Source organism: Zingiber officinale, chromosome 6A, assembly GCF_018446385.1.
Source record: "Zingiber officinale cultivar Zhangliang chromosome 6A, Zo_v1.1, whole genome shotgun sequence".
Lineage (NCBI taxonomy): Eukaryota > Viridiplantae > Streptophyta > Magnoliopsida > Zingiberales > Zingiberaceae > Zingiber > Zingiber officinale.
In genome coordinates, this window is record NC_055997.1 from 140,549,214 (window position 1) to 140,621,302 (window position 72,089).

General features: G+C 37.8%; 3 protein-coding genes and 1 pseudogene across 4 annotated transcripts; 3 read left to right on the forward strand and 1 right to left on the reverse strand.

Annotated features, from left to right (window-relative positions):
* Window positions 1-975: 975 nt before the first annotated feature.
* LOC121998347 (eukaryotic translation initiation factor 3 subunit L-like) lies at window positions 976-6,562 on the forward strand. Its single transcript, XM_042553247.1, has 7 exons — window positions 976-1,659; window positions 3,019-3,353; window positions 4,092-4,431; window positions 4,763-4,911; window positions 5,112-5,205; window positions 5,572-5,643; window positions 6,196-6,562. The coding sequence occupies exons 1-7, from the start codon at window positions 1,099-1,101 to the stop codon at window positions 6,238-6,240; spliced, it is 1,596 nt and encodes a 531-aa protein (XP_042409181.1). The 5' UTR covers window positions 976-1,098; the 3' UTR covers window positions 6,241-6,562.
* A 2,392-nt stretch (window positions 6,563-8,954) lies between these two features.
* Window positions 8,955-25,769, forward strand: LOC121998348 (peroxisomal fatty acid beta-oxidation multifunctional protein-like). Its single transcript, XM_042553248.1, has 18 exons — window positions 8,955-9,155; window positions 9,312-9,383; window positions 15,877-15,939; window positions 16,027-16,083; window positions 16,214-16,281; window positions 16,369-16,450; window positions 16,524-16,579; window positions 19,099-19,401; window positions 20,731-20,817; window positions 21,287-21,461; window positions 21,673-21,794; window positions 22,307-22,470; window positions 23,705-23,959; window positions 24,448-24,569; window positions 24,655-24,776; window positions 24,983-25,131; window positions 25,277-25,414; window positions 25,510-25,769. Coding segments are annotated over exons 1-18 (2,130 nt in total). The 5' UTR covers window positions 8,955-9,061; the 3' UTR covers window positions 25,511-25,769.
* A 1,631-nt stretch (window positions 25,770-27,400) lies between these two features.
* LOC121998967 lies at window positions 27,401-27,578 on the forward strand (annotated as a pseudogene).
* Window positions 27,579-40,635: 13,057 nt separating this feature from the next.
* LOC121994501 (plasma membrane-associated cation-binding protein 1-like) lies at window positions 40,636-41,856 on the reverse strand. 2 transcript variants are annotated; one of them, XM_042548513.1, is made up of 5 exons: window positions 41,798-41,856; window positions 41,583-41,701; window positions 41,410-41,499; window positions 41,250-41,334; window positions 40,636-41,144 (listed from the first exon to the last, which is right to left on the reverse strand). In XM_042548513.1, exons 2-5 carry the CDS (start codon window positions 41,691-41,693, stop codon window positions 40,825-40,827), a joined length of 606 nt encoding a protein of 201 aa, XP_042404447.1. In that variant the 5' UTR covers window positions 41,694-41,701; window positions 41,798-41,856; the 3' UTR covers window positions 40,636-40,824. The 2 variants fall into 2 exon arrangements, with proteins under 2 accessions (XP_042404447.1, XP_042404446.1); XM_042548512.1 differs by having other exon boundaries at window positions 41,583-41,717; window positions 41,798-41,851.
* Between the last annotated feature and the right edge of the window lie 30,233 nt (window positions 41,857-72,089).

Genomic DNA, 72,089 nt, shown 5'->3' on the forward strand with positions numbered 1-72,089 from the left:
CTCGGCCGATTAGGGGGAATGCTGACGTGTCTTTGGATATACTTTTGGGAGATGATATCGTCGACACGGGGCATGGTCAACAGGCGGATCATATGACGGATAAATCGAAGGATGCACCCACTACTAATTGGAGGGCGTGTCCATAACCACGTGTCCAGGACCAATTGGGGAACATGTCTACTATCAATGGAAGATCTCACCCATGTCTCGAAAAGCATGTACGCCACCCACTAGAGTATTATATAAAGGAGGGTTCGTACATCGGCGTAGGTATGCATTATTTACTATTTATACTTATGTTACTATTACTCCGTCTTCTTGTTCATGCCGGTAACTGACTTGAGTGTTGGAGGGTCAATGTCGGGGACTCCTTTCTTAACTCAGCATTGACATTTTTTGTGTTTACAAATTAGAACATGATCTACATCCAATTAATATAGTAATCATATTCTCAATTTTCTGTCTCCATCATTTTTAGATAAGATCATCTATAAAATTAATAGGTTCAACGAGTTGTATATATGAATTACCCATATATATATATATATAATCCATTCGAATTTGGTAGTTAAAAAATAATGTCCTTCCTGTAATCAGTTGCTAAAGAAACTTATGAATTGCACGATTGGAACCCAAAATTAATCGAGCCCAAGCCTCAAATATCTGCATTAAAAAAATAATAATAAAGTAACTTATGAATTTATTGGAATTATAATGGTATCATTGATGTGGATCCATTTTTCCGTTCGAAGGTAGAGATACTCTAGAAACTCAAATGCTAAACTTAAGAAACTGGTTTATGAATTTAAAGCATCAAGACCTGAAGCCAAACATGCATGATTTGGAACCTTTCGATACGAGATCCATTGTCAGCATGGCTCTCTTATTATCCACCGTATATCCTACGATCAATTCCCCATCTCCTAATTCAACGGTTCAAATTTGCTTCTCATCTTTTCATGGCCTACTAGGTTTTTCAATTCGCCTGCGGTCTGCCCTTTCGTCGACGATATCAACTCTCTTCTTTCGGGCCCCTTCCCTGCTACGTCTGTTTACCCCCAAGCCGATCAAACCCTAACCTCGCCTCTGATAGTGAGAATGGCGAATTCGTATGACTACGATGATGCTTCGTTTGATTCCAGGTACGCCCGGCCTCCGTCCTCCGGCCAGGGAGGCGGGGCCGCTGCCGAGCTCAGCTACGACCCTAACTTCGTGCCGGATTCCGTGAAGACCTTCGTCGTCCACCTATACCGCCACATTCGCGAGAAGAACGTGTACGAGATCCACCAGATGTACGAGGGCAGCTTCCAGCGGCTCAGCGACCGCATGTTCCGCGAGAATCCCTGGCCTTCCGTGGAGGCCATCGCTCCCTATGTCGACAACGATCATGTCTTCTGCCTGCTTTACCGTGAGATGTGGTTCCGCCACGTCTACGCTCGGCTCGCACCCACGGGGCAGCAGCGAGTGGAATCCTGGGACAACTATTGCAGTCTTTTCGGGGTGGTGCTCCATGGGGTCGTCAGCATGCAGCTGCCGAACCAGTGGCTGTGGGATATGGTGGATGAGTTCGTTTATCAATTCCAGTCTTACTGCCAGTACCGAGCAAAACTTAAGAACAAGACCGAGGAGGAGTTGCAGCTTCTTCGGCAGTACGACCAGGTTTGTATCGTGGAGCGACTATATTTTTCTCTATTTTTGTGTTTTTTACTTGCTTTCTTTTTGGTGTTAAAACAAGAGAGATTTGGAAACAGATATTGCGGTTAATGCACTAATTGCACGATGCTTGCACAGTCAATCGAGACAAAATAAAATAAGAAATATACTGTAGGATATAACATAATTTTGTCCCAAGATTAAAGCAGACTTAAGCCCAACAAACACTATTAAGCCTTCACATCCTAAAAGTTCTTATAAAGGAATGCTACATTGAATTGTGATTATCCAAAAAATATTGATCATGCAAAAAAAAGGTTGTGTATTTCCAATCAATGATTTTTCTTACTCAAATAATCAAGACCTGGCATGCAAGATGGTTGTTGTTAGCTAAACAATGATGATGCATGCACATTGGTTGGACGTGCTTTAGGCCTCTTGCAACACAATCCTCCAGTACATGGACGTCCCTTCCCCTTTCCTTATGGGATTATCAAATGGCCTAAGCAGCCTTGAGGAATGGGATTGAATTCATCAAAATATACCCAATGGTTGTGCTAGTGAATTTAGACAAATATGAATTTCTTCTACAAACTAGTTGTAGTAAAGTTGTTGATCATCTTACATAATAGTTCATTGGACAGTCTAAGAAGTCTAGTGTCTGATACCTTCACAACCTTTCTCTTCTTTTACTCTATGTTCTTGATTAATTGATAGTACAAGTTGTACTCTAGCTGATCTAGTCACATCCTTCCTCTGTTTCTGCTCTACATTCTGGATTAAATTCCTTCATGCTCTTGGTTACTCCAATTTCATCGTATTTCTCAACACAGATTCCATTGACACATGGCAATATGTGAACCTTGTGTTGCACTTAAATTTTGGTGGTTTGGATCTTCTTGCTACTATATGGATCTTCTTTTTGCTGTCTAAGAGAGTTTGATACCATTTGTTGGCAATTTTAGATCTAATCACAAAGAATATAATATAGTTCAGTTCAATCAAAGCTTGGATCTTCACTAGGATGAATTAAATACTATTTTATTTTTTCCATCCCTCCGTTGTCCTTAACCTAGATAAATGAACTTTAGAACACTTAGTAATTTTTCTCTCTCAACCATAGCCCTTTTGTTAGCTTCCTCAAGAAAAAACAATACAAAGGAATAAAAACTAAAAGTCCATTGTGAAATTGTCATTGAGATCACCATTAGATAATGTCATCCACCAATTGATAAGATCCATATAGGCAGCCCTTATTTGCAACATATGACTTGTAGTTTCTTATACAACTGTACATTCTTTCTGTGAACTTTTAATACAATTCTCTTGCTGTTAGATTATATCCATTATACTTCTTGTTAACAGGCATGGAATGTATATGGAGTGTTGAATTACTTGCAAGCGTTGGTTGAGAAATCAGCTATTGTTGATATCTTGGAAAGAGAGAAAGATGGCCTGGAACAATTCACTGCTACTGATGGTTATGATTATGAAGGTGGAACTAGCAACGTCCTGAAAATGCTAGGTTATTACAGCATGATTGGTTTGCTGAGAGTTCATTGCCTTTTGGGAGATTATCATACTGGGTTGAAGTGTTTAGGCCCTATTGACATCAGTCAACAAGGTGTTTACATGATCGTGATTGGAAGCCACATATCTATCATATATCACTATGGATTTGCAAACCTAATGCTAAGAAGGTTATCTTCTGTATCCATTGTTTCTTTATTATGAGGAAAAATCTTATTGACCGATAATATTCATTACTTTTGTTTCTTTTTTAGCATAGGCATGACCATAATCTTTCCCTCAGGGAACATAATTTTTCAACTTTCTTGATAGTTATAATGTCGTTGTGAGGTCAACAGATGCTAGGCCTAGGCATGATGATTTTTCCAAAGAAATGAATTGTATAAATTGAGGGTTAAACATGCTCATTAGTTATTTGCTTTCTCCATGGTTGTAAGAAATAATTGCTAGAAATTAGTGCATCCTTACTGACCTGGGTGCCAACATATACACTTTGCGACACAGATGAGAAATCTGGTGTGATTATCTGCCTGCTATCTAACTTAGAATCATCTTGAACATGCTTCCTTTGTCTATATACCCCTTCACAAATTGAATTTGAATAAGTCTTTTCCCCATTTTTTTGTGTGATTTTCTTTTCCCAACATTGTTCTTGTCAGAATCTCCAAATTGCTGCTTTCATATTCCTCTTTTAGATGCAAGATAATTAATGAGTGGTCTAATGATAGATCAATTTGTTAAAACTGTTATTCATCTAAATGTAGATGCATTGTAGTGTAGAATTAATTGATTTCATAGGTCAATTAGTTGCTTCATGTTTTTTCTTTTCTACTTACTTTGAGGAAAGTATTGGTGCTTGTTTCAATTTAATCAATTGTATTTATGTGTCTTTTACTGCTTTATAAAAGGTATGTTGAAGCAATACGTGAATTCAATAAAATCCTACTATATATTCTGAAGTACAAGCAATATCATCAGAAGTCCCCACAGTATGATCAGATACTTAAGAAAAATGAACAAATGTATGCGCTATTAGCTATTTGTTTGTCACTATGTCCACAAAGCAATATCATTGAGGAGAATGTAAACATACAATTGAGGGATAAATACAATGAGAAGATGACAAAGATGCTAAGATATGATGATGAAGCATATGCTGTGTATGACGAGCTCTTCACATATGCCTGCCCAAAATTCATTACCCCATCAGCTCCTGTTCTCGAGGAATCCCTTATAAATTACAACCAGGTAATGATGCTTCCATTTTGCACATCTTCTTATCTACTCACTCGATCAGTTTTTTTTTTAATTCGCATTCGGAGCAATGTTGCACTGACATTTGGTTAGCTTGATCTGACAGAACTTTCATTCTTTTTATCAAAAATACGTTTGTCCATACTGTCTTAATTGTTTTGGTTTTTAATTCTTGACATAAATTACAACTTTATATTTCAGGGAGTTCATGACTGCACAACTTTTCTAGTTTATCGTTGTTTGCCAAATTGTAGATTTGAATAGTATGTGGTGTATGAAAATATTCCAAGGATGCCAGGCTTAATATTCTGATTCATCAATGCAGGATGCATACAGGCTGCAATTGAAATTGTTTCTTTATGAAGTAAAGCAGCAACAATCACTTTCAGGTCTACGCAGTTTCTTGAAGTTGTACTCTGCCATATCAATTGGGAAACTTGCTGCATATATGGAAGTGGATGAATCCACTATGAGGTCTGTATACTTGAATTCTATTTAAACTTCATTTTAAATCTTTAATTCTGTTCCAATATAAGATTCTTATGCCTAATGAATGGTTTTACATAACCATGCTATGGTTTTCTTTTTTAGCTTTATAAAGTCAACCTTGAGTAATTGACTTTCAGTTATGTATTTAATTATTTCATGACTTTGAATTAGCTTGTCTCTGACAGAACAATTTTGCTGGCATACAAACATAAGATGCATTCTGTTGATAGTGATGGAAAGATTATTCCTAATGCAGATATAGACTTCTACATTAGTGAGGTAAGTTTCATGTGATTGACTCAGCATCGGATTTTTTCTGTATACGAATGGTTGGCAGACATGACTTGTTCTTGGTTTTGTAGGTTACAATATTTTATTTAGTATTTTGAGTTAAGCGATAATTGGAAGCTTAGTTATTTATGGTTAAATGTTGGAACAAGTCCTTTTTCCTTATCAAGAAGAAAATTCAGTATATTAAGAAAACATCAGAAGTTAAATACAGAGTTTATAATTTTAAGCCAAGGTTTTTTTGATGCGTTTCTTCCATGCATTTTTTATTGACTGTTTTACAAGTCCACTTTCTGCAGCATATGGCATTTGGTCTATGCTTTGATGTTGTTTCTTATGATTATACATCCAATACAGGACATCATTCATGTGGTGGAGTCTAAACCAACGAAGCATTATGGTGATTACTTTTTGCGTCAGGTCTTAAAGGTTTGTGACATGATTAATTACTTGTACATTGTACTGCATTTTAATTTATCAAAACATGCCTTTTTCTAATTATTTTTTAGCAAATCATGCCTCAATAAAGAAAATGAACAAAATACTGCTGTTTTCTATTTTTCTTCCCATTTTACCCTTGTTCTAAACCAAATCAGCTTGAATGGGATAATATACACAATTGGCATGTGTGAGATCCAAAAAAATGGCTATTTTAGGTGTCAACGAACTCAATTAAGCTGATTTTTAGTGAAATTTGTGCAGAAATCAGCTCGCAATCCATTCTAAAGTTAGTGTTTGAACATTCATCTATGCTTGTGCACAGAGTGTGAGATTCTAAAATGATAAAATGAACTTGCGAACCATTTTGTGCCAAGTAGACCCAATCAACTTGCATGAACATTTGCCTATATTTGTGGATTGTTGGGATGTGAGACAACTCCGATTCTCTTTTTAATATTTTCATTTTCATCCTTCACACATCCACTTTATGTTTTGGTAAATCGTCCTTATTTTCTCTGACCTCTGTGATATACCTTGCAGTTTGAGGAGATGATCAGTGAACTGGACAGAGTAAAGTTGGATTGATCTTTGATGAGAATGCTTTCAGTTTTGACATTGTTTTGCAGGAAATCTTCTATTATCTTATTTTTGGTATCAGTTAATTCTCCTCTGCGGAACTTACATTCACACTGTAATAGCTATCTTTATTATTCTTTGCTATTTATTGCGGTTTTAGATTATAGAGGCTGATGACCCCATTGCCTCGTTAACTTGTACCTTCAATCTAGTAAGTGTCATACAATGTGGTCTTTTAGATTTTCGACATTTCCTACTCTGGTTTACTCATACAGCCCAAGGATCAGGTTACTGATTTCTTGTAGCTGAAGATGTCATTGTTTTTATTACATTTTCTATTGATTTTGTAAGGTAAAAAAAAATGGTATGACGTAATCTATCTAGAAACTCAATTACCTGGCCTGCTAAAGTGTTGGCATGCAAAATGCTTACTAATTGAGTGGGAGGTCATGAGTCCTTATAAATTGTATCGTTGAAGTTTTAATGATGGACATTTTATTTCATTTTATTTACATATAATGGTTGGAAAATATGTTCACAAAATTTCGGTGCATATTTTAAAATAGAAGTTCATCGCACACATTTTTTCTGAAAACAATTTAAAAGTGTTTACTTGCAGACGAGTTATAAATGTCGACGGAATATTGTCAAGAAGCTTGCTAATGTTTTGAATGTCAACAATAAAAGTTCATAAAGTATTTAAATTTTCTTTAATTGACAATAGATATTTAACTTGCTTCAATTAATCTTGGAACGATTGGTCCAATTTTATATAAGTTTTCTATCCGTCTACAATTTTAGATCAACTTTCTATTAAAAGAAATTTAGATGTTAAAATTTAATAATTGAGAAAGCATTCTCCAGCTGCACCGTTGTCTATGCCAAATACAATTAAGAACTCCTTAAATCGCGTCGTGGTCGTTTGTCCGACGAGATTCAAGCGAATAGCCAAGCTGACTGCCTTCCAATGGCAGTCCTGTGCTCGACTCTCGGCCGTGGATGATCAAGCAGAGATCTTAATTTGATGGCTCAGGACATGGAACAAGACACAAAGTCGAACTGAATTGTTCTTTACGTTATTCTCCTCGACTAGATCCAAAAAAGCAGCAACGGCAAAAGAAAAAGAAACTTTTAGTTGAATCTAATTTAATAATTATTATCTAAGGATATTATGCCATTTTGATATTATGTGTTTTTTAATTACAAATAAGAAAAATATTATGTACTCAAATCATTTATCATTTTAAACTACAGACAACCATATTTGCAGCAAAATCCAAAAAATGCATATACATAAGAGTAGGACTGAACATCAGTTAAAACAAAATGAATCAAATCGTACTAATTGATTTTTTTTTTTTGAATAAATCCAATCTATCAAAGTTTAGAACGAATCAATATAGAATTAATTAATTCGATTAATTATCAAATTAATTGAATTTTTTATCAAGCAGTCAACTGATGATTTTTATTATAATTAATTCATGGACAAGTAGTCAACTCAATCTATTATTGGCAGTTATGGAAGTTTAAATTTTATAAACAGAGACGGACTAATTCAAAATAATCAAATTTTCTTTTTAAAAAATAAATTTATGAATTAATCAAATCGAATTTTCTAAATAAATCGATTTAAGATTTCAATTTAATCTATATTTTACTCAACCTACGTATCACATGTCATATATTGTGCTAACTTTAGTAACTGATATACAGTCCTCAGGGCGTAGCACAGACGGTGGGCGCATGGTACCTATGGTCTGTGTACCTGTATGAACCTCCCTCCATATCCGTGAAGCCGATATTAGGAGGACCGTTAAGATAGCTGATCTATTTTTTTTTAGTAACTGATATACAAAAATATGTGAGGTTATATTTGCAGAGTATTGAAAATATATACAAATAATTTAGTTGACAAATTAGAAAGCTTATTTTTATTAACTTACTATCATAGCTAATTTAAAATGGCGATCTCCATTAGCAAATGCCCCTAAATCATAAAATTGACCCATTTAGTTTACCAAATACCTTATTTATCATTTAATTCATTCATTTATTTTATATCCAATTGTTTTTTTTAAATCAACATTTATTATAATAATACATTTAATAAATACCACTGCCCCTAAAAGTTTATGATTATTAGACATCTGTCGTGTATTTATAGAATTTTTTTTCATCGTTTGATGGAAAGCTTCCGTCCGTTGTGTTTAGTATGATGGTCGTGGTGTTCTCGGGGTCATGATGTCACGGTAGGATGTCTATATCTCTCAAGTATTCATGGTTCGAATCTCAACTACGATATATTTATAGAAATTTTTCCTCCAAATGAGGGGCGTAATCAAAAGATATCAGGCTTCTGGGTTGGTCGTCGCGTGCGCTTTCTAATTTATCATGATAATCGGTAGAAAACTTTCGTGAGACCGAATAGTTAATTAATAAGATTAATTAAAATTATCATATATATATATATATATATATATTTTTTTTTTTGGTACGATGGTCATGGTACTTTTTTCTTTCTGATAGTAAGACGGTCGTGGGATGGGATCGGAAGACAGTTTGGTGTTATTAGGAGACCATTTTCATAATTGCTGGGTCCCAATGTTCTGTGGATCGGCCTGTCCAAGTTAAACCACTCAGTACTAACCACGAGGCCATTGTACGTGGGTCCCTCCTCACTTCTATAAGATGTCACGGTGGAGTTTGTCTCGGTCCAAGTGCGCAATTCGTCCGATTTCTCTTCCCGTTGCTCTTCGTGCCGCCGCCGGGGGAGGCGCCGGAAGCGAAGTCGTAGAACCCTAGGTTCCTCGTTTAGCATCTGGATCGGATGGAGTCTGTTCGTGTCGCCATGGAGGTCGGCAGTGACGGGGTGGCAGTCATCACCATTTGCAATCCTCCGGTCAATGCTTTGTCCTCCAAGAGTACATCCCCATTCTCTTCCTCTTTGTCGGGTTTACATTTGCTTTGCCTGTTTGCATCTTTCGCCACTTTGTTGTGTTTGTATACGGTCTTCATTCGAGGGTTTCTTTCCTTTCGCCCCTTTTTTTGTGGTATTGATCGTGGATGGGTTATTGCAGTTGTTGCTGGGTTGAAGGAGAAGTACGCGGAAGCGATGAGTAGAAGTGACGTCAAAGCCATTGTGCTAACAGGTAAGCGCTAGTTCTAGATTGTTTTGCTTGCTAATCTGGCCGTGTTTGGTTTTTATGCGTTGTGTTTTTGGCGGAATGGGCGGTCAGAGTCAAACGGAAGTTTTATAAACTCAATTTATTATTTGTTTTTTGATTAAAAAAAAAAATAGCCTTGAGGCTGAATTCTAGTTCATAATGGAAATCACAAAAGCCAGTTGAAGCTACAACGTTGGACAATCCATGCTTTTGATGTCAGGTCCCGTAGGAGCTTTTTAAGGAACGTGAAGTCGAGCATCTTTTTCAAGGTTTCGCTTGCGAGTGCATCGGCCACCAGGTTCCTCCTCCATACGGCAGTGTTTACAGCGGTTTCGTAGGGTTTTCAACCTTCCTTAGGAAGTCCGGTCGATCCCATTAAGCAGATCGCAGCCTCCCTGGAATCATCTTCCCAGGCTATTTTGAGTTCCACCTTGATGGCTTGAAGTTCTGTGTCAACCACGTTAAGCACGAAGGTAGCTCTGATCACTATCTGCATGAAGGTAGGACCGACCACTGGTAGGTTCTGGCCTTGCATTCCTCTAGTTACCTGCTTTGTTGCAAGCCAGTTCCTCAGGACATGAAGAGCAGTTACTGCAGCGGTTGGGCAAGCACAGCAGCTAGTTTGATTAGATAAACCCGTTGTTCCATGTCGGTTAAAAGTCCACTATTCATCATCTTTCAGTAAAGATTCTCACTTGTTGGGGGCTGCCCATTTCCATACAGACTTCCAGATCGGACTGCTCTGAAATGGAGTTGTCAGTTCATCTCTCGGTAGCTTCTCATAGTCTGTTTTAGCGCTATGAGTTCCATCTCTAGACCACTTTTATATAGCTGTAGCTGGATCCTCTATATCATTCACCAGCTTTTGCCTGTATTTGACTAGTTCCAGCAGAGTTGAACTCGAGAGAAAACTTTGAAATTTACCCCACTCTCGGTTTCCCTCCCTTGTGGTCTCATTCACCATTATCATTCCCAGAAGGTCTTTTGAGATTTCGTGAATGGCCAAGCTGCAGAGTTTCAGGCTCACGGGTTGCTGAACCTGCTTCTCCCTGGTTGCCATGGGTTGTCAGATCTCTGTGCTTTCAGATTTGCTTGGATAGTGGGAAAGCCTCAGCATTGTGACTGAAACATACTCTGTGTAGGTTTTAATACTCGAGGTTGTATAACTCCTAGCCCAATTTTCTCAAATTTGAATCTAGAGATTAAGCTTTCTTTCAGATCCAACTCTATGCAAATACTAGCGTGTCTCCTTGATGACATTGAATTTGTTACACGATTGATCTTTACCGCCTTGCCTATGCGATCACCCACTAGGAAGGTGCTGTGTTGGAACTCTGAAGTCAAGCCTTCCTTCCCTTTGTTCGTTATGAAGTTAGGAACCTGTTTTGCCATTAAGAGGTAGTGTGATTTTGCATCACTTAAGATTGTTAGCTATTTGGCTCTCCTTTGGAGTTCGGATTTGCAGCCTCTACCCTACCATGCATCTTCCTTTTCAACTTTTGACACTCTGATTGAGGAGATTATCCTCCTTGTACTTGGCTTCCTGGTCTCTCGAGTCTGGCCAATGCTCTAGACTTCATTATTTTTATAAAACCAATTATGTAAGTTTAAATTTTTGAAGTCTTTCTGTTAATGAAGCATGAAAAATGCAAAATCTTATATTTTTTCACAAGTGAATTCCTATTAGTTAATTCTTTCAAAATTCTTGAAGAATCAAAATTGTTAGCTAGAAGTTGTATTCACTGCCTTGTATATATGCAGTTGAATTGTGCCTAGTAATTTTATAAACTGGTTATTGTTTTGTACATTATGGATATTAACGGACTTGGTACAAGTGGTCAAGTCAAATGGAGGTTTTATTAAATCAATTTATCATAATTTCTAGTTTTGTTTTCTTTAGGAGGTATGTAAAATGTAAATGAAGTTTTTTTTTTCCCATAGATGTATTTTCCATTAGTTGTTAGTTCTTGGGAATTCTTGAAGAATCACAATTGTTTGCTTCAACTAGTATTCATGTTCATGTATATATGTTGAAAAATGGACCTATGCTCATTTTTCTTTTCTAATATTTTATGTTTAATTATATTTCATAAATATATTAGAAAAATTGGAAATATAAATAAAAGTTAAGTCAAAAGATTATAGAAAACAATACAGCTGAATCAACTAACAAATTAAGCAGTAACCAATGCTTATTCCAAAACAAAAAAGAGGTCAGTGTATAATATATCAATTGTGAAATCTATTTATGTAGGCAATATACAAAAAAAGTATATTAAATGGGCTGAACATAGGTTAATCCCTTACTGTTCCATCCAATAAAGATGACAGGTCCTATTTTTTGAAGCTCATTAATTGTCCATTTACTCTGGAAGACTGAAGCCTCTTTTGTAGAAGGACACAAGTGTTGAGGAAAAAGCTTCCATTTGTCGTTGACCTATGAATAGATTTTGGCGGACGGGGCTTGAAATCCCTTTTATGGAGTCAATTTTGTACAAAATGCTTACCTAAAATTTTGAAAAAATGTGAGTTTTTTTGTGAAAGTGAGGTGGAATCTCATCTTTAAGCTAAGAGTGTTGAGGTTAGCAAAGTCGGTCAAGTGACAAGAAAGCACACAACACACATTGTGCTAAGGTTGATCATGGCTGTGACAATGATGATCAATGTAGCGGAGGTTGATCAGGAACATAGTGAGGTGGTGGCGCCCCGTGAGGTCAATTGGGCATGATTGCAAGGCCAATGAGGTTGATTGTATTGGGAGTGGAGCCAGCGGAAGAATAGAGAGCGTGAGACGACGCACAGTGAGTGCGAAAATAATGAGTGTGAGAGCAAAGAGCACGAGAATGGTACCAAGTAAGAATGGAGAATGTAGATCGAGCACACAACGAATGTGACAATGGAGAGTGGGCAATTTAATGAGCTGTTGTGGGTGAAGGAATGGCAGCTATAGGTTGACGAAGAGGGTAATTATGGAGTCATCTTTTTCTTATCCTTTCCCTTTGTACTCTTCCTTTGCCTAGGTAACATTTTTTTTCCTTCTGTTTCCACTTCCTCTCCCTCCTGTTCTACTTCATGGTATCTTCCATAATTTTTTATATTTCAATCAATGATATGTCTTCTCCAAAAAGCTAAAACCAAAGTTTTAGATAATAGGTCCTTGTTAGGACACTCCGGTGAGCTAGGGGTGGGGGGTGATTAGCTCGAATCGCTTCTTCAATGATTTGTTGCAATAGATAATCGAAGCAAAGACTCCATATTGCTAACACCCTTGATTTTACTTGGTATCCTCCTTCTTGAGGTGACTAATCCGAGGGTCCACTCTTCTTCACTCATAGATACACTATGAAAACCTCCTTCGTGGAGGCAGAGAAGCCTTGTACAAGTAAATACACAAGCGAGTACGAGATACAACAAGAAATTCAACAAGAATAAGGAAATAGATACAACAATGAAGGACCTTTGCTCTTGATCTCTTGTTGTTGTGGATTGCCTCTTGATACTTGGAAATACAGCAGCACTTTGCTTTAAGAACCTTCAAGAATCGGAGGTGAAGAATGGAGAAGAAGTGTTGCATTTGAATCTTCGTCGTTGCCTTTATATCCCGCAAATTAGGGCTCCCAATCGATTGACCTTACCCTCAATCGATTGCCACGTCAGATCCGAGCGCATCCAGCCGTCCAAACCTTGCAACGACTCTTTTCTTTATCACTTAATCGATTAGCCAATCGATTACGGGGTCTTCTTAATCGATTACCCAATCGATTATGAAGCCCTCTGTTCACTCATGAGTTTCTCCCAATCGATTACCCAATCGATCAAGCAGCTTCAATCGATCACTTGATGAATCTCTCTTTTTGCTTGCATCCAAGCTTAATCGATTAAGCCTCTCGCGATATCCCTAATCAATTGGAATTCAACCCAATCGATTCAGCATAGTGTAATGCACTGTGCTTCGCGAAAACCATCTTCCAATAGATCACTTGAGTTTAGGGTGAATCGATCGCCTGATTGATTCACCATGCACTTTGCGAAGAGATACGCTCACGATTGGCACATGTCTTAATCGATCACTTGATCAATTACCCAATTTTAACTTGCTTAACCCAAGTCTAGGGTTCCCTTGCCGATTCTCCTATTAACCGTGATCTGTTGGGACTTTCCACCAAGTGTCCGGTCAACCTTTTGACCCACTTGGACTTTGCTAACTTCGCGTTAGACTTACGATCACCAAGTACGGTCCTCCTTGACTACTGGAATTTTCCTCTTGCCTAACCACAGTTAGGACTTTACCTTACTAACGTGCAACCCCTCTTGACCCACTTAAACTTGCCTTTGCCTAACCGCAGTCAGGGCTTTCCTTTGCCAACGTGCGATCCTCCTTGATTCACTTGAACTTTCCTTGCCAACATGCGGTCCTTCTTGACTCACTTGGACTTTCCTTTGCCTAACCGTAGTTAGCACTTTCTTTTGCCAACGTGCGATCCTCCTTGATTCACTTGGACTTTCTTTGTCAACGTGTCGTCCTTCTTGATCTACTTGGACTTTCCTTTGCATAACTGCAGTTAGGACTTTCCTTTGCCAATGTGCGATCCTCCATGATCCACTTGGACTTTCCTTACCAATGTGCGATCCTCCTTGACCTACTTGGATTTTCCCTTTGCCTAACCCTCGAGTTAGAACTTTCCTTTGCCTCACGGTTCAAAATTTCGTTCCGTGCTGGGCTAAACGGGCGAAACTTACCGTTCCGCCCGTGCACTGAAACCGACATCAGGCTAGCGACGATTTCGTCGTGTCATCATGTGCGCCAGGAAGAATTGCGGGCGTGCTCGACAGCATAGGTAGCCTCGCTAGACGCTTCCAGTGTCGCCGGAAGCGTCGCGGGGCCCCAGAGGCATCACGATGCGACGTTTCTGGCAACGCTGAAAGCATCGCAGGAGGTTTCCGGCGCCGCTGGAGGCATCTGCGGGTCGTGAGCGCGACTGGGTCGCGGTCATGCGTGTCGCGGGGTGTGGCGTTATTGTGCAAAACCCTAATTAAATCAAACAATTCCCACTTAACTGTGATATTTTAAAAGACTTTCATAAACCCTAATTAAATTATCCTAATAAAATAAAAAAATATATTTAAAAATTTAAAAATATTAATAAATTTTATTAAATAATATTCTGAATTTTTTTTACTGATTTAAATTTTGTTTTAAAAATCTAAAAATTTATAAAAATTATAATAAATCAAATCTATATTCTTATATATTTTTTTAATTATTTTGTATTTTTTTTACTATTTAATGTTTAATTGATATTCTAATTTTTTTAAACTATTTTAAATATATATTATTTAAATTATTAAATAAATAAATAAATAATTTATATGATTATTATATATAAAATAGTATTTTGTATTAATTTATATAATTATAATTATTTAATTTGGACATTGAAGAATTATAAAGGTTATTTAAGCAAAATATTACAAGAACCCTTCAATTTGATTCATGTCACTCCTTTTAGTATTAGTAATGTAACATATTATGATATTATGATATATCAATTTTAATTTGAATTATTAATAGATCAATTTTTTTTTAAAGAAAAGTATGTATATATTATTTTTTCTAATAATATTAAGTTGTTTAATAATGGAGAACTTATATAAAATTAATATATAACTTGTTTTTAAATTATACACAATAAATATATTTATCTTATAATTACTATATATAAATAAAAAATACTGAAACCTTATCGGCACGACACGATACGATACCGAAATCGTATCATTCCGGTCTGGATCGAAACTTCGGCATGGGTTGAGATTTTAAACCTTGCTTTGCCTAACCTCTGGTTAGGACTTTACCATTCAAGTATCGGTCCTCCTTGATCTTTCTCATATATTGTCCAACAACATATTGTCCAAACATGTTGTCCATAACATATTGTCCAAATATCGAAATTCAAGCTCGAATCCACTCAAGTTTAGTCAAACTGGTCAACCTTCACACGGGGAACGATTGCACCAACAATCTCCCAACACTAAACTATAGTTTCTTAAAAGAAAAAGTAAGTATTAGTTTAGTTTCCCCATTGATTTCTTTACTAGGACAGTGCAGGAGCATTGATGCAGTTTACATTTTCAATCAAGGCTGCATCTTAATACTAACCTCATGCGAAAAGCAATCAGCTTCCCACATTGCTGTGGTTCGAATGGAAAAAGCAGTTGAAGAAACTTTTTCATTGCCTGACTGCATTGTGTGTGTGTGCGCGCTGATGCTGGAAGCTGCATTGATTTTTAAAATGTGTGTGCGCCAATGCTGGAATGCTGCGATCAGGATACCCTTTATCAGTTTTTCAACCTACTCAATTATTTAAGATGATCTGCTTTTATTTTATGGATTGATCAATTAGCTAAAATAGAAAGAATAATCTGACCTAATTTAATTTGTGCCAATTGATTAATTCTGCTTCATTTTTTCTGATAGGCCAGGGTGGCAAGTTCTGTGGTGGCTTTGACATCAATGTATTTTCAGAAATTCAAAAAACAGGCATGATGTGAAAAATTACTTTTTTGTTGGGTGTGCTATGATTAGTGTCGCTGATTCCATGATTGTCTTATCTAACTACTGGTGCAGGGGATCCATCACTTCTACCAGATCTATCTATTGAACTTGTGGTCAATACCATTGAAGGTTGTTGCAAGTGTTTATCTGTTTAGGTTTAAATGCCTATGCTTATTGTCATAAAGTACTTGGATCTGTGTATGTTTCTGTATTTCTGTATATTCAAAGGTTTACTTTTATGTGTTTCCTGGTCTTATAGATGCTCCCAAGCCTACAGTTGCAGCCATCCAAGGGCTTGCATTAGGTGGTGGTCTGGAGCTAGCTATGGTTTGTGTTGTTTTTGATGATCATTAGCCGTTGTATCTTTGTTATATTTTTAGAGAGTTTTCATTGAAATTCTGGTGTTAAATTTAGGGTTGTCATTCCCGAATTTCTACTCCAGAAGCTCAATTTGGATTACCGGAATTGTCTCTTGGTGTTATTCCTGGGATGGGAGGTATTAGTGACCACTAGAACACTTTGTCCTGTTGCATATCTAAGTATACCACTGAAACCTTGTTATTTTCAAGGTACACAACGGTTTCCTAGGCTTGTAGGATTACAAAAAGCTACAGAAATGCTGCTTGTGAGTATATTCCCTTTGATATAAATAATATTTCTCTAAATTGTGTTTCTTCCTGTGCAAATTATCCTTGATTTTGCTGCTTGTACTGATATTTTCTTACGTTTTCAAAACAGTTAATGGATGCACTGAATATAGTGATTTTTGCATATTTGCACTGTCTCACAATCAGATGCTTTTATAACTAAGTCACTGTAGAGAAGCGGTATCTCTATGAAAACAATGTACTAATGCTTTTATTCTATCTTAGCTTTATTATAACATAGAATCTAGTCACAGAGATAATTCATCAAATATATTTTTGCATGGACTTTTCTGAAATAGAATGCAATTTTAAGGGATGAAAGACTCATATGGCCACACCTTATGCAGTACGATGACATTGGTACAAACAAATGTGATATACCAAAGTAAAGAAAGCTTTTAAATTTAATGTGGCTATGACCAAGGCTCTTGTAAACAAGAATAAGAGAAAATCTTAATTTTTAGGGAGATTCAAAAGGAATATAAGGCACTGGAGCACACTTATTACACCTTGGTCACCTTCCATATGCCAGATTGATAAAAAAAAATGAAGTGTTGACCTTCTTTTTTGAAATACTTATCTGGAGCCCAACCCTCACAAACTTAAGGCAAGCCCACAAGACATCATACACTTTTTAGTCTACTGTATATACAAGAACACTACTGATGCTCATTAATTTGTGCTTATCCAGACAATGCTAGCGTAGCATCTTTATATAATAATGATAGAATGATCTTGTTAATAACTATAAGTATAACCAACCTTGTGCTATCTAAATAGACCTTGCTCTTGTCCTCTAGATCATAGACATCACCTCTTCCGATGGTTTTGAGGGCCATCTAAGTGATCAAATGAAGTGTCAAATCGAGTACACCTGAATGAGTTTAATTATCTTGTTGACAAAATTTCAAGTTAAATATGCATCTTTAATTTCTTCCATGCTTCAACATGATAAATTCATGGACCGTCGTATGCAGAACCTTGTTGAGGAGTGCAAGGCAAACTTTGGCTAATCACCCACTCACATAATTCTTTTTTTGAATTCTTGATTAACTCCTGCGTTCTTTAGAAATCTCTATTTGGATTATTTTGTGCCAATACACATTTAATTTGTACTCAGCAGAGTGAAACTTATGATGCTTTAAATCCTCTTCTTTGCCATATGGATAGTCCTACCAACCAAGGACTCTGCATACCACTCATTAATTTTGGATCCAACCATATGATTAGTAGCCTTCACATGAGAGATTGACCAAGGGATTGGATATGTAGCTAAAATTACCAATTTCTATAATTAGTTTATCAGATCAAGGACAGTTAAAAGAGTGAGAAGAATATTGTTAGCTTTCTTCTTGATACAATTTTCTTTCCCTTTCAATGGATTCAAACTTTGATTATGTTGAAAAATATTTTCTCTATGATATGAATATAGTATTCTGAAATTTTTGCTCCAAAAAATATACATTTTTGTTAATTAATTTACCATATTAGTCTGATTGATATATTAGTTGATCTTGAAATAAAATGAGAAGGATATGTTGTATTGGTGCACTTTAAATTCATATTGACCTTATAAATTTGTCATCTGAACGTGTTTAATCTGAATGATATTCTACTTATATGAACAATTGTGAGCTAACTGTGAATTGATGAGGTTTTTGTTGCATAAACTGTATAATATAACTAACTTAAGCTATTTTGGAACACATGATATTAGTTCTATCAAGATAATGTGCTAGTTCTGTAATTGTGTAGCACAGCAAACAAGTTTAAAGCATGGGAATGTAAACCAATTAAATGGGAATGTGTATGTTGGTGGTTCTAGAGTCAAGTTCTAAGTGGACTAAACAAACACACTGGGAATATTGGAGGATACCATTTGAATCTGTGGGAGCCACTTCCTGTCTCAAAAGATAAAGGGCCATATATCCTGCTCGGCACAAGTAAAACCAATATTACTATATCTGAAATTGATTTGGGAAGAGGATAGGATGAAATAATTGCATTTAATTCTTTATAGAACCAATATTACTATTCTTTGATTTATCTTTTATTAAATTTTAAAATAAACAGTGGGAAGCTAACAATTATTCATTAATAGTGGTTCACTAAATTTTGAGCAGTAGACAATCCTTTTTATGCCATGTCTTTTCACATGTGTATCTATATTATTGTATCCATAAATGCTAATTTATCTCTATCAAAATAGTTGAAGTACTATATTTCTCTTTTTTTTTCCTCTCTCTCTTATTATTCTAGAGATGCCTAATGAAATTCTTTCTACTTAATTTTCTTTGTTATTTTGGAGCTGTAATAATAGGTAAATTAATTTGAACCTTGATTATGCCTCATTTGAAAGTAAGTGTATAACCATCATTCCAATGATAAATTAAGAAGTATCTTTGTGTGATCACAACCAAATAAATGATAATCAATGAACTCTATATTAGCTGTCAAAATTTGGTGATCACATATTACTAACATGTATATCATGCAGTTATCAAAAACAATCATCGCAAAAGAAGCCAAAAGTTATGGCCTTATTGATGATATTGCTTCTCCAAACAATTTGCTCTACAATTCACGACGTTGGGCTTTGGAAATCAGTCAGCAAAAAAGACCAAGGATCAGTTCACTTCAACGGACCGATAGACTTGGTTCCCTTTCTGAAGTTCATAAAATTCTGGAGGCTGCTAGGAAACTGACAAAAATGATAGCTCCTAATATGCCACAACACAAAGCATGCCTTGATGCAATTGAGGAGGGTGTAAACTTCGGAGGATATGCTGGTCTTCTGAAAGTAAGAATTATTCTTTATTTTTTTTCTTTTATGGGTTTGCAATAATCACAAAGTGTTGGTTATCTTAAACAATTTTGTGCAAGAAAGCTTTGCTAGTATTTTCTAATCTGATGCATTATGCTACCAATAACACATGAGAAAGCTTTAAAATCTATTTTTTCGAAATGGTTTTAACATAGGAGTTGAAAATGATGAATTAGGATATTTGGTATCTTTTTTTCTCCTTTGAGATTTCATTAATTGGATCTTAGGCCTTAGGAATAAGCAGTTTAATTAGCCAACTTTAACTTGGTATGAGGTCAACTACTACTTATTTGTAGCTTAGAAATAGGCTTGAACGAAGTTTGAAGTCTCATTTTGTTCCTGGATGTTGGTCCTTGGCTCAACATGATGGTGTGTTGGTGGTGCCACCAGCATACCTAGGTTGTGCCGGTTGGCATCAACCTGGAGGAAGAACCTGGGAGACACCACGTACAAAAGAGGAGGAAGAAGACAAAGAAAAGGAGGAAAGAACTACCAAGTACTTGTCTAACTACTCATTCATAGGCTCATGCTGTTGTGTGTTAAGAGGTTAAATCAACAACAGAATTGTGTGCTTATCACTGATCAGAAGAAGAATCATGATCATGTGCTATAGCTGCGCCTAGGGGAAGATGAGGATGTCAGAAGGAGAAACACCATCTCACCTCCATCTCCAAAGCTAGAATTGTGCCTCTAAAAAAATCTAATGTCTGTCTATCTAGGAAGAAGCCTCCATGTAATAATGTTTTTGTGTTAGTTGGCTGTGGTTTCACAGTTTAACACCACATCTCTATCTGTTCTGCATGCTAGTTGGCTGCGATGGAATGAGATGTTTTGTTTGTACCGACCAACACAAAACAATTTTGAAACCTGGGATTAATTACACGAAACCTTCTCATTTATGCAAGCAATAAACTTGAATCATCCTGAAAGGCCCCAAATCCCTCATTCAATTATCAGGCAGCTGTTCACATCATGCTGTTTACTTTCATAAATTTAACTAATAACATGTTAATCTTGGACAAATACAGGACCTCTGCACTATGTTGCAGTAGTGATCTTAAGTTGGGACTTTTCATCCTTATAGTTGACATTTGACAAATTATTTTGTTTTGAGTTTTCAGATAACTCTGCATATAAATTGTCTGTGTTTGCTTGTGAGAACTACAGAAATTTCAGTTCAATGTCCTTTTCTAAAATTAAAAAAAAAAAATCGACAGCATACTAAGATTGAGATATCATTCTTGTTTATCGGGCACTGATTTCACCTTATTGAACTATGATTTAGAGTTGACATTTTGAATTCAGGAAGCAAAGATTTCTAAAGAATTGATCCTTTCAAGCACTACAAAAGGGTTAATTCACAGCTTTTTCTCACAGCGTGCAGTTACAAAGGTAATTCTGATTAAAATTATGGATGCAACCCTTATTCTCTATCATCGGCATGACACATATAATACTTGATACTTATATATTCATGAAGGGGGTATTCCACTAACTAGTGCCCAATTTTGCAAGGCAAATGTGATGAGGGTTGAAAATGGAATGCTAACAGGCCTCCAATTAAGCAATTTAGTTTTGATTCTAGTTTCATATCCTATTTAAATTTTGTACACTTTCCTCTATCAAAAAATGTATAAAAGTAAAAGAATTTGAGTTTTGTGAAGTTCTGATTAGGAAGGTGCATTTCAATCATACAGCCTCAGGGATCTCACAACCTTTATTTCCCATTATTAATTAAAGTAATTAACTATTTTTGTTCACTTTATTCTTTCCTAAGATTTAAAGGTCCTTAATATAATTTGAACTAGACAATTTTGTCTCGCCTTTTTCTTAATTTCTTATCATCTAAATGTTTTCCCAGGTACCTAATATCACCAATATCAACCTCCAACCTAGAAAAATAAAAAAGGTTGCTGTAATTGGCGGTGGTCTCATGGGTTCTGGAATAGCTACTTGCTTCATCATAAATAACATATCTGTCACTTTGAAAGAACTTAATTCTAGTTTTCTGCAGAAAGGATTGAAAACTATAGAAGGTAAGAAATAGATGGTAACCTCCCTTTTAACTCCAAACTTCTTGTCTTTTACCATTTAATACCTTATAAGCAATTTTAAAACTTTGCATTTCATTGTCACTGCAGATCTGATTGTTTTTTTTCCTTTGGAATTTCTTATGTATCTTAGTTTAAAATTATCATTTTTAGTTTTATAATTTTAAGAATATTGCTCTTGCATTATTTTCGACAGGCAACCTTGAAGGTTTTGTGAAGAAAGGGTTGCTGACACATGAAAAGATGAAGTCTGCTTTGTCAATTCTTAAGGGGGTGCTGGATTACTCAGAGTTCATCGATGTTGATATGGTTATTGAGGTTATTCTTCAAACTTTAATGTATATTATAAAGTTATATTTCTTTGTTTGCTTTGAAATTGATTTATCAAAAAACTGAAGAAGCTAATGATGTATATTTGAAAGAAGTGCATGGTAAGATTGATATGCAGTCATTTTCTATGGAACTAAAATATGAAAGCCAAAGACCTTGGATACAGTTACGCAGCATTTAGAGAAATGTTTTAACAGCAGTAGACCAACAAGTTTTAATCCCAAGAAATACTTTCTTTATCTTTTAGCAAGAAAATTGTAGGCTCCCTTTGTGAATCCAAGGAGAACTTGTGTTCTCTACTCCAAGGTCAAATCTCAATTTTGGCGTGAGTTCTAATACTAAAATTGGAGAAATTAAGTTATTAGATGGATTGCAGCTATCATGAAGAAGTTTACCTAACTATTTTGTGTGCTTTTGTCAACACATTTGTACTCTTGGATGTTCTGGCTTTGCTTTTTCTTTTCTAAAAATTACTCATACAAGTTTCTTCTTTTTTGTAGTGTGTTGTCGAGGATGTGTCTCTTAAACAGTCAATATTTGTTGATATTGAAAGGATGTGCCCTCCACATTGCATTTTTGCAACCAACACATCCACCATTGATCTCAACATTATTGGTCAGAAGACACAGTCTCAGGATCGAATTATTGGGGCACACTTTTTCAGGTCTGTGATGTTTTCTCTGCTTTAGTGCATAGGAAAGTGTAGGATGTTGTCTCAAGAAAGTTAAGGGAAATTTAGTAATCACAACCTCAAATGACTGATTGTGAGAAGCAACATTTCCCGGAGAAAATTTTACTTAAACTTTGGGTTGAAAATGTTTCAATAATCAAAAGGCAAGGTGAAAGATATTAATTTATCATCTAACCTTGACGTTATTAAATAGAGACTAGATCTGCATCAGTTAGCAAACATTGTCATGTCATGGTGGATGATTGTTGTGTTGATAATCAACATACTATGGAAAGGAACTATGTTTATCGCCATGATTGGAGGTGCTATCAAGGGAACCAGAAGCAAGCGAGTTAAGCTTTGGTGATTGATGGTATTGTAGTTTCTGCAAGCAAGTTTGAATTTATAACACCATTATTTATACTGACACTTATTAGATTGGTTGATATATGGAAGTTCATACCACATTCCTAGGATAGTAACTAAATATTCTTGAATGGTTAGTCTCCTGCTTTAAATTAAAAGTTGCTTCATATACCTGATCAATGTGTGATACATTTTGCTCATGAGAGTAAATCTCTTTGGAGGTGGAGAGAAGCATCACAGAAACAAAAAAACATCAGTCCCTTGCTGTTGGGAAATTGAGGAAGGTGAAATCTCAATTCTATCATGTTGAGTTGGTTTCCTCATTTGTGATATCCAATAACAACATGAATCCCCCTCAAAGGCAAGAATTCGACTCTGATCTTGTTCCCCAAAACAAATTTTTGTTTATGACTGAGGAAAACTAATTCTTGAACCAAAGTCATGGTTATCTTTGGTATTTTAAAGTTTTTTTAAGCCAACCATCCAAGGTTAATGTTTTTTATCATTTATGAAAAACCCAGTCGAATCCAAGGTTTTATATCATTTATGAACCGAAGTCATGGTTATCTTTGGTATTTTAAAGTTACTTTTTTAAGCCAAACATCCAAGGAATCACGATTTGCTTCTGGCTGAACTGGGTTATCTCATGAATTTTTTACTTCTAGTTGTTTGAATTTTATTAAGCATATTAATCATAAACTGGATTCTTTCATCTACATATTTAATGTTGTTGAGGTAGTAATAGGTCCAGGTGCAAATTTTGAACTAATAACCATACTTCTTTACATCTATGCTGTACCATTTTGTTTTTTAGCAATTGATTAGAAACTTAATGTCTTCTGTCCTTGTTTATGTTCGACAGTCCTGCGCATGTGATGCCTCTGCTTGAAATTGTTCGAACAGACAAGACATCTCCACAAGTGATCCTTGATCTCATTACTGTTGGAAAGGCCATAAGAAAAGTTCCTATAGTGGTCAATAATTGCACAGGCTTTGCAGTTAACAGAACTTTCTTCCCATATTCCCAAGGAGCACAATTCTTAGTTAATCTAGGTGTGGACTTGTTCAGAATTGACAGAGTATTAACCAGTTTTGGCATGCCAATGGGCCCTTTCCTGTAAGTAAATAATGACTCCTATTTTGCTGCTTGAACATTGATAATGTATACAACTACTACATTTGTATATATAAGATGTATTATGTATTTATGTAAGTATGCTGTATGAATGCATAAACACAAGTGATATTATTACACACTTGTAACAATTAGACAAGTTTTTCTATGGGATCCTCATGAAGTGATTGGATCTACCAAGTCATTGAACTTATTCGACTCGTGCGCTTACATATCCTATAGACATAGGCACACACTAAGCATGTTACATCATTCACATGGTCAAAGAAATAGAAGCCTTGGGGTTGTGGAGGATCTTCCATATTCTTGCAGTGGCACTTCCATTTCTCACCGCCTTTCTTTACATTTAGTCTAAAATATGCTGTATTAATCAGTAAGTTTAGGTATCTTGCAGGCTAATGTAACACTCACTAAGACATCTTGACTGCACTCCGAGCTTATTTGAGTTTTTCTATTTGTTAAATTAATAGAAACCAAGATGTTGCTGGATATGGAGTGGCTTTGGCTGTGAAACATATATTTGCTTCTGCCTTCAAGGGGCGAACATTTGAGTCTGAATTATATGAATTGATGGTAAAAAATGGAAGACATGGTAATTCTTTTTCTTGTTGAATTGTTGCATTCTGTTAATAGACTTCCACTTTTTCTCACTTTTTGCCTATCATGAGGCTTGACAGGTAAGAGTAACGGTAAGGGATTTTACATGTATGAGAAGGGACGAAAACCAGTGCCTGATCACAGTGTGCAAACTATCTTAGATGAATGTAGAAGGCGAGCCAGCCTAATGCCCAGTGGAAAGGTACTTAACTACCCGTCCATGATCTATATAAGTTTTGTTTATATGTATGTCCTGTTATGAGTTTCACTATATGGGAGAATTGCGCACAGTTTTAAATGCAACAACTGCAAGTAGAACAGGGTTGATGAGAGAAAACTTGCATAGTGGCCTTGCCATTTGTTTGCTAGCAGTTAATGACTGCCAATCATCAACATTTATCTTTGTAGGTGATTGATATCAGTGACCAAGAAGTCCTGGAAATGATTTTGTTTCCAGTAGTGAACGAGGCATGCCGCGTGTTGGATGAAGGGGTTGTGATTCAAGCTTCTGATCTTGATATTGCGTCTGTTCTCGGAATGAGTTTCCCCAAGTACAGGTGAATATGTTCGATTGTACATATAAATCTACCTTAGTTTTTTGAATATTGACTATAAACCAGTATCTCTTTAGATATTGCCTTCAGATTTCCATGGTTGAAACTGTGATATTATTTTCTTAATTCAATTTTGTTTTCTCTGAAGGGGCGGTATTGTGTTTTGGGCTGACAGCGTCGGCTCTGGTAACATATACGCGAAACTGAACAAATGGGCTGATACATACGGCGACTTTTTCCGACCATCGGCGTACTTGGAAGAAAGGGCCATCAAAGGCTGCCTCTGGTAATGAACCTTTCAATTTTTATTTTTCACTTGTATTCCTCTGCATTTATTATGATACTGTAAATCCATTACCTACGATGCTTCTTTGTTTTCAGAGCATGCAGAATGTGGCCGAAGCAGAGAAGTTGAGATGCCGTATTTGACAACTCCTATAACATCGTCTTCGTCACTATTTTCAAGGTCATTGAATAAACCGGACAATAATGATACTTCTTGATCGTTACCAAAACTGGTACATATCAGACAGAGTAGAACAGATTTATGTGCCAAGGTGATGCTTCCCTGAAGCACTGTCGGTTTTGGAAAATTTTGTGTACTTAGAAAAGGTTTATATTTTATTAGGTGTTATTTGTCAGCTAATTTCTATGGATTGAAATAGTATATATTATACACACACGTATGGACGTGCGTTGGTGCCTCTCACACAGGAGGCCTCCAATGATCGGAGGCGTCCACACGGGATGTGCAAGTTAACATAATATACTCTCTATATATAAGTGATATGTCACTGTGGGTGCCCAATTTGGGCGACTGAGTGTATATGGGCAGATGAGATCCTCTCTTCCTAAAATGCTGTGTCCTCATGTTCCAGAGTCGATCGGACAGATTAAATCACATCTCAAGAATGCAGTGTACATCATGAAAATATCATAGTCGTCCGATCGGCGCTGGGACATGAGGACATAACATTTTGAGGACAGAGGATCTCATCTCTTTGAGGAGGCCAGATCCTCTGGTCCAGGATCTCTGGACCACTCCTGGTCCCTGTCCATTCATTGGTTGGATGAATTGGACCTCACCTATTAAATAGGTGGGATCCAGTTCATCCCACCAATAAATAAACAAGGGACCAAGAGTGGTCCAGAGATCCTGGACCAAAGGATCCCTGTCCATTTATGGGGTGTTCAAAAGTGATTCAGACATCTCACATGTACCATAGGTGCTCAGTCGTCTACAGTGGATATCAAAATATATATAAAAATATTAAATGGTACTTATCTTATGGTGCTATTACACATGATGCTCACAGCATAGGACTATATATATATATATATATATATATAGTTTAGGATATGATTTAAGTTATAGTATTAAAGTTGAGGAAATTTTTTTAAAAAAAATATACATGGTGCAATAAGACACGAGTAGAACGTATTTATGTGCCAATGTGATGGTTCCCTGAAGCATCTGTCTTTTTGGAAAATTTTGTGTTCTTAGAAAAGGTTGAAAGAGCATTTGCGTTTTTCATTTTATTTTTGTAGGAAACGTGTTTTTTCTATAAAAATAATGTTTGGTTTGTATTTTCACATATGTTTTCAAAAAAAAGATATAACATTTTTTTAAAAAAACAGAGAATGTAGTAAGACTAAGAAATAAGAACTAGATTTATTCCTAAATAAATATTTAATTGTTCAATTAAGATGGAAGAACTTTGTTAATCATAAAATGGCAAAAAAAGATCAAGGCATATTATTTCTTACTTAGATTGATGGATCTAAGTTATATAGCTCTAGTCTTAATTCAAAGGAAAGAGATGGATCTATAAGCAATCTTTTATAAGGATGATCTAACTCTTACAAACTTTTTTAGAAAGGAATATTGATTATTGAATAACTCATCTAGTTTTTATAACGGGTGAAATTATTTTCTAAAAAAAAAAGGGAAAGCACATTGTTTAGAAAATAAAAATAGAAAACTCATAAACTAAAGGCTCTCTTATATTTTATTTGACGATATATAAGATGTTATTTGCCGGCTAATTTCTATATATATATATATATATATATACACTATTTTATTAAAAATCTAGACTTTTTACTAATTAATATTACTTAAACTCAAAATGAAATTATATTAATGTCCTTTTTTATATATAAAAAATATGTATTGTAATACTTATCTTTAATCCCACATCTTAGGATTGATAATACCATCAGTGAAAAAGCTAGCTTCTATAAATACCTTGGACAGACGACGTTAGAAAGAATATTTTTGTTGACCTTTAGGTTAACATAAAGTGTAGTAACTGTTTTTATCAGTTTAATATATGATATAAAAAATTAAATTAATTTTTTATCAGGGAGAGTCTGTTACAGTAATTTATTGTTGGATTCTCGAACATCACTCTTGTGTTATATTACTACATGGACCTAGCGTACCCTTAGTAAATCTAATTTATGGGCTTGAAATATATATATATATATATATATATATATATATATATATATATATATATATATATATATATATATATTTATGTATATACTTATTGCAGACCTTTCACCGTGTGCTTGTGCGTGACATTAGTCCAGGCACCTGGATTCATTGAGTATTTTTTTTTGTTTTGAGAATATTATATATGTTTAGAGTTTAAGATTTTAGGATTTAGGAGTTGGATTATAATGAATTTGAGTCAATAAGATTTTCCCTCTAGAGTTCAGGCTTCCCTCTTAGATTATAGTGTTTAAGATTAAAAATTTTAGATACTCACGAAGTATATTATATGTATTTAGGGTTTTAAGATTTTAGGATTTAGGGGTTGAGTTATAATATGTTTAAGCTAATAAGATTTTCTCTCTTGGGTTATAGTATTAAAGATAAACAATTTTAGATGCTCATGGGGTATAGTGTTCATATTTAAGAAAATGTTGATTTAAGAAAAATAAAAAATTGAATCCAGGCACTCAAATCATTGTGGCACACAACATTTCGTCTGCAGCAGATCAAAGCTATATATATAAGCGCCCACTGTGGGTGCTTAATTTAGGTGACTGAGTGCATGCGAGGGCGCCCAAAAGTGTTTCCGGCTTCTCTCATGTACTGTCCGACACCTCCTACGTGACCATGAGTGGAATCCGACGTAGGCTATCTGACGCAGCCAAAATCTATTTTTGTTTAATTTCTCTCTCATATGCATATAACAACTTTGTTGGTGCGGGAAGCATCTAACGATCGAACCTGAGTTTTGATAATGGCAAAGGATTCAAAGTTAAGGTGTGTTGTGATCTAACATGTTGAATGAGTATTTCAAGAAAAGTCCTAACTGCGGTTAGGCAAGTGAAAAACCCTAGGGGGTGGTAACCCTAGGTCCTAGGGGGTGGTAACCCTAGGTGGAGAAAAGTCCTAGCTGCGGTTAGGCAAAGGGAAAAACCCTAGGGGGTGGTAACCCTAGGTCATAGGGGGTGGTAACCCTATGCGGAAAGTCTTGGCAGGTCGATGGCTTCAGGCAAAAGTCCTAGGGGGTGGTAACCCTAGGTGGAAAGTCCTGGTGTCGCGAACCAGGTGAAAGACTGGACTAGCCGGGAAGCGGATGTCCAGCAGAAAGTCCGGAAGCGTCGAGTGCCGAGCAAAAGTCCAGTCGATCTGGAGGATCGTACTGGCAACAGGTAAATCTCCTGAGTGGAGTAGGTGAGGACGCGTTCCCCGTAGAGGGAACAGTAGGCGTTGGGTCGACCTAGGGTTTCCGGCTGGAAACCTGAAGTCAGACTCGGACAGTCCGGGGACTGTTAATACTTCATTTATGATATTTGTTGTATTATGTGCTAACTTTGTGCTGCAGGGTAGTGTTTGGGACTAACGTATCTTGCAGGTGCAAAGGAGCAACTTAAAGCCTCGGATGAACAGTGTCCAAGGCGCCTCCATGGAGCTTGGAGGCGCCTCGGATGCTAGCCGAAGACAGCTGTCAAGGCGCCTTGAACAGATGAAGGCGCCTGGTGAACAGTGGAAGGCGCCTTGAACCTGATAAGGTTCGACCAGTTCAGCTTCTATCTCCGCGGCTGACTCGGCCATTCAAGGCGCCTTGGTGAACAGTATAAGGCGCCTTGAACACCCTTTATAAGGGGTTTCGACCAGCAGCTCTCTTCAACGAACTCCAAGCAATCCTTACGCTACAAGCTGCTCTAGAAACGCCCAGAAGTGCTGTTACAAGTCCCCGACAACCCGGAGCTTCAGATTCGGCTACTTTATTGTTGTCGGTATAATTTGTTTTAGTTCTTTCAATTGTAATTAGTTTGTAATATTCATACGAGCTTATAGTTGTTGCCCACGGAAAGCGATCAAGGATCGCGGGCCTTCGAGTAGGAGTCGACCTAGTCTCCGAACGAAGTAAACGACCGTGTTCTTGTGTTTGTTTCTTTTATTCCGCTGCTTTAATTACTCTACGAACGTGTTACGATTCCGATAATCGAACGATTTAGCCACGAGCGCTATTCACCCCCCCCCCCTCTAGCGCGTCTCGATCCAACAATTGGTATCAGAGCGGGGTTGCTTTGAACTGGTGCAACCACCATTCAAGCATTTTTCGTGGCTTTGTCGTGTGTATAGGGTAAAAATAAAACCTTACGCCTTTTGTTTTTTTCCCTCCAAAAATATTTTCGAAAAATTCATTTTCATCCTTTCACGGTTTATTAGTATTGATAAAATATTGAATTTGGCAAAATTTGAAATAATATTTGTTAAAAAATATTTTTTTAATAATATTTTATTATTTTTTTTCGAAACTGGTAAACTTCTATTTCTATCCTTCCATACCGCACTGCTAATCCAGGATCAAGTCCTGGTACATTTTTTTGCAATTTTTTGTGGGCAAGGTTCTTTTAAATGGCCCTCCAAGAAGGCTTTAGCACTTCTCGCCCCCCGCTCTTCTCCGGTGAAGACTTTACCTATTGGAAGAACCGGATGATCTACCATCTCAAGACGCAAGTCGAGATGTGGATCATCATCCAGACCGGTCTCGAGCTACCACTTGACGGCGCTGGAGAACTCGTTTCATGCACTAACTGGGATACCAGCATAAGAAAGAAGGTCGAAGCTGATGCCAAAGCAACATGTATGCTGCAATGCTGGTTGACAAAAGAAGAACTGAATAGAGTCGGACCATTTTCAAGTGCGAAGGAGCTGTGGAACAAACTAATCGAGCTGCACGAGGGCACGTCAGACGCTAAAGTAAGTAAGCGTGATTTAATTTTAAATAAATTATACAATATTAAAATGCAGGAAGGTGAGACGGCGAACCAGCTTCACGCACGCATCCGGGACCTACTCAACGGGCTTCATGCGATTGGCCAAAAGGTGGAAAACCGCGACGTAATAAGGTACGCGCTAAGTGCTTTTCCGAGGAACACTTTGTGGGCATCCATGGTTGATGCTTACAAAGTTTCCAAGGATTTATCCTCAATAAAACTAGATGAATTGTTTTCTGAATTAGAATTGCATGAGCAGACTAATGCACGCCCGGTCGAGAAAGGTGTTGCTTTGGTTGCAGGTACTAGCAGAACGCGTGAACCGACGTCAAGGCGCAAATCTAAAATATCAGAGGACGAAGACGATGAATCAGACGCAGAAGACGAAGACGAAGTTATTTCCAAGTTGATAAAAGTCGTACGGAAGATGTACAAGTCGAAGAAGGCAACTCAAATGAACACAAAGGACAGATTAGATGTCACCTGCTACGGCTGTAACCAAAAAGGTCACTACAAGCCAGATTGCCCAAACAAGAAGAAAAGAAGAAAGGCATTGAAAGCAACCTGGTCCGAGTCGTCAGACGAATCCGAGACTGACAAGGAAGAAGAACCAACGAGCTTTCTTGCATTACCGGTGCAGACTAACTTAATTGACGAAATCGAGTCCGAACTCGAGTCCGAAGCCGAGAACGAGTTAGAAACAGAGTCCGAGCGAAGCCACGGATCCGCATCCGTTTCCGAAGGCCCGATCCCCACTGTAAGTTCTTTTCTCGCCGAAACTCAAGTAGATGACTTAAGAAATTTAGTTCCTTATTTGCTTAAAAAATTGGCTAAATCCAACATCCGGGTTAGGTCGCTCCAAAAGGAAGTAATAGCCCTTAAGGAAGCGACTGACTCGAGTTCTTTAATTGAGTCAGTTCAAGTTGGAAATTCAACTCAAGTCCAACAACTTGAGGAAGAAAATTCCAATTTGAAAACTCAAATTAAAGAACTCAAGGATACGTTAGAACGCTTTACGTTGGGTTCCAAAAATTTGGATCTGATTCTTGGAAAACAGCGTGCCGTTTACAACAAATCCGGACTTGGATTCAAGCCCAAAACTAAATATAGATCATATCTGTCGTTGGTAAATAGAAATAAAAGGAACATAATTCAAGCATGGGTCCCCAAGTCCAACCTAGTTAATCAAATTGGACTTGGACAATATTGGGTCCCCAAGGATCAGGTCCACTACCTCGATAGACCATATCGAGGCTATGATCCAGGGGGAGCAAGAAGGAAAACAATTTTAATAAATTAAATTCAAAATTCATAAATCTAAAATTCACAATTAAATTAAAATTCAAAAATTAAAATTCAAAATTTAATTAAAATTCAACATTCGAAATTAAAATTAAAAAATTCAAAATTCAAATTACAAATTCAAAATTTGAATTCAAAATTAAATTCAAAATTTGAAATTTAAAATTCAATAGAAGGAAAATCCAGAATAGCTGGCACTCCTAACTAAATTACCCGACTGGGTAACCGAACTTAATCTACCCGAAATGGGTAAACAAGAGTAGACTACCCGGCAGGGTAATTAAGGTTAGATAAAATAGGCTAGGTTTAACTTTACTAACAGTACTGGTGAAGTTTTTGGATGATAGTACGTTAGGGAAGCTTGGGCATCGCATGTCTAGGAAGATATGACTTCGACCTGGTGCATTTGGCCAAATGAAACTGACCGAAGCTACCCTTAAATGGATCCTAACTAGTTAGATCAAGTTTTAGTATTAAGTTCAATGGGTAAGACTATTTGGAAAACCTCGAAGGCATGGTTACTTTAATGAGTTCCGTGTGACTCACCATAGCCCAGAAGTTTATCCAAAGAATGCTTACTTGTTGAACCCAAAGTTAAACCTGAATCTAACACAAAGTTAAACCAACCCCTTAAACTGAACCACAATTCATCTCACCTCAATTATAGGATTACCTGATTGAAAATTTAGATCGGGTGAGATGATTAAGAAATTAAAACTAAAATTAACTTAAATCAAGTTAATTCAAAATTAATTTCAAAATCTTTTAAAACTTAATTTCAAAATCATTTCAAAAATCAATTTCAAAATTATTTAAAAATCATTTCAAAAAACTTTTGAAAATCAATTTCAAAATTATTTAAAAATCATTTCAAAAAACTTTTGAAAATCAATTTCAAAATTATTTGAAAATCAATTTCAAAATTATTTAAAAAACATTTCAAAAATCTTTTGAAAATCAATTTCAAAATTATTTGAAAATCAATTTCAAAATTATTTAAAAAACATTTCAAAAATCTTTTGAAAATCAATTTCAAAATTATTTAAAAAACATTTCAAAAATATTTCAAAGATCAATTTCAAAATTATTTAAAAATCATTTCAAAAATCTTTTGAAAATCAATTTCAAAATTAGTTAAAAATCATTTCAAAAAACTTTTGAAAATCAATTTCAAAATTAGTTAAAAATCATTTCAAAAAACTTTTGAAAATCAATTTCAAAATTATTTAAAAATCATTTCAAAAAATCTTTTGAAAATCAATTTCAAAATTATTTAAAAATCATTTTAAAAAAAAATCTTTTGAAAATCAATTTCAAAATTATTTAAAAATCATTTCAAAAATCTTTTGAAAATCAATTTCAAAATAAATCTTTTGAAAATCAATTTCAAAATTATTTAAAAATCATTTCAAAAAACTTTTGAAAATCAATTTCAAAATTAGTTAAAAATCATTTCAAAAATCTTTTGAAAATCAATTTCAAAATTATTTAAAAATCATTTCAAAAATCTTTTGAAATCATTCCAAAAATCTTTTGAAAATCAATTTCAAAATATTAAAAGTGTTTAAAAATCTTTTCTTCTCAAATCATATTATGACTGCAAATGTTAACTCCAATTAATTTTCACTATAATCTTCAAGTTTAATATTTACTAATTTGAAATTCAAACTTATATTTTCAATAATCTTAATTGACAAAGTTTATTTTATCTGACACTTACTCATACGCCAAACATGCCTGAAAACCTAGAATTCAACAAAATATAAAAGACTCATTATATTTTTGAACTCTAGGATTCTAGGACTCATTATAGGGATTCATGTTTGCATTAGTTAAGAGGGAGTGAACGGAGTCAAACTAATTATCAAGTTTCTATTGAAGAGCTTTTCAAATTTAATTAAATATCTTTTGAAAAAACTTTTCAAATAGAAATATTTAGATTTAGCATGCTTGTAATTTAGGGCTTTGATACCTAATCAAATCAAATTTAAAATTTAATTAACTTGACTCATACTTGGACTTAACGACAAACTAAATTTAACTTAACTAAACATTTAGCTACTCCCTCTTTGCTAACAAAAGACTTTAAACTAAATATCTTTCAAACTTGAGAATGTTTTTAAGCTAAAATACTTAAAACTTTAGCTACATTTTCTAACTTTTACATCTTTTCAAAATCACCCTTGAAGACTCCTTCAAAAGTCAAGTTTGCAAAAGGCTTAGCTAAGTGATTTCTATAACAATGAAAATTAAAAGCTAAGTCAACGTTTCAAAAGAAAAATTCTTATTTTTTAATTTTTATTTCACTTAGCAAAAAGTTAAACAATGAAAATTAATTATAACAAAGCTAAGTGTTATAAAAGCTATTTCAAATTTTTCTAAGTATTACTAGTGTTTAAAAATTTCAGATTTTTTTAAAAAAGGTGATAAATTTTCAAATCTTGTCTACTCTTATCCCTCTTTAAAAAGTTAAGCATCAAACTAACTTGCTCTTCTGAAAAATTCAAACTTCTTTCACACTGGTATATTTTGATATATGGCAAAGGGGGAGAGTAGGAAAATTCAAAGCAGTAAAAGATTATACCGACAACAAAGGGGGAGAGTAGGAAAATTCAAAGCAGTTTTAAAGGAGGGCTTTTATTAAGGGGGAGTTTAGTATTACAAAGTTAAAAGTTTCCAGCTTAACTATGCTTGCATTTAAAGTTTACTTACTTAAGCTTGGTTAAAACTTAATGCATCTATTTGTTATCGCATGTTTTTTTTTTAACTTTGAATTTCTTGTTGCCATAATCAAAAAGGGGGAGATTGTTGGTGCGGGAAGCATCTAACGATCGAACCTGAGTTTTGATAATGGCAAAGGATTCAAAGTTAAGGTGTGTTGTGATCTAACATGTTGAATGAGTATTTCAGGAAAAGTCCTAACTGCGGTTAGGCAAGTGAAAAACCCTAGGGGGTGGTAACCCTAGGTCCTAGGGGGTGGTAACCCTAGGTGGAGAAAAGTCCTAGCTGCGGTTAGGCAAAGGGAAAAACCCTAGGGGGTGGTAACCCTAGGTCATAGGGGGTGGTAACCCTATGCGGAAAGTCTTGGCAGGTCGATGGCTTCAGGCAAAAGTCCTAGGGGGTGGTAACCCTAGGTGGAAAGTCCTGGTGTCGCGAACCAGGTGAAAGACTGGACTAGCCGGGAAGCGGATGTCCAGCAGAAAGTCCGGAAGCGTCGAGTGCCGAGCAAAAGTCCAGTCGATCTGGAGGATCGTACTGGCAACAGGTAAATCTCCTGAGTGGAGTAGGTGAGGACGCGTTCCCCGTAGAGGGAACAGTAGGCGTTGGGTCGACCTAGGGTTTCCGGCTGGAAACCTGAAGTCAGACTCGGACAGTCCGGGGACTGTTAATACTTCATTTATGATATTTGTTGTATTATGTGCTAACTTTGTGCTGTAGGGTAGTGTTTGGGACTAACGTATCTTGCAGGTGCAAAGGAGCAACTTAAAGCCTCGGATGAACAGTGTCCAAGGCGCCTCCATGGAGCTTGGAGGCGCCTCGGATGCAAGGCTGGAGCTGGCTGCGAGAAGCTGTTCAAGGCGCCTTGATGAACAGTGGAAGGCGCCTTGAACAGATGAAGGCGCCTGGTGAACAGTGGAAGGCGCCTTGAATCTGATAAGGTTCGACCAGTTCAGCTTCTATCTCCGCGGCTGACTCGGCCATCAAGGCGCCTTGGTGAACAGTATAAGGCGCCTTGAACACCCTTTATAAGGGGTTTCGACCAGCAGCTCTCTTCAACGAACTCCAAGCAATCCTTACGCTACAAGCTGCTCTAGAAACGCCCAGAAGTGCTGTTACAAGTCCCCGACAACCCGGAGCTTCAGATTCGGCTACTTTATTGTTGTCGGTATAATTTGTTTTAGTTCTTTCAATTGTAATTAGTTTGTAATATTCATACGAGCTTATAGTTGTTGCCCACGGAAAGCGATCAAGGATCGCGGGCCTTCGAGTAGGAGTCGACCTAGGCTCCGAACGAAGTAAACGACCGTGTTCTTGTGTTTGTTTCTTTTATTCCGCTGCTTTAATTACTCTACGAACGTGTTACGATTCCGATAATCGAACGATTTAGCCACGAGCGTTATTCACCCCCCCTCTAGCGCGTCTCGATCCAACAAACTTTTCTCTCTTTCCTCTTAAATTAAAATAAACAACTTTTTCTCTCTTCTCAAATTAAAATAAATTTTCATTTCTCTCTCCTATGATTGCACGCAATAATTACTGTGGTGTTGTTTTTTAAAGGTGGTGTGAGTGCTACAATATTATAGAAGCTACTACACAATAACTGCTATAAGTTATAGCACTACTACATAGTAGTTGCTACAACGTATAGTAGTTATTGTGTAGTTACTGAGTTGTAGCAATTACTGCACCATTGTAATAGTTAGTGTATCGTTATAACATCTACTATATAGTTGTAGCAACTACTGTACTGTTATAACAGCTACTGCATCGTTGTAGCAGCTACTACATAATAGCTGCTACAACGTTGTAGTAGCTACCGCACAGTTGTAGCAGTTACTATGTAGTAACTGTTATAACGTTGTAGCATCAGTACCACAGTGAGACTATGATCTGTTGGGCGGCCTGTGTGGGTGTCTATTCTAGGCACCCCGTATGCACTCATATATATATATATATATATATATATATATATATCCCCGCATATGCACCTAAAATATTTTTTTATTTAAAAAATTTTATAAACTTACTATCTATTATAGCCCAACTCCTAAGCTATAAAGTAAAACCCTAAATAACATAGTAACATGCTTTTATATATATATATATATATATAGAGAGAGAGAGAGAGAGAGAGAGAGAGAGTTGGGGCGCTCGAGTCACTTTTGGGCTCCCCAACTCTCGGTTGATATATATATAGAGAGAGAGTTGGGACACTCGAGTCATTTTTGGGCTCCCCGACTCTCGGTCGTGCAGTGGAGGTGTGAATGGAGTGGTACTCAGCATATCAAATATATATATATATATAGAGAGAAAGAGAGAGAGAGAGTTGGGACACTCGAATCACTTTTGGGCTCCCCGACTCTCGGTCGTGCAGTGGAGGTGTGAATGGAGTGGTACTCAACATATCAAAACTATATATATATATATATATATATATATATATATATATATAATAGAAGGGGGGGGGAGAGAGAGAGAGAAATAATGCTCTGCACATTCTTGGGCAACTCTTATATGTCTAGACGTTCGGAATCACTTCCGGACGTCCCAATTCACTTTTTGAGAATTAGGGCTCTCGGGTGGGCATCTGGATGCTTGGACTTGTGAGGGGCGCCTGCACACTCCTGGACGTCCCTCATAGGTCCGGATGCCCGAGTGCTTGTCCAGGTGCTCTGATTCTCAAAAAGCGAATTGGAGTACCAAGAGTGCTTTCGAACATCCGGTTCTATGAGGGGCATCTAGAAGTGTGCAGGATAAGGGTGAACACATATATAATCGCTAAAGCAATTTAAACTTAAACTTTGTTCTTGGAAGTGTTATGGTCAATTCCCGTGCATCAGTTCCATATTTTTTTCAACAAAAACAGGTAACTGATTCCCACAGAGGCTGGCACCACCCATTCTGTTCTTCCATGTCTCTCTTTTCTCACTTGTCCAGCTCAAAGCATGTGCCTTGTTTCATATCCTCCACTGGCTGTCAAGTTGGCATGCAAGTTCTTAATAGTCCTCCTTTGTAGCCTTCCTTGTAGGGCCTGTCTTATCCCTACTAGCAAAGCTGGTCGCCAGGCTAAATTAAAATGTGTGTATCAATACTTCATCTTCACCAACTCACAGGAGTAAAACCTTTTTGCATGCATTAATTATGGGAACACAAAGTTTTGTGCTTGTGTTTGTCTCGACTTAATTGTTATTCGAGTAATGAAACCTGAAACTTTTAAGGAATGAGACTTCGTTGTTTTCTTCCTGCAGGGGAATATATATGATATCTTACCTTTAAAATAAGGATTTATTCTGGAGCAGTAGGAGATGCAAAATCCTTTGTATCTGTCTAAAATTTTATTTATGATCAGTATGATCCGAATGGGTGGGCAATCCATGAGGTGGCGGGCTGTCCACCTAGATCGCTATCCTTTTGGAAGTTATTGTTTTTTCTCATCTTCATGAGACCTTCAGATAATTATCACAATAATTGGACTCTTGGATGAGTTGGAATCCATCTGAATTAACAAGTGGAACATGTTTGGAGATTTTCTTTATTAAATTTGTTTTTCACTCAAGTCGATGATATCTTCTTTAATTGAGTTTTTCACTCAATATCGTGAAGATCTATCGTTGTAAGTTCATTTGCCACAAATTTCAATTGCTTATAATGTCATCAATTAAGAAAATGTTAGAATAGGGAGTCATTATTAATGTCCTTGATCCCCTAGATTCTCTTAATTTTACATTTTGGAATCTAAAATTTTGACAATAACTTTTCGACCTCTTAAAAAATATACTAATTTACATCTTATAACAATCAGTTTGTTACTAGTCACTCTCTCTTAAAACGACCTAATATATTATTAGTATTTTACACCCTTGCCCCTAGGTTATGGGAAGTGGTAACCACCATCAGGACTCTCCATTCTCGCAAAGGGGGAGCACAAAAAATTCACCTTCCATGTTTGAGTTACATTTGAGTCATGGTGTCGACTGCCATTTGTGCTTCCAGATTTAATTTAATGGTCAATTAAAAATTTTTGTGAAGTCAAACCGATCACCTTCAGATTAATTAGATAGTAAGACTTAGATACCCGAATCATATATATAAATATCACCCAAAAATTTTAGAATAATTGTGCATATATGCATCAGGAAAATATAAAGAAAAGGGAAGACTGACTTCTTTAGATTTTGAATTACTAACAGTAATTTACTATTTAGAAGTTTTCTTGTTGTTTATTTGTAATAAGCCTGAAATTACTATAAGAATTGATTGTGAGACTATAGTAAAATATAGTCAACAGATAAAAGAAGTGAGAAAAGGAGTAGGTTCTAAACGCTGAATAAAATTTACAGATGTCACTCTTAATAAAGGACTTATAATTCAGTGGGAACATATTAAAGGAAGTGCTAATTCGCTCGTTGATATTTTATCCCGATTACTAACTTAGTACTGTTTGCAGTTATGGATATACAAAAGAGAGTTCACACTTATGGCTACCAAAAGATAATAAAATTTGATAATCAAGAGCTTCCTCAATTCTCCCGCAAGGGAGATACTTTTGACTTTCCCCTACGAGTTCAACTTGATAGCATACAACAGTACTTAATTGATAATATATATATTTGGAATATTCCTACTTCGCCTGGTTTAGCCAGCTAAAAGATAACTATTATCAATGCTATTTTTAATTACTTCCTTACAACTATTCAAAAATCACTTAGGAAGAAATTCTCATACTATGCTATTCTCTCTGTGCCTTATACCGACCTCTATGCTACTTGGAATGAAGTGAGAGCCTTACTTCCAGAAAAAGATAAACCTTCTAATAAGGGGTTTTATTCACTCAATGAAGATTATGACTTACTACGAGAAAAATTGAGCCCCAATTTTATAATAAGCTCATTACTTCACTTAGATAACAAAATACAAGAAGGCAAAACTTATTTAATGGCTGCTTCTTGTAATACTAACCCAACAAGATGAGATACAGATCTCCTTGTGGTACCACTTAGACCTTTACATTATTAGTCATTAGAAGTATTACAAGGCCAGAAGAAGAAAGATAATCTCTTCTCATTTAAAGCTCTGTCAAAAGATATCACTTTGTATCTACGTATATTGGGAGACATCTCCTCTTATAAAACTTTCTTAGAACTTGCAGATGCTTTAAACAGGTTTCATCAAAATTCTACCCCATGGATGATGATTACTTACACAGAAGCATACCCTGACAAAATCCCATGTACAAAACAATTTTCATAATGCTCTCAACTTATAGACTTAGGTTGTCGATGTCAACTTTTATATTATATTAGACAAGCCAATATGCATCTGGAAAAGTTTCAGAGAAAAAATTATAGAGGAAAACTTATTATTCTCTCTCTATATATATATAGGTCGTGGACTTCATCCGCGATAGAGAGGTGTTGTTTTTTTTGTTAACTTGTTTTTTAGTTTGTGATTATGTCATTTAGGATTTTACCTTTAGAGTTTATGGGTTAAGTTATAGTATTATGTATAAAAAAAATTTCAAAACGACGTTTTTAAAGTGTGCACGATGTGCCGTGTAAGGTATATGTATATAGGGTATCATCCCTATATATATATATATATATATATATATGCACTCTTAAAGTTTTGATATATATGCTGCGCACCTCACTTTTCACACCTCTGCTGCGTGACTGAGTGAGTCGGGACGTTCAGAAATGATTCAGGCACCTCAAGTGAGTCAGAATTGAGCTGCCTAAGTCACTTCCGGGTGCCCAGACTCTCAGTTGCGCAGCGAAGACATGCACTGGATGGTACGAAACATATTAAAACTCTATAGTCTTACACTAAACTTATTTGCGAGCATCATATGTAATTTTTTTTAAAAAAATTAACATTAATATTATAACTCAAATTCTAAATTTTAAACTTGAAAAAACACTAAGATAATATCTATATATTACACCCTTTAGATGTATCTAATTTTACCAAACTTTTTAAAATTATAAAACATTTTTGATATTTTACATCCCTGAAAAAATAATTTAATATAATTTGCCTCTAAGCCGATAATCGCTTCCCCTACTTATATCACCTATAGTGAGATTGACACGGATTATAATGCCTGTAAAGTCGAAGGAAAAAAATCCTATTCCATACAGATCAATTACCGTTTTACAATTTATTTCTTTATAGATGATCGGTGGACCGACCATATAGAATTGACAGGATTCCATCTTTTACTATCACAGAGTGGCATCGACAACAGTAGATTTTATAAGAAATCACCACACCATTAGATATTGTTCATAATCCAGAAATACAGAAGGAATCAAGAAAAAAATTTATAACAATTCAATCGCGTACATAGACACAGAATTGCGATGGCTTGCTTGCTAGCTGTGTTTTCGATCCGTGAAATTAATTAAGCAGAGTGTACGTATCACCTCATGCTTTGGCGGGCTCCGTCGCCGGCGCGTCCTCCGCCCGGGGCGGCGGAGGTTCGGTGGTCGTCGACTCGGCCAGGGCAGGAGTTTCTGTAGCGGATGCAGGCGGCGTGGTTTCCTCCTCCTCCTTCTTGGTCTCCTCGATGACCTCGGCGGTTACCTCTTTGCTGGTGCGCTCTCCGGGGGCCGGGGCGGCAGGTGGCTCTTCTTCCGCCGGGAGAAGGCTGGAGACCTCCTCGAAGATGAAGGTGATCGGTCCGGCGACGTACGCTGAACCGAACGTGACGGCGGCCTCGCTCACCGGCTTGGAGCCCGGAAACTCTGCGCAGCACGTAATTGATTAATTAATTAATTAATTAATTAATATGCTGCGAGCTTTTAATGTATCCATAAATGATACAAATAGGTAATTAAGCAATAAATCACCAATCTTCACTAATTCTTCAAGGAATTTCTTGACTCCTGATGAGTTCTTCTTCAGACCAGACTCTGTGGGTTTCTTCACCAAAGCCTGTGAGTAATACATATATCGACAATCAAATATTATTACTCTTCTTTTTGGGATTAGAAAAACTACTATATGGACCTTAATTGGTGCTGGAGAAGCTTCATAAATCTCTACAACTTTAGCTTGCAGTTCAGTCTTCTTCTCTTCAAACTCTCTGCCATACTCTTCCTGGATACACGCGGAGAGATCAATCAAGAAGAAGAAAAAGAAGAAGAATTAAGAAGAGGAGGAGGAGGAAACTGAGAAGAAACCTTGGATTCATCAAAGGACTTGACAGCCTCAGCTGCAGCAGTTTTCTTCTTGCTATTACCAAAAACATTTGCAAAACTTGGAAGGACTTTAGATTTCCATATGCTACCCATCTCAGTATCTGTATATAATTCTTTCTGAGTTCATACAAGATACAAATCAATTAACACAGAACAACATTTAGCATAAAGGAAGAGATCGTAAGTAACGAGCTTACTCTTAATTGATCTCTCTCTCTTTCTCTGTTCTTGTTCATTCGTCTCCCTCCTCTTTGATCTGCAGCACTATATATATTCTGAACAAATAAAAGGCAACATATCGTACAACCCTTTCCTCTAATACCCCTATACTTCTTCAAAACCACGCAAGAACCCTGTCCTCGGCCCGCGGCGGGGAAAGCTGTCGGTGCCCGAGGGTGGCACGCTTGTAGATATTGCAACGAAAGAAGGGTAGATGTGGAATAACGAATAAGTTGGCAGCTGTCGATGGGCCCCTGCGCCGGGAAAGCGGCTTCGGTGGCGCTGGGCTGTAACTGGCATGGCAGCTTATTGGACTCGACCCGTCACCACGTGGCTTCGCTTGATCAGGAAACGAAGGTCATATGACATCCACGTGACACTTAAGCACTTGATGAATTTAATTATGTCGGAATTATGGTAATTTTAAAAATTATTCCTTAAGTACAGACTTCTTAACTTCTACATGCGTTCCATGTCAATTAATCAAGGGTATAATACTCATGATTACTCGGCATTAATGATGTATGTTAATTCAGATCGGATGTTATCTGATTCATTATTTTTTAAAATTAACGATGTATGTTGGATAATTAGTTCTGGACAAATCAATCCCAATCATAATACTTAATCATTTGGATTAATAGAGGGAATCCAGATCGGCACAGTGGGGGCAATAGCACGGAGAGGATAGGAAGACGATTACGCAGGTGCGTCCCTAAAGTTATAAAAATTAATCTACCAGAAAAAAACAATATAAAAATTTTCTCATAGATCTTAACGTATGCAGGTTTTTTTTTTAAAAAAAATAAATAATGCAGGTATCCGGTTCCTTACCCACCCCATTAAAGAGTTCTTTGGTTGTCAATGTTGTATTGACAGGATATTTAGATTGTCACTTAAGTATTCGTAGTTTGAGTCTTAGTTATGGTAAATTTATAAAAAAAATTCTTCAAATGGGACACGTAATTAAAGGATATTGGGTTTCTGGATTATCCGTTGTGAGTGCTTCTTGATTTACTCTGGTGGCCGGTGGGAAACTTTCGTGGGGCCGGACTGATCATCCCAGGTTTGACGTTACCCAGTCTGGTTAATCATTTTTTTTTTTACTTTTGTTGTCAATGAGGTCCTGGGGATATGGTATCACGATAAAATATTTAAATTGTTATTCAAATATTCATGATTCTATCCTTAGCTATAGTACATTTGTAAAATTTTTCTTCCAAATGGAGGGCGTAACCAAAGGATACTGGGCTTCTGGACTGACCGCTGCGTGCGCTTCCTGATTTATCCTAGTGCCCGGTGGGAATCTTCCGTGAGGCTAGGTCGATCACCGTAGGGATAGTCAATGAGGTTAACTAAGATTATCATTTTTTTTTCTTTTGTTGTCAATGAGATCCCGAGGCTATGGTGTCGCGATAGGATATTTAGGTTGTCACCTAAGCATCCGCAGTTTGATCCTCAACTATGACATATTTGTAGAAATTTTTTCTCCAAATGGGGGGTGCAACCAAAGGATGCAAGACTTCTGGGTTGACCGCCATATGTGCTTTCCAATTTACCCTGGTGGCCGGTGGAAAACTTCCGTGGGGTCGGGCTGGTCATCCCAGGAATAGTCAATGACTTTTTTTTTCTTTTGTTGTCAAGGAGGTTAACTAAGTATTCAATTTTTTTTTGTCCCCAGGGCTATAGTGTAGCGATGGGACATATAGGTTATCACCTAGGCACCCGCGGTTCAATCCCCAACTATGATGCATTTATAGAATTTTTTTTCTCCAAATGGGACGCATAACGGAAAAGTTCCCTAGGGTCAGTCACCCCCTAGGGGCTAGTCATCGAGGCTAACTAGATTTATTATTTATTTTCTTTTGTTGTCATGTCTGTATTACATCAAAAGTAAAGAGTCCTATATATCTCTCAATTATAAAAAAAAAATCTCTCAACAACTTTTTCATAGATCCTACACTTATTCATTATATATATTTCTTATCTCTTATTCATATGAATAACATTAATAATTAAAAAAAATACATAAATATTTCGATACATAAAAATTATTATAAAAAACATAAATTATAATAATATATAAAAATAAATTTAAACACATCTACACTAGACCATATATATAAAGTTATTTTGGTGTCATCTCACTAGTATTCTTCATAAGAATTTTACAATTCTTATAAAAGATCTCACCTTCCCGCAAAGTCATTTTTTATATTTGATATTCTTTAATATCTTGACATTCTTTATCGATGTTTTGTTTCATTGTGTCGTCTTCTCTAACTTTAGATTTGTCTTTCCTCTTTGTTGTCTTTTGTCTTATTGGACGAATACAAACTTCAGAGTCATCCACATCAATACTCGTATCTGAATTTGATGTTGAAGTGTTCCTCTCTGATTTAGATCTTACCTTCTTGCTAAAGTAATGAGAAATTGATTATGGAGTGTATTTCTCACTCTTTGAGAACTATCCACACATGCATACACTTAAAGTCCTTGTTATTGTTGTTGACTTTTCACGTGTTCAGTGTTTTCTCCAACACATTCTCATCACTCCATCCACTTGAGCAATTAGTATAAAAATTATTATAAGTTGTAGAAAATTTATTTACCATCGGCGCAAACTTATAGTAATGTGATTTTAGTCATTGATAGCTTCTCGTCAAAGTTCCAATAGACCAATGCTTATTATAGTAATCAGTTATACGTTTTTAAAAAAGATTGATCCTTCTGGTCATTACCAACGACTGCGTCGGTGTTGATAGTTGTCCATGACTTTGCAAGAACCACATCTTCATCGAAAGACCAAAATCTTCATTTCAAATCATCTTTCTCTGATTCAACTTCATGCTCTTCTTGTGATGAGTGTGGTGGCCACTGTGTTGTTGGAATAGATGATGAAGTTGGAGATTCTTTATCGCTGATAGATGGGTTGGTAGTAGCCTTTCTTGATTCATTCGAAAGCATGATTGATTGTTGAGAAGAAGAAAATACATAAGGCAGAGAAAGTATCCGAAATTGACTGCCCATGGCTGACCAATTTTGGGGTACATACATACCAAATGGAGCTGGGCGGTGTTACTTGGATTCATCGAAAATTTTTGAGAACTTTTGGAATTTAGGAAATTTGGAGGATATTGTGGAGCATATAAAATATTTTAAAAATTTGGAGGGTATTGTGTATGAGAGAAAAAAATGAGGATATTGGACATTTGGAGGAATGCAAGTATTTTGAAAAGATCTATTTGTTGGTGTAATTTGCACTAACGTTCTAACTCAAGATTTTGATAAATGACAAGTGGGTTAAGTTAGGTATTGTCGTGGTTTAACCTTGTTATCGAGTGTGCATGGTTGGCTAACCTCTGTCAGGATGTTCAATTCTTGATTGGTTGAAGATCGGATATGTGATTTCGGCAAGTCGGGATGTTCAATTCTCGACAGGTTGAAGTCCAGATGTGGGATTCTGGAAAGGGTCGAGATATGCGATTCTCGATTGGAGAAAATCGGATGTGCAATTCCGATAGGTCGGGATGTGCGATTCTTGATTGGAGAAGACCAGATGTGTGATTCCGGTAGGTCAAGATGTGTGATTCATGAAGTTTGGATGTATGATTCCAGAAGGTATCTCTACACCTGGTAAGTAGAGGTAAGTCACTTGAGGAGAGTGATTATGTGAGGGCGCACCCCCATTCGAAGGGACAGTAGGCGTCAATCCAATTTAGATCCATTTCGGAAATCTAAATTGAGATCATAACTAGATCTTGGTCTCGGGGAGACAAGATCTAATTACTACTACTTATTATTGTTATGCTAACATTGTCTTGTAGGTTATTGGACTAACACTTGTTGCAAGGCAAAAGAAGCACAAAAGGCCTCGGGTGTATAGTGCTCGAGGCGCCTTCTATGGTATGGAAGACGCCTTCGCACTATTCATGGAAGACATTTTTAGTGCCATAAAAGGCGCTTTCCACATGATAAAATTCAGACTTCGTCACAGATAAGGACCAGACTGTTCGGGATCAGATTTCTCATATTGGAGGCACCTTCAAGGCTATGGAAGGCGCCTTCCACACCCTTTATAAGGGTGTTTCACCCAAGCTATCAACAACAACTACTACACGAGCTTTTACGTGTCCGATCAGCTTTCCAACTGCTTCAGCTGCTTGTTACTACTTCATAGAAATTTGTCTGTTACCAAGCTGTCCTTCTGAGTCATCTGATTATCTCTGACAGATCAATAACAACACATGAGCGCTCTTAATAGTTGGTAATATTTTATTAAGTGTTACATTTTTTATTACTATTTTAAAAAAGGGAAGTGTAGTCTGTACATTATCCCTATCTCTTGTGTTCGATCATCTCTTTCGGCGGTTTCGGAAGAGACATTTAGTGGATTGTCCATCGATAGGTCCACGGGACCTAGGATTTGGAGTAGGAGTTTTCAAAGGCTCCGAACCAAGTAAATTTTTGTGTTCATGTCTTTTTCCATTTCTGTCTATTTTCTTTTCCGCTGCGTACTTTTGTTTTAAAGCATCAAAAGATGAGTTTTCGAAAATCACGTGATTCACCTTCCTCTTACGTGCATCTCGATCCATAATATTTTCTTCTGCCCTTGAATAATTCAAGATATTTATAAAAGAAATATTGAAATTTCCATCTATTTCGAATACAAATAAAGAAAGAAAGAAAGAAGAAGTAGAGAGTGAGGAGAATGATAGGATGAATGGAAAAAAAAATGAGAGATTGAAGATATATTTATAGTTTTTTTAAATAAAAATAATAATTTTTATTATGAAAAAAGCTAACAAATTAGTCGTTGTTGTGCGAGGCTTCATTTGTATTTTTTTACAAATATTAAAAAAAATAAAATTATTTTAATAATTAAAAAAAAGATTGAAGAAGTGGCTCCATAAACACGAGGTCGCTTCCTCGATAACACTGAAGGAGAGCTCCTTCAGAGCATCTACGTCATAGTAGGAGCTCCGAAGATGATTTTTCCTATCAGCCAGATACATTTGGGAGCACAAATAACTTTTTATCTTGTAGTCAGCATCTAAGATTTTTCATTTCACAATAAAAAAATGACCCAAAGCATGTCATAACTAAGATTCAAACCATGAATACTTAATTAGACTATTGAATACCTTATCATTACATAGGATTAACTTAAGGCATAAGCCATTAAGGCTAGAGCCCCAAATTTATTGGGACCCATTACTTTTAATATTTTAATTTAGTTCTATTTAATTGTATTTTAAAAGAATAGTCATCACACTAAGGCTACGTTTGGTAGGGTGTAATATGCCTTGTAATGTAATCAAGATTACATTAAAAGATTTATTATTTTGTTTGGTTTAATTTTAAACTTGTAATATAATGTAATCTCGATTACAAAAGGTAGTGAAATTTTGTAATCTGGATTACAAAGTAAATACTATGTAATCCGATTATATTACGAGGTCACTACTTAATTAAAATTTGAATGCCGAATATATCTCTAGTCAGCCGCCGCCCCCCGCCATCGCTTGTCGCCCGCCATTGTCGGCCTACCGCCGACCGCCCGCCCGTCGCCCACCCGCCGCAGGGCGGTGGAGGCCGGTAGAGACCAGTGGTGACGGTCGCTAGTTGCCGGTGGCTGCCGCAACCTTCGACAGAGGTGCGGTGGCCCATCGGTAAAAATGACAGGATATTTTTGTCATTTTATAATAATATGAATTACATTCCTTATAAAAATAATGGACACTAAACAAAAAAATGTAATCACCTTTGTAATCAAAGATTACATACATTATATTACCAAACGTAGTAATGTAATCAAGATTACATTACATTACATTACAAGCTCCATTATATTACACCTAACCAAACGTAGCCTAAAAGATATGGGTGTCGCTCACTTTTATTTAATTATTAGTACCGATTAATTTATAATATTAAATTATTTTATTTTTTAATTACTATTTTTAATTATGTGCTATAAAACCTAATTAATTTTTCTTTCCAATATCTCTCAAAATTCCTACTTGTGGATGATTAGATAGCTTTTCTATCTCTCGTCATTACTTTACATTTTTTTTCTCATCAATAATTTCGTACCTTTCTCCTCCCTCACCAAACCTTTCTCCTCTTTCATCTATAAAACTCTCAATGTTGACGATAAAATTCATACACTTTATTAATTATAATATATGGTATATAAATATCATTACAAAGTGAAAAATAAGAAAACACATAAAATAAGAAAACATATAAAATAATATAAAACAAATAAGTATTTCATAATAATAGTTATTCTCTAATAATTAATAAATAAATAAATATTTCCTAATAATAATAATTCCCTAATAAATAGGAAACAAATAAGTATATACTAATAATAATTATTTCCTAATACGCCCCCTCAAGATGGTGTTCCAGAAATGACACCAATCTTGCTGCAAATAGTAAATAGCCGAGGTCGAGAAAGTGACTTGGTAAGTGCATCTGCCAACTGATCCTCGACAGGAATATAATAACTCGTAGTTCGAAGGTCTGTACCAGATCACGAACAAAGTGATAGTCAATAGTCAGATGCTTCATCTTAGAATGAAAAATAGGATTAGCTGAAAGATAGGTGACATCTAAATTATCAGTGAAGAGCGCAACAGGCATGGTAACCAGAAGAAGCAGGTATGTCAAAAATGACTTAATCTATTGGATCTCAGATGTCGTAGAGGCAATTGCATTGCGAAGAGCGCGCAACCGTGCACTGTTTGGTAGATTTCTAGGAAATTGGATTAGCACCCAGAAAAATAATAAATGCACCCATAAAACACCGATCATCTGGATCTCCTGCCTGTAGGACCGTTGGGCCGGCTAGAAGGGGGGGTTGAATAGCCCTGTAAAAAAAAACAAAAGCAACCATTCTCGAACTCTTAAACTAACACTTGTATAAAATTAGCTAAGCAGAAATACAAGAAAGAAATGAGGCACCGTGTTTGACTTGGTTACAACCGGGGAGGTTGTTAATCCAAGGAAAGTGATCGCACTAAAAACTCCTTCGGGCGGAGAAGCCTCTTACACCGGTGAAAGCACAAAAACAGAAGCTAAACTAGAACAGTGAGCGCACAAGTGTTTGGAATGCTAATTACTGAGTTAATGAAAAGCTTCTCACTATGTGAAAATCGACAATAGACTTCGGATATTATCCGAAGTAATAGGTAGATAATTACTGAAGTAGACGCACGTGAAGTAAAAGGGTCAATTTTTTACTTCACCACACATTTATCGAAGTCTATTACCAATCCAAAACTGGTTCAAAATTGAACCGTTTTCGAAGTAAAAAAACTCTATTACTTCATTGAGTCCAGTAAAATGACCGAAGTAGTTGATGATATATTACTTCATAGGTTTCGTTATTTGACGAAGTAAAATAGGTATACAACTTCACAATTTTTGAATCCTGGTGCAGTAAATATTTAATTTTACTTCTGTATAATTTATCTTGACTGAAGTATTTATTATTGTATTACTTCATCGTGGTATAGAAGTAATAGAGTATATTTTACTACAACAAAAATTTCAATGTAGCGAAGTAATTTATACGAACTACTTCATAAATTTGATCAGTAGTGAAGTTAATAGTTTCTTTAACTACACAACTATTTATATTTAGAGAAGTTTTGTTGTTGTATTACTTCATCATTTATTTATAGTATCAAAGTAATTGAGCATATTTTACTGCAATACAATTTTAATTGACAAAAATTTATATTATAATATTTTACTACAATACAATATTTTTTACCACCAAAATTAAACAAATATATCTCAAATATGTATCAAATACAATCCAAAAGTGTATTTATAAAAGACATGTTTAACCATAACCCCAAAACTTTTGTATCCATAAATCTCTAAATACATGTCTAAAATTTATATCATGGCCTACACTTAGGCACCCACATAGAAATATACGAATTCGCTCCATTCACTTCTGACTTCATCATACTGAGATTGATTGTAATACTGTTTATTTTTTGATGCTGCAAACTGAAACATTAACAGAAGTTTGAAGATCAATAAAAAATGACTCAATATTTTATAAAGAAAATATTTCATAAAGAAGAAATTCACCTTTCTCTCCAATTGTGGATTTTCATCCAAGACTATTTCTTCAATGTACCGCATCATACAATATCCACATTCAACGTCACCATTTTGTTTAAGATTACCCTAATAAAATTGAAAATGGCATGCAAGAAGTCACAATCCAAATAATAAGAATTATTAATTGATGTCTAAATACATAGTCACAATACATACTGTCAATTGTTTAAAACCTAATCCTTTTGAAATACCCCTTGATGCATTGTATATCTTGATCCCACTACATTGTAAAAAATAAAAAATTATTTTTCAACCTATAATGAATTGAATGCATTCAAAATCAACATAATCTACTACTTACTTGGTCACAATAGTTTGCCAAGCATGATACATGATAAATACTTGCTTGAAATGATCGGTTACATAATATTAAATACTCCTACAATTCCAAAAATGATCAGTTACATAATCAACATAATCAATTTTTTCTCCTTCTACAATTCCAAAAATGATCAGTTACATAATATTAAATACTTGCTTGAAAATGATAAATATAATGTTTCATAGCTTACCAATTCAGCCTCTAAGCCGATGTAACTCTTGCAAGACAATCTATTATGATATTTATAATGCATCATTCATTCTTTTTGCTTTTCATGAATAACCTACATAGAAGATACATTTATAAATGCCTATATGCATTGTGTCTATATACATAACGCCTGTATGCATTGGCTCTTTTGAATTAACAGAGCTCTCATATAGCTTAACGTATTAAATGTTGAATGTGTATATATATTAAATTCAGGACTTACAAATCACTCACATTTATATGAGGACTCACATGCACTCACAGAGGACTCATATACACTCACAGAGGACTCATATACAATCACAGAGCACACACAAAGCACTCTTATGTACTCACAGAGGACTCATGCACTCACAGAGCACTCTTATGCACTCACAGAGCATTTATAAGCTTATGTAAATGTTGAGTGTACACACAACACCTGTACGCTTAAATGTTGAGTGCATTTTACTCTGCAAATGTAAACACATGTACGCTTATGAGAATATAAACTTATTGTCACTCAACATTTAGAGTTTTTATGCATTTAAATATGAACATGCAACAAATTCAAATGTAGTCTCAAGATCTAATTCAACAAATATATATAACAGAGCACTCTTTAGAGTTTTTATTGTCACTGAACATTTAGTGTACGCTTATGATTATATATATATATATATATATATATATATATATATATATATATATAAACTCAAATGCAGTCTCAAGAACTCATGCAACAAATTGAAATCCCAACATTAAGAACATGATTGTCACTCAACATTTAGAGTGAGTCCAAAAGAGGCAATGAGCAGAGAATTTAAGCTGAACATAAAAGGACTACATAATTGCATTGTAGAGAGAACTACAAAATGGTCAACCTATATTGCATGACATTTCTCTAATGGATAAGACATGACTTTAAATGAGTTTGCTATCATTCTAATGTTATCATAAATGACACTCAACAATCATGACAAATTCACCTTACACATGTTTCCAAAAATGACTCAAGTATAATCTCATCTTGTTTACTTAAGTAATTAAGCTATATAAAAATTTGGAACTTCAACCATTCTCAAAGGAAAGAAAATATATTCTAAGGTTTATAGACTTGGTAGAATCAACTTCTAATGCTATCATTGCACCAATTTTAATCATTTGCTAAATATTGTAGCACTTTCTTGGATATTCTGTTAAATGCAAAGAAAGCCTACTGGAATATGACTATTATAGCACCTATTGTAGCACCAATTTTAATCCATTAGCAAAGAAAGTAAATGCAACCAAGTATGACTATTCTGCTAGAAATATTTCACCTACTAAAATAATAACTAAAGGGAGAGTGCCAGATAAAGCCTCACAATAAATGAGCAATGAAATAATGTATTATTCTACAGGACAAGAATTATACTTCTTAGAATTATACTTTTGCAGATAAAGCCTTAATTAGTTCATATGTATAATTCTTGTCTTGCTCCATCAGGTTTTACTTCATGATTCATATCAACAAAATAATACCAATAAACTAGAGAATAACACTTGCCTCTTAGGATCGGTTAGAGATAGCATTCTTAGGATCGGTTAGAAACTGCGCAACAGAGATAAAGAAAAAGAAATCTAATGGCGAGGCAGAGGAAAGGAAAGAAGGGATCGGAGAGGGAACAAACCTAGCGCTGTAGAAAACTTGAAGGGCGGCTGGCGAGTAAAGTAGGTTTGCCGCTGGGGGAGTCGAAGGTCGCCGGGTGAGGTGGATTGTGTGCGTCGGGCGAAAACCAAGAAGAGGGCAAAGGCGAAAAACACGAAGAAGACCTAGAGGGCTCACGACAACAAAAAAAAAGTAGTTAAGATCAGTTAAGACAACACAACTTAGAGGAAAGGAAAAGAAACCTAATGGCGAGGCAAAGAGGAAAGGAAAGAAGGGGTCGGAGAGGGAACAAACCTAACTCTAGAGAGGAAAGGAACTGTGCGTCGAGGGGAAAAACTCGAAGGTCGCCGGCCAAGTGAAGTAGATTTACTGTCGGAGGAGTCAAAGGCCACCGGGGGTGAGTTAAAGGTCGCCGGGGAGTCGAAGGTTGAAGTTAATGTGTGCGTCAAGAGGGCACAAGGAGAAAAAACGTGAAGAAGACAAAGGGCGCACGACAGAAAAAATATAAAGTATCTAGGGTTCCCATGTGGAAAAACGAAAACCGGTTCAGTAGGAAAAATATTTTTAACCCGTTCAAACTTATTACTTCAACATTTAGGCATATTAATTTAATTTTGTTGCTTATTACTTCAACAAATATATATCACGAAGTAAAATGTTAGATAAAATTAGAAGTGGGGCACGTGTTTTTTAATTTATGAAGTCTAAAATAATATTTACTATATCAAATTTTTTACTGAAGTTGATTGTAATTTATTACTTCATAATTATTGATTGTCGAAGTAAATAGTGGCGAAGTCTAATATAGATTTTCACATAGTGTCTGGACCAAGGCTGTTAGTTAGAGCCCTAGAGCCAATCATTTGATGATTGTATGGACTCATGTATATCATATTTTGTATATTAATAAAGGCATTGGTTTTTGGTTATTATGCTTATTTGTATTAGTGTCAGATAAAATAAGTATAGTAACGTCCTTGAGTAGAACGTTCATACTTATATCAATCGATTAGTTGAATCGATAGTGAGATGATATAGGGAACACTACTCTAAATCATTCCTAGTCAAGTATTAACATTCAGGGACAATGTTAATACAATAAGACTAGCATGTAGGTCAGCTCGATGACTTGATCTCACAAGTCATGGATATAGAGATATCAAGCTGACACATGGGTATGCATTAGAGAATGTATACTGAATGACCCGCCATGAGAAAGTATCATGGATCGTTATATGAGTGTCATATACTTTCTCATGTGGCTATTAGTATGACTATTAGTCCTTAGACCTGAAGTCACCATGGATCCCTACATAAGGAGTTATGTACTTTAGTTTCGTCAAACGTCACCCGTAACTGGGTGGACTATAAAGGCGATTACTGGGTATATGACAAATTATGCAGAGGGATGTGAGTGATGTAGATGGGATCTATCCCTCCTATATGACGGGAGAGACATCGATATTCTTGATAGAGTGAGACCACGAAGTGTATGGCCATACCCAAATGAGTCAATATGAGATATTGAGCTCATTTGATTGAGTGAGTCTACTCGGAGTTCAAGATTTAGATTGGTCAGAGGATGACACGGTCTATGCCTCACATTGATCAATCTAGATGTCTAGGATAGAAGGACACTTGTCACATATTGTGAGGAGTCACAATTAGTAGTCACAAGGTGATGTTGGATCTCAACATTTCTTGTAACTTGGGTAGCAATGATGTATTGCTAGATGTCGCTCATTGCTTATGTTTCTAAAGGAGTTTAGAAACATTACCAACGTTACAAGAACCTATTGGGTCACACACAAAGAACATGTGCATGGAGATTAGGTTCATATGATGAACCAATAGGATTAGATTCATATGATGAATCAAAGATTGGATTCAAATTAGACTTATTGAGTTAGACTCAATTAGATTCAATTGTTGAATTAGTCTAATTTAAATTTGATTCATGAGTCAATTTATATTAATGAATTGAGATTCATTAAATTAAAATTGACTTGAATCAAAGGTTGGATTTAACTCAACAAGGAAGAAAATTGGTCATGTTTGACTTAACCAAATGGAAGTTGAAACATCAAGTTTGACTTGATGTCTTGCCACATCATCATGAAGGTTGACTCATCCTACTTGGTATGACCAATCTAGCCACATCATTAGCCACATCATCTCCCCATTTAATGGTGTGCCACCTCATGGAGGTTACACACCAAATGCATTAATGTGGCCGGCCACATTAATGTGGGAGTTACACTAGTGTGGCCGGCCACACTAAGTGAGGAGAATGTTTCATTTGGTGGCAATTGAATGTTGTTCAATGCTTCTTCTTCCTTGGGTGCTTCTCCCTCTCTCAAGCTTGCTTTTGGTCGTGGCTTCATGGTGGAGAAGAAGTGAGAGTTGATTCCAAGCAACTAGGTGGTGTGAAGGTCACAAAAGGAGAGTACCTAGATGAGTGTATGAGTTCCTTTTTCCCTTCTCTCCTTTCTCACCTTTTAGATCCAATCCGAGAGCCCTAGAAAGTGCTAGCACACTTGTGGGTTCTCCTCTCCATCTTTGAGTGGTAGAAGACCACTCCTTGTTCGTGTGGATACCGCTAGAGGACCGTTCGCTTGACGGTCTCGAGATCCGGCTACCTTTGGACGTTGCGGGATTACGAAGGGCACGCATCAAGGGTAAATGTTTTTCCCTCGTAGATCTAAGAGTCGATCGTGTTTTAAACTCGTACTCATATTTTTCGAAAGTTTTACCTTGCACGAGATCCGTGGCTTGGGCGATTCGGGGTTTCCGCGACGCGAAAAGCGATTTTCGCAGCCCGAAAAATGTATCAGAGCCACGTGCAAGGCTTGTACGAGTTTGTTTTTATTTTTATGAAAAATAAAAACCTTCTGTGATTTTCTGTAAAAATTAGTTTTTTATGATTTTATGGGTAATTTTTCCGTAGAAGCGAAGCACAAGTGTCTCGGCACTTGTAGGCTTCGGCTACCGAAAAGATCTTTCAAAACCGGTTTCGTTTCGCCCCAAATCCGTTTGGGACAGCGGGCTTGGGTGCCATTAGATCGCAAAGGAGCAACTCATGATGGTTAGATTGTGGGTAGGGGTACTGCCCCTAACCCCGCAAGGGGATTTGTTCCGCGATCACACCCGAAATCGCTTAAAACGAACCCGCCGGGAAGATTTTTCGAAACGGCAATGTCTCGGCCCAAATCGTTTTGGGACAGCGGGTTTAGGCGTTGTTGGATCGCAAACGAACCCTCGCGATGGTTAGATCGCGGGTAGGGGCGCTGCCCCTGGCCCCGCAAGGGGATCCGTTCCGCGATTACGCCCGAAATCGCTAAACGGGACCGCCGGGAAATTTTACTCGTAAAAATTGTAAAAAAATTATTTTTAAAATTATAGAAAATTATGAAAATATATAATTTTGAGTTATATATTAATTTTGTGATATCATGGCCCAAAAACCCAATATGATTGGTTGTGTTGTAATTCATAATACGGCCTGCGTGCCGTTGTGTGTTTGCGAGTGTTGTATTGTATTCGCGACCTGCGCGTCGTGCCTTCTCTTATATTTTTGTTGTAAATTAGATTTAGACTCGAATGTAACTCGAGTTTCAAATTGTAATGTACAAATTGGAGCGGTGGAGGGTCCACACGAGACGGAGTTCCGAGGCGGGCACGAGCAACACATGGTGGTCAAAGGGAGGAGCTTGGAGAAGCTGTTGACCCTAGGTTGACCATTCGATCTTCTCATTGGCTTGAGAAGATCGTAGTAGGGCCATGACTAAATCACAAATAGCTTAATTAGTTAATTGCTTATGTATATGATGCATGTTTAATAAGTAATTAATTAATTAGTGCCTTACGATTAGATTAGATCTAAGTCGTGCACATGATGCACCCTTGCGATTAGATTAGATCTAAGTCGTGCACAAGATGCATCCTTTTCGATTAGATTAGATCTCGATCGAACCAACTCTAAATGCCTAACCGTGCTGTGATACCTATCACTACCTCGATCACATGTATTGTTGAATCTGCCAAAGCAGAGCAATACATATTATCTTGGTAGGGTACGGAGGGACAATCTTGGTCCCGCCTATCAACGCATGGGTGAATACAAACTCAATTAGATTGAGTATTCCTAGTTACTCGGTTGGATCGAGTCAACTATAGGCATTATTCCAACGGTTGGAAAAGATAGATCAAAATCACATCTATATTAACTCTCGGGCGTATTAGCCAAAGCTAACTCGAGTTTTAATATAAATGCGGATATTGATTTTATAAACAAGAGTTGCATAGAGATGTAATTGGTAATCGTTACCTACCGATCATACTAAGCCTTGGGCGTATTAGCCAAAGCTAACTCAAGGGTTAGTATGATGTGGATCTTGTCCCACAAGAATTATAGAATTCAGTGGGAGCATCATTTAATTAAAGGCCTAATTAAATGATTTTAAAGAATATGATATTTATTTCTGCAAATTTTCTGTTGTAGATAACCATGACGTCAAATACGAACATTTTCTCTCTGCGATCTGTCCTTGAGAAGGACAAGCTCAACGGAGCAAATTTCCTGGACTGGTACAGGAACCTGAGAATAGTTCTCACTCAGGAACGTAAACTGTACGTTCTGGAGCAGCCCATTCCGGAGGCTCCTCCTGCCACTGCCACGCGAGCAGACCGAGATGCTTACAAGAAGCATCAAGATGACGCATTAGATGTGTCCTGTCTTATGCTCGCAACCATGAACTCTGAGCTTCAGAAGCAACATGAGTTGATGAGCGCTTACGATATGGTTGAACATCTTTGTCACCTATATCAAGGACAAGCAAGGCACTGGAAGAGGAACTCCAAAGAATACCTGGAAGATCTTAAGAAGAAGAGAAATAAGATTTCTACTTCAGGTATAAATGTTATAGAAGTCAACCTCTCTATTTCTTCGTCGTGGGTATTAGATACTGGATGTGCTTTCACATTTGTACTAATGTACAAGCGCCGAGGAATAGCAGGCATTGACGAAGGGTGAGATAGACCTACGAGTAGGCAATGGAGCACGAGTTGTTGCTGCTGTAGGAACTTATCATCTATCTCTTCCTCCGGCTTGTACTAGAATTAGATGATTGTTGTTATGTGTCCGCTTGACTAAGAACATAATTTCCGTTTCTTGTTTGGACAAGAAAGGATTTTCGTTTATAATAAAGAACAAATGTTGTTCCGTCTATTTAAACGATATGTTCTATTATAGTGCACCTCTGATAAACGGACTCTATATTCTAGATCTAGAGAGCCCTATCTATAACGTAAATACCAAGAGGTTCAAGTCAAATGACATGAACCAAACATACATCTGGCACTGTCGCTTAGGTCATATAAATGACAAGCGCTTATCCCAGCTCCATAAGGATGGTTTGCTGGACTCATTTGATTTTGAATCATATGAGATATGCGAGTCATGCCTACGAGGCAAGATGACCAAGACTCCCTTTAGTGGGCACAGCGAGAGAGCAACTGATTTGTTAGGACTCATACATAGTGATGTATGTGGCCCTTTCAATGTTGCTGCTAGAGGCGGTTATAGATATTTCATCACATTTACTGATGACTTCAGTAGATATGGTTATGTGTACTTGATGACACATAAGTCTGAATCCTTTGAAAAGTTCAAAGAATTCAAGAATGAAGTACAGAACCAGCTTGGCAAGAGTATTAAGATACTTCGATCAGATCGAGGTGGTGAATACTTAAGCCATGAGTTTCGTGACTATTTAGCTGAGTGTGGGATTCTATCCCAACTCACTCCTCCTGGAACACCACAGTGGAATGGTGTATCCGAAAGGAGGAATCGTACCTTATTAGATATGGTACGGTCTATGATGAGTCACACAGATCTTCCGACATATCTATGGGGATATGCTCTAGACACGGCAGCTTTCATACTCAACCGAGTTCCATCAAAGGTCGTGATAAAGACACCATATAGGATATGGATGGAGAGATGCCTGTGTCTTTCATGAGGATTTGGGGTTGTGAGGCTTACGTTCGACGTCAGTCTCACATAAATTAGGACCCAAATCCGACAAGTGTTATTTCATCGGATATCCCAAGGAAACTAAGGGATATTACTTCTACATTCCCAGTCAGCACAAGGTAGTTGTGGCAAAGACTGGGGTCTTTCTAGAAAGGGACTTTGTTTCTAGAAAGACTAGTGGGAGCGCGTTCGATCTTGAAGAAGTTCAAGATGCGAACAATAGCACTGATGCCTCGATGGAAATTGAACTGGAACCACAAAGTGTTGTGGATGATGTTCCACAAGGAGTTGAGGAACAACAACCAGTTCAAGTAGACATTCCTCTTCGCAGGTCTGATAGGGTGCGTCGTCAGCCTGAGAGATACTCATTTCTCTTGTTTGACCATGATGACGTTATGCTCATAGAGGATGAGCCTACCACCTATCAGGAAGCTGTGATGAGACCAGATTCTGAGAAATGGCTAGAGGCCATGAGATCCGAAATGGAATCCATGTACACCAACCAAGTATGGACTTTGGTTGATTCACCTGAAGGGGTAAAACCCATTGGGTGTAAGTGGGTCTTTAAGAGAAAGACTGACATGGATGGACTTATCTATAAGGGTCGCTTAGTAGCTAAAGGTTTCAAGCAAATTCATGGTATTGACTATGATGAAACTTTTTCTCCAGTAGCGATGTTTAAGTCCATTCGGATCATGCTTGCTATTGCAGCCTACCATGACTATGAGATATGGCAGATGGATGTCAAAACCGCATTTCTGAATGGAAACCTACTCGAGGATGTGTACATGACACAACCTGAGGGTTTTGTAGATCCACAACATACTAGTAGAGTATGCAAGCTGCATAGGTCCATTTATGGATTAAAGCAAGCTTCTCGGAGCTGGAATCTTCGATTCGATGATGCGATCAAACAGTTTGGTTTCATCAAAAATGAAGATGACCCTTGTGTCTACAAGAAGGTTGTAGGGGACATAGTTGTCTTCCTCATATTGTATGTGGATGACATACTACTCATTGGGAAGGACATCCCTATGCTTCAGTCTGTCAAGACCTGGCTAGGGAGTTGCTTCTCAATGAAGGACTTAGGTGAGGCATCCCGCATTCTAGGGATTCAGATCTATAGAGATAGATCTAAGAGATTGCTTGACCTAAGTCAGAGTACATACATTGATAAGGTACTCCTTCGGTTTGCCATGCAGAACTCCAAGAAGGGATTTCTGCCGATGTCACATGGCGTAAGTCTTTCAAAGACTCAAAGTCCCTCTTCTAGAGAGGAGAGAGACCGCATGGATCAGATCCCTTATGCCTCAGCCATAGGATCGATCATGTACGCCATGCTATGTACTCGACCTGATGTCTCGTATGCTTTGAGCATGACGAGCAGATACCAGTCTGATCCAGGTGAAAGTCACTGGATAGCGGTCAAGAATATTCTTAAGTACTTAAGAAGGACTAAAGAATATTTCTTGATATATGGAGGCAATGATGAGCTAGCTGTAAAGGGTTACAGTGATGCTAGCTTCCAGACCGACCAGGATGACTATAGATCGCAGTCGGGGTTCGTATTTTGCATTAATGGTGGTGCTGTCAGCTGGAAGAGTTCGAAGCAGGATACAGTAGCTGATTCTACAACAGAAGCCGAGTACATTGCTGCATCAGAGGCAGCAAAGGAGGCAGTTTGGATCCGCAAGTTTATCACTGAACTTGGGGTGGTTCCTAGCATCGCTGATCCAGTTGAGCTCTATTGTGACAACAATGGAGCTATAGCACAGGCGAAGGAACCTCGCTCATGTTGGTGCAACCTTAGGTCAAGGTTGACCTGGTTGACCCGACTCAAGTTGACTTGACTCGAGTTGTATTTTGATGTTTGACTTGGGAAGATTGTTGATGCAACTTTAGGTCAAGGTTGACCTAGTTGAGTTGCATGTTGATGTTTGACACTCGTGAGGGAGTTCTATTCTTGATATGGGACAAGAATAGATGTTTGGGAGATTATTGGTGTAACCGTAGGTCAAGGTTGACCTGGTTGACCTGAAAAGTCCAAGTATGGAGACTTGGCACTGGAAAGGTCCAAGCAGGGAGCTTGGCATGCGAAAAGTCCAAGTATGGAGACTTGGCACGGAAAAGTCCAAGTATGGAGACTTGGCACGGAAAAGTCCAAGTATGGAGACTTGCACGGAGAAGTCCAAGCAGGAGCTTGGCACGAGGGAAAGTCCTGAAGGCAGGCAGTGGGAAAGTCCTAACTGGATGTTAGGCGGTGTGGAAAGTCCCGTGAGTGAAGCCAGCAATGGAGAAGTCCCGTGAGTGAAGCTGGGAAAGTCCTAACTGGATGTTAGGCGGTGTGGAAAGTCCTGTGAGTGAAGCCAGGCAAGGGAGAAGTGAGTGAAGCTAGGCAATGGAAAGTCCGGTGAGTGAAGCCAGCAATGGAAGTCCTGAGAAGCTAGGCAGATGGAAATCTGGTGAGTGAAGCGGTGAAAATCCTAGTGAGTGAAGCTAGGTGAAAGTGGAAGTCCGGTGAGTGAAGCCGGGCATTCGGAAAGTCCCGTGAGTGAAGCCGGTTGAAGTCCCGTGAGTGAAGCCAGAGATTGGAAATCTGGTGAGTGAAGCGGTGAAAACCCTAGTGAGTGAAGCTAGGTGAAAGTCCCGGTGAGTGAAGCTGAGCAGGAAAATCCAGATGGATCAAGGGTGATCGGACATCCGGTGTTGGGAAGTCCAAGTAGATCAAGGGAGTGATCGGATACTTGGCACGAAGAGGAAAGTCCAAGTGGGTCAAAGGGATTGACCGACACTTGGTGGAGAGTCTTAGCAGGTCAAGGGACCGACCGGATGCTAAGCATGATGTACCAACAGTCAAGATTGACCGGATGTTGGTTTGAACTTGGTTTGGGCGAAAACCATGAGTGGATCGATCCGTGATCGATCCGGATGTCATGAATATTCGATCGGTGCGGTGACCGATCAAGAATACATCGAGTATATCTGGTGATAACCGATAGGTCCGGTGACCGATCGGAGTCGATCGAACAGAGCGAGGCGCGAGGGGCTGATCGGTCGGGACCGATCAAGATAAAGCCCGATCGGTCCCCGCACCGATCAGAGTTCTCGATCGGTCCTATGGACCGATCAGAGGATCGGTCCATGGACCGATCAGACGGAACAGCAAAGCTTCTTCCGATCGGTCCCGCATCGATCAGAAGTTCCCCGATCGGCCTGGACCAATCGTGACCAAGGCCGTAGTTTTTCCCGATCGGTCCACAGACCGATCAGGGTTCTAGCCGTTGCGACGCAACGGCTAGTTTCTTCTGTCTTCTTCGCAGGTTATAAAAGAGGTTGAGAAGCTACTGTTGAACTTCTTCTTCTTCCTCTTCTTTCTGCTGCTGAGCTCTGCTGAGTTCTTGAAGCGTTGAAGCTTTGCGTGAGCTTCCTTTTGGCTGGTCACCTGCTGTTGTAGGCGCTTGGAGCTGCTGCTTCTTCCAGTCGAAGAGAAGGCAAGCAAGAGTTTTCTTACTGTTGTATTTCTTGCTGTTTTTCTTTGTATTTCTGTACTCTCCTTACTTGCTGTTGCAAGAGTGTGTTGTGGCGAGGTTTCTCCACCCATAAGGAGTTTGTATTAGCCGGTTCTCCGGGGACTCATCCACCGACGGATTGACTGGAGTCGTCCACCTTACGGACACGCCGAGGAGTAGGAGCCCTAATCTCCGAACCTCGTTACATCGGTTTGTTTGAGGTTTGTAGTCTTCCTTTCGTTTCTAGTTTATTTTTCCGCTGCGCTAACGAATTGTAGGAAGAAACGAGCGATTTGGGGCGGCTATTCACACCCCCCTCTCTAGCCGAGTACGAAGGATCCTAACAAGTGGTATCAGAGCGAGGCCGCTCTTCGTCGGATTCACACCCGTGGGAGCAAAGCTAGAGATGCATCAATTCGGAGAAGACATCACCATTCCACCCTTCTACAACGACAACTTCGCATATTGGAAGGTAAGGATGATGTATTTTCTTAGGACTAATATGTGGAACTGGTTTTGTGTACAAGAAGGGTTTACTCCTCCAATGGATAAAGAAGGAGAGCCTCTAGAGAAGAACAAGTGGACGAAGGAACAAGTCCACCAATTCACGATCAACAATGAGGTAACTAAAACAATTGAATTTTCATTACCTACTAGTGTTTTGTGTAAGATAGGTAAATACAACAATGCCAAGGAGTTGTGGAACAACTTGGCCAAGTACCATGAGGAGAGCTCCACTTCAAGCCATGAAGAGGAGCCTAGTGAGCCAAGTAGCTCACATCATGGAGGGAGCGAATTGGGAGTTGAGGGCTACTCAACATCCAAGGAAGAAGAGGAGGAGAATTCCTCTTGTTCAAGTTCGGAGCAAGAAGAAGAAGTTTCCACCTCCGGAAGGGTTGAAGAAGAAAGCTCATCTCCATTCACAACTCTAGGTAACTCAAACACTGTGATTTCAAGCAAATTACACATAATGTGTTTTGAGTGTAGGAAACATGGACATTACAAGAGTAAGTGTCCAAAGAGGGTAAGAAAGACTCCACCGGCACCAAAGGTCAAGGAAGCCGGAGTCCCAACACGCAAAGGCAAGGAGCACATCGTGTGCTTCCAATGCAAGCAAAGGGGACACTATAGGAGCCATTGTCCGAGGGGGAGGCAACCTCACAAGGGCAAGAGACCGGGCACATCGATAGGGGGAGCTAAGGCAAACCCTAAGGTAATCTCTAAGGTTCATTATTGCAATTCTAATAAAACTCATGCTAGTAGTTTTGTTGCAATTGTTAATAATGATAAGCATGTTAACTTTAGGAACCAATACATGTGCTTAGGAGCTAAACATGTTAGCCTAGGTAAGGATAACACTAGAAATACCAACCCTAGGATTAACGCTTCTAAAGTTAAGGAAAACCTAGGTAGAAATCCCAAGAAGACTAGACACATGCCTAGGAATATCTCAAGAGAAAATGACAAATTAAAACTTGAGGTATTAGAGAGGGAAAATCAAGTCTTGAGGTCAAGACTTGATAATTTAGAAAAGGCTCTTAAAAACATGGAGAAGCCATCTCTAGGGTTTAAGAGTCAAAAACCCAAGTCCAAGGACAAGAAAGGTTTGAGTCACAAACCTAAGCCCCAAATGGTCAAGCCCACATATCATAATGTTCCATTTGATTATGGAACAAGACCTAGGGCTAGGAAGACCATTACCAAGGTCACAAGGGGAGTCACCCCTATAGTTGACCTTGATGAGACCCAAATGACCAAGGCTTTAAAGCCTAAGAGGGTCATTAGGAGGGTTGCTAGGGAAGTCATCCCTAGTGAATTTTTAGTGAACCCAATGAGCTCAAGTAGGTATTGGGTTCCTAGGAGCATTTTCTCTACCCCATAGATGGGTTAGAGAGTGTCAACTCCAATAAGAAGGGTAGTTAACCCAACTTTGAGGAAATTGACACTCAAGGAGCATTTTCAAGGTTTTGGGAACCTTTGAAAATGAAATGGAATAATCTTTATCATTCACTCCTTGGAAGAGTAAAGTGTGCCAAAGTGAGAATATATTAATCTCACTTTAAGTTGACACAATTTTGAAAAACCTAGAGAAATATCAAATTGGGATTTTGATATTCTCTTAGGTAATCAAGGCAATCCGGGCCTTAAATTAGAAGTGCTACTCTTGTAGAATTTTAAATGGTATAAATCAAACAAGAGATCAAGAAATGCCAATTTGGGTTTTGACATTTTCTTGGAGCACTTTGGGCAATCTAGGATTAGGACTTAAGTTAGCTAAGTGATTAAGGATACTTAGATAGGGAATTTAGGTATTTTATTTGTGCTAACTTGCCATGATTGGTTGTCATATGCCATGCCATGACATCATATTTATTTTATTATCATTTGAAATGTCATGATAATGCTTAGGTTATCTATATGTCATGTGTTAGTTTAGTTTCAAACTTTATGCCATGACATCATGACATTGGCACATGTTTTCATTTATGATACCATTTTATGCCATGTCATCATCTCTTGCATTAATAATCAATTGAATTGATTTAAGGACAAACATATAATTTGATATTGAGATCAAATTGGTGTTTAGAAAATGCATGAGAACTTAGCCTAAGTTGACCTTAACCCATATCTCACATCAAAATTGACTTGGATGTGTTTGATACACTTTAGATGTGTGTGAGATATTAGGATCATGAGTTAGGATCAAGGTGCATAGGTTTTGTACCTAGATGAGCCTAATTCAAGAAAATAGGGATCATAGGGAAAGCTTGTGTACAAGTCATGTACATTTAGCCCTAAGATTATGGTCCTAAATTCAAATGGTTTTAAAAGCATTTTAAAATTGATTTGAAAAACCTTGATGAAGCTTTCCTAGTGATAGCATTCTTCATTGAGCAAGATGATACAAAGATGACTTAACTTTGAACTATTTCAAAGTTTTGAATTTTGTATCAAGATTTGAAAATGGAAACTATTTTCATAGAAAACTATTTTTCCATGATAATGTATGTTATGAGGAATGTATCCTCAAAATTTCACAATTTTTCGAATTTTCTGGAATTTATTAGGGGTTTCTGAATTTCGGGAGAAGAAAAATCAGAAATCCCTGTGATCAGTGTCTGGATCGGTCGCTGGACCGATCCAGGGAGGGCTGGATCGGTCACTGGACCGATCCAGAGTGATGTGGATCGGTCTGGTGACCGATCCAGTGAGGTCTGATAGCGTGCCAATGTGCTGAAATTCGACTGCATGTCTGAAATTTCGGCTGACAGTTGGTTTTTAGATTTATAAAGGTTTGAAACTCTCCAAGACATTGTTGGTGCAATGGTCAAGGGGGAGTTGGCCTTTAGGGGGAGTTTTAACTATTAGTCAAGGGGAGTTGACTTTTAGGGGGAGTTTTTACTCCTTGAGGATTAGTGATATGGGATTATCACTAAGTTGATTGTTGAGTTTAGTATCAAGGGGGAAATTAAGAGTTTCAATGAAAGGTATGGGACTTTCATTAGGAAGAAACTCTTGACCTTGATACTCTCCTTTTTCTTTTTGATGTGTGTCAAAAAGGGGAGAGTGCTCATTGGAGAGTTATTGGAGAACCCAAGTTAGGTTATCGGTTTAACCTAAGCTAGGGGAAGAATGTCAAGGAATGTTCGAGGAAGAACATTGGAATTCTTTTTGATGTGTGTCAAAAAGGGGGAGAATTATTGGAGAACCCAAGTTAGGTTATCGGGTTAACCTAAGGGGAGAATGTTCAAGGAAAGAACATTGGACATTGGAAGATGGTTGGAAAACCTAAGTTAGGTTATCGGGTTAACCTAACTTGATTATGATTTTGTCAAACATCAAAAAGGGGGAGATTGTTGGTGCAACCTTAGGTCAAGGTTGACCTGGTTGACCCGACTCAAGTTGACTTGACTCGAGTTGTATTTTGATGTTTGACTTGGGAAGATTGTTGATGCAACTTTAGGTCAAGGTTGACCTAGTTGAGTTGCATGTTGATGTTTGACACTCGTGAGGGAGTTCTATTCTTGATATGGGACAAGAATAGATGTTTGGGAGATTATTGGTGTAACCGTAGGTCAAGGTTGACCTGGTTGACCTGAAAAGTCCAAGTATGGAGACTTGGCACTGGAAAGGTCCAAGCAGGGAGCTTGGCATGCGAAAAGTCCAAGTATGGAGACTTGGCACGGGAAAAGTCCAAGTATGGAGACTTGGGAAAAGTCCAAGTATGGAGACTTGGACGGAGAAGTCCAAGCAGGAGCTTGGCACGAGGGAAAGTCCTGAGTGAAGCCAGGCAGGGGAAAGTCCTAACTGGATGTTAGGCGGTGTGGAAAGTCTGGTGAGTGAAGCCAGGTGGAGAAGTCCCAGTGAGTGAAGGCAGTGGGAAAGTCCTAACTGGATGTTAGGCGGTGTGGAAAGTCCTGTGAGTGAAGCCAGCAATGGAGAAGTCCTGGTGAGTGAAGCAGGCAATGGAAAGTCCCGTGAGTGAAGCCAATGGAGAAGTCCCGTGAGTGAAGCCAGGCAATGGAAATCTGGTGAGTGAAGCGGTGAAAATCCTAGTGAGTGAAGCTAGGTGAAAGTGGAAGTCCAGTGAGTGAAGCCGGGCATTGGAAAGTCCCTGAGGCAGATTGGAAGTCCCGGTGAGTGAAGCCGATTGGAAATCCCGGTGAGTGAAGCGGTGAAAACCCTAGTGAGTGAAGCTAGGTGAAAGTCCAGTGAGTGAAGCTGGGCAGGAAATCCAGATGGATCAAGGGTGATCGGACATCCGGTGTTGGGAAGTCCAAGTAGATCAAGGGAGTGATCGATACTTGCACGAAGAGGAAAGTCCAAGTGGGTCAAAGGATTGACCGGACACTTGGTGGAGAGTCTTAGCAGTCAAGGGACTGACCGGATGCTAAGCATGATGTACCAACAGTCAAGATTGACCGGATGTTGGTTTGAACTTGGTTTGGGCGAAAACCATGAGTGGATCGATCCGGTGATCGATCCGGATATCATGAATATTCGATCGGTGCGGTGACCGATCGAATACATCAGCATATCGTGTGATAACCGATAGGTCCGTGACCGATCGAGTCGATCGGCCGAACAGAGCGAGGCGCGAGAGGGCTGATCGGTCGGGGACCGATCCATTTGATCGATCCCGGACCGGATCAAGTTCGATCGGTCTATGGACCGATCAGAGAATCTGATCGGTCCATGGACCGATCGAGGGAAAGCAAAGCTTCTTCCGATCGGTCCCCGCATCGATCAGAAGTTCCCCGATCGGCGTGGACCAATCGTGACAACAAAGGTCTTTTCCGATCGGTCCACGCATCGATCAGGTTCTAGCCGCTACGCAACCGCTAGTTTCTTCATCTTCTTCGCAGTTATAAAAGAGGTTGAGAAGCTACTGTTGAACTTCTTCTTCTTCCTCTTCTTTCTGCTGCTGAGCTCTGCTGAGTTCTTGAAGCGTTGAAGCTTTGCGTGAGCTTCCTTTTGGCTGGTCACCTGCTGTTGTAGGCGCTTGGAGCTGCTGCTTCTTCCAGTCGAAGAGAAGGCAAGCAAGAGTTTTCTTACTGTTGTATTTCTTGCTGTTTTTCTTTGTATTTCTGTACTCTCCTTACTTGCTGTTGCAAGAGTGTGTTGTGGCGAGGTTTCTCCACCCATAAGGAGTTTGTATTAGCCGGTTCTCCGGGGACTCATCCACCGACGGATTGACTGGAGTCGTCCACCTTACGGACACGCCGAGGAGTAGGAGCCCTAATCTCCGAACCTCGTTACATCGGTTTGTTTGAGGTTTGTAGTCTTCCTTTCGTTTCTAGTTTATTTTTCCGCTGCGCTAACGAATTATAGGAAGAAACGAGCGATTTGGGGCGGCTATTCACACCCCCCTCTCTAGCCGAGTACGAAGGATCCTAACAGCTCACACCAGCGGACCAAGCACATACTACGGCGCTTCCATCTCATTCAAGAGATTATCGATAGAGGAGATGTGAAGATTTGCAGAGTACCTACAGAGGCTAACATCGCAGATCCCTTGACCAAGGCTTTGGCACAGAGAAAGCATGATGGTCACACTAGGTCATTAGGCCTTAGAGCCTATACTGATTGGCACTAGTGCTAGTGGGAGATTGTTAGTTAGAGCCCTAGAGCCAATCATTTGATGATTGTATGGACTCATGTATATCATATTTTGTATATTAATAAAGGCATTGGTTTTTGGTTATTATGCTTATTTGTATTAGTGTCAGATAAAATAAGTATAGTATCGTCCTTGAGTAGAACGTTCATACCTATATCAATCGATTAGTTGAATCGATAGTGAGATGATATAGGGAACACTACTCTAAATCATTCCTAGTCAAGTATTAACATTCAGGGACAATGTTAATACAATAAGACTAGCATGTAGGTCAGCTCGATGACTTGATCTCACAAGTCATGGATATAGAGATATCAAGCTGACACATGGGTATGCATTAGAGAATGTATACTGAATGACCCGCCATGAGAAAGTATCATGGATCGTTATATGAGTGTCATATACTTTCTCATGTGGCTATTAGTATGACTATTAGTCCTTAGACCTGAAGTCACCATGGATCCCTACATAAGGAGTTATGTACTTTGGTTTCGTCAAACGTCACCCGTAACTGGGTGGACTATAAAGGCGATTACTGGGTATATAACAAATTATGCAGAGGGATGTGAGTGATGTAGATGGGATCTATCCCTCCTATATGACGGGAGTGACATCGATATTCTTGATAGAGTAAGACCACGAAGTGTATGGCCATACCCAAATGAGTCAATATGAGATATTGAGCTCATTTGATTGAGTGAGTCTACTCGGAGTTCAAGATTTAGATTGGTCAGAGGATGACACGGTCTATGCCTCACATTGATCAATCTAGATGTCTAGGATAGAAGGGCACTTGTCACATATTGTGAGGAGTCACAATTAGTAGTCACAAGGTGATGTTGGATCTCAACATTTCTTGTAACTTGGGTAGCAATGATGTATTGCTAGATGTCGCTCATTGCTTATGTTTCTAAAGGAGTTTAGAAACATTACCAACGTTACAAGAACCTATTGGGTCACACACAAAGAACATGTGCATGGAGATTAGGTTCATATGATGAACCAATAGGATTAGATTCATATGATGAATCAAAGATTGGATTCAAATTAGACTTATTGAGTTAGACTCAATTAGATTCAATTGTTGAATTAGTCTAATTTAAATTTGATTCATGAGTCAATTTATATTAATGAATTGAGATTCATTAAATTAAAATTGACTTGAATCAAAGGTTGGATTTAACTCAACAAGGAAGAAAATTGGTCATGTTTGACTTGACCAAATGGAAGTTGAAACATCAAGTTTGACTTGATGTCTTGCCACATCATCATGAAGGTTGACTCATCCTACTTGGTATGACCAATCTAGCCACATCATTAGCCACATCATCTCCTCATTTAATAGTGTGCCACCTCATGGAGGTTACACACCAAATGCATTAATGTGGCCGGCCACATTAATGTGGGAGTTACACTAGTGTGGCCGGCCACACTAAGTGAGGAGAATGTTTCATTTGGTGGCAATTGAATGGTGTTCAATGCTTCTTCTTCCTTGGGTGCTTCTCCCTCTCTCAAGCTTTCTTTTGGTCGTGGTTTCATGGTGGAGAAGAAGTGAGAGTTGATTCCAAGCAACTAGGTGGTGTGAAGGTCACAAAAGGAGAGTACCTAGAGGAGTGTATGAGTTCCTTTTTCCCTTCTCTCCTTTCTCACCTTTTAGATCCAATCCGAGAGCCCTAGAAAGTGCTAGCACACTTGTGGGTTCTCCTCTCCATCTTTGAGTGGTAGAAGACCACTCCTTGTTCGTGTGGATACCGCTAGAGGATCGTTCGCTTGACGGTCTCGAGATCCGGCTACCTTTGGACGTTGCGGGATTACGAAGGGCACGCATCAAGGGTAAATGTTTTTCCCTCGTAGATCTAAGAGTCGATCGTGTTTTAAACTCGTACTCGTATTTTTCGAAAGTTTTACCTTGCACGAGATCCGTGGCTTGGGCGATTCGGGGTTTCCGCGACGCGAAAAGCGGTTTTCGCGGCCCGAAAAACCCAACAGGCTATATTAATAGCCTTGGTCGGGGCGCCTGGAAGGGTTCCGGGCGCCCTGGGGGGGATAAAACTTATCCCCCAACGTTCAGATCTAGTCAAAACTCGATCTGGTCAATTTTACTGCTCAGGGCGCCCTGGAGGGTTCCGGGCGCCCCGGATCCCAAAGTCAACAGTTGTTGACTTTTTCGTCCGGGACTTCTTCTCTGGTTCAGTCCCGCCTCGGTCCGGTTCTTTTCCTCCGGATCCGCTCGCTTGGGTGATCTCTGCCATCTGGAAAAGGGCTCACCCGAACCCAACTTCCGGTCTTCTCGAGCGTGCTTCCCTCCGGCTTCTCGTCCCTCGGAATTGCCGCGTGTTTCCTTCTCGTCCGCCAGCGTACTCATCCATAGTCTTCGTCCCTCGGTCGTCGACCTTCTCGCTAGCTGCGTCTCTTGCTCCCCAAGCAATCTTCCGCTCCGGCTTTCGTCCCTCGGAACCACCGCGCGCTTCGTTCTCGTCCGCCGGTGTAGTCTTCTGCAGCGCTTCATCCCTCGGATGCACAGTGTGCCGTCCTTCTCGCTAGCTGTGTCTTCCGCTCGACTACCTGTGTTCCTAAGCTCCTGCACACTTAGACACAAGGTTAAATACACACAGGACCTAACTTAACTTGTTGATCACACCAAAACAACCTTGGGGTTCCAACAATCTCCCCCTTTTTGGTGTGATCAACCCAAATTAAGCTAGGGTAAAATAGACTTTAAATAAAATTAAGTAACTTAACTTAATTTGCAATTTAAGTACAAAAAGATAGAAAAAAAATTAAATCTATCTACCTCCCCCTAAACTTATACTTTCCCTTCTCCCCTTTTGATCACAAAAAAATGGGGTTCCAAGAGAAACAATCTAAGGGTTAAAGATTTTGAAAAAATATTTAAAGGAAATTCATAAAAACAATTTCCAAAAAATCTGACTTAAAACAAATTTCTAAGTAATTTGAGCATAAATTTCTAATTTCAGAAAATCTTTTAACTTAAGAAAGAATGATGTTTGAGAATTTAAGCACATAAATGACTTAGTCAATTAAAAATTTCTAAGTAAGTAAATTTCTAAATTAAAATAAAATATTTTGAATAATCCTTTTTAAAGCACTAATTAATTCTTGTATTAATGCTTCATTAGTAAGTTAATTAAACATTTATTTCAATATTTTGGCTTCCAGGTCGTGGCGAGACACTAGGCCTTCTTGGTTATTGGAACAACAACCACTTCTTTGACAAAGCCTCATAAAGAAATTCTTTGTTTAATTTTCTCACTTAAAGCGCTAATTTTAATTTTAAAATTTAGTTTAAGCATGACTTAGGAACCCAATATAGGTTCCAACCTACTAGATTAACTAAAAAGTTTTTAGGAACATATTTTCTTGAAATGTTCCTAATTTGTCCAGGGTGATATTTAAAGTACCAATTTAAATTATTAAATCTTCTAACATTGGTTTTAGATGAACATGCATGATTTTTCAAGTTATCTACTTGAATTTTCAAATCATCATTTTCAAGTTTCAATTTTTCATTTGCTAGTTTTAATTTATCTAATTCTTCTAAGGGACAAGACTTAGCTAGAATTACTTTTAAATTCTTATTTTCACTTTCTAATTTGCAGCAATCTTTTGTTAAAAGTTTAACGAACTTAAACATTTTATCGGGAGGAAGAGATCGTACCTGACTTACCTTGTCGATCTCGTTGTCCGTTTCTCCCCCTGAGCTGCTGCTTTCTTCCGACGTGTCTCCCCCTTCATCGATGCTCTCGATGCTCATTTCGGAAGAGCTTGAATCGCATTCGTCATCTTGATGACTAGCCATCAGTGCGAGTCCGGAGAAAGCTTCAACTTACGATTCGGACGATGTATCGTCCCACGTCGCCTTTAGGGCCTTTCGCTTTTGGATAGGCTTCTTACCCTTCTCCTTGTCCTTGTTCTTCAGCTTGGGGCAGTTGTCCTTGACGTGCCCTTCTTCATCGCAGTGGTAGCAGCGGATCGTTCTTTTCCTCTTTCCCTGCGGATGGTTAGTAGATCTGGATTTACAAAGTTTCTTGAATCTTCTTACCATCATTACCATTTCCTCGTCGTCGAGAGAGGATTCCGATTCTGGTTCGTCTCTCGAGGCTTTGAGGGCGACGTTGTTTTTAGGCTCCTTCATTCCTGCACATCTTGACTCATGCACTTCAAATGTTGAAAAGAATTCTTCTAATGAAATCTTTTCTAAATCTTTAGAAATGTAAAATGCATCTACTAATGATGCCCATTTGGTATTTCTAGGAAAGGAATTTAAAGCGT

Coding starts and splice junctions, on each gene's coding strand:
- LOC121998347 (XM_042553247.1), top strand. CDS start 1,099: ATGGCGAATTCGTATGACTACGATGATGCTTCGTTTGATTCCAGGTAC. Junction 4,912..5,111: donor GTGGATGAATCCACTATGAG/GTCTGTATACTT, acceptor TGTCTCTGACAG/AACAATTTTGCTGGCATACA. Junction 5,206..5,571: donor TAGACTTCTACATTAGTGAG/GTAAGTTTCATG, acceptor CATCCAATACAG/GACATCATTCATGTGGTGGA.
- LOC121998348 (XM_042553248.1), top strand. CDS start 9,062: ATGGAGTCTGTTCGTGTCGCCATGGAGGTCGGCAGTGACGGGGTGGCA. Junction 16,282..16,368: donor GTGGTCTGGAGCTAGCTATG/GTTTGTGTTGTT, acceptor TGTTAAATTTAG/GGTTGTCATTCCCGAATTTC. Junction 16,580..19,098: donor AAGCTACAGAAATGCTGCTT/GTGAGTATATTC, acceptor TATATCATGCAG/TTATCAAAAACAATCATCGC.
- LOC121994501 (XM_042548512.1), bottom strand. CDS start 41,836: ATGAACAAGAACAGAGAAAGAGAGAGAGATCAATTAAGA. Junction 41,500..41,582: donor AGTCCTTTGATGAATCCAAG/GTTTCTTCTCAG, acceptor GCGTGTATCCAG/GAAGAGTATGGCAGAGAGTT. Junction 41,335..41,409: donor CTTCTCCAGCACCAATTAAG/GTCCATATAGTA, acceptor TATTACTCACAG/GCTTTGGTGAAGAAACCCAC.